Here is a 51,653-nt window from a genome sequence, read left to right on the forward strand (position 1 = left end):
ACAATTATTACCCTTCCTTATATTTTATATACTTTTGCTAATTAATTTTATTTTTTTCAAAAATTTAAAACTATAATACATCTTAAGAAAGATGACGAGGGGAATTCGTTGAATATATACGATAATGGGCACCCGTTAAACAGATCCAAAAAATAATAATTAGATCATAAATAAATAATAATAAATGTCAACTGAACTCTCTTTTTTTTTTTTTAATCATACTCCCAGTATCATTTTTATTTTTTGACGTTTATTTGTTAAACTATGTGATAAAATAAGTGGAGAGAGTTGAAGCTCCCAAATTCAGATATCATCCTAGGTCCAAAATCGCCTTCCCCCCTCCCAGCTTAAATTTCCTCTTTTTCATATGAGAAAAAAATTTTAAAAAATGATAAAAGTGCAATCAACAAAAAGTAGAGTACTATTAACATTTCTCACTAATTAATATAAAAAAAAAAAAGGAGTTCACACTTCACGGTACTTTACTTAAGCCGGCCAGCATGGCACGATGACGAGCCAGCAACTCACACTAATCCCTAGGCGTCCTCTTCCGTTTCCACTCGCCCGCATATCAACAGACAAGATGGCCTTGCGATATTCCCCAGCAGCCATGGAAAAGCACAAGCCTTACATAGTAATGCTGATTATTCAATTCATCTACACTGGCATGGCCCTATTCTCTAAAGCAGCAATAGCTGAAGGCATGAAACCTCCTGTATTTGTTGCTTATAGACAAGCATTAGCCACACTTGCCTTGGCTCCCTTCGCATTTTCCTTTGAAAGGTAGCCAAAAGAAAAAAAATACAAAACAAAATCTTTTCTTTTCTTTTTAAATTTTTATTTTCTTCTGTCGACCAAAGTTGATGGATTAACTCAATTTTCTTCCCTTGTATACTTTGTGCAGCAAAGGTTCTCATCGACTAACACTCAATGTACTCTGCAAGATCTTTTTTGTGTCATTGTGTGGGTATGAAATCGTTTTGTTATCTTGATGCAAATTTTTTTTTTTTTTTTTTTATCCTTTAGCTCATGTAAATAAAGATGAATCCCATGACTCCTAACGCAGTTTCTTTTCCTTCTTCATGGGACAAATTTCAGGGTAACGTTAAGTTTAAATCTTTACTTCGTTGGAATGGATTACACTTCAGCAACTTTTGCAACGGCCATGACAAATAATATACCAGTCATGGTTTTCGTCATGGCTGTCTTATTAAGGTATCATCACAAATTTAAGTACGTACCAAAATTAATATTGAAAGTTTTCACTGAAAAATATAACCATCTTAATTTTGGTAATGATAAGCAGGATTGAAAGCCTGAGTATAACCCAGTGGCATGGGATGGCGAAAGTGTCGGGCGCAGTTTTGGGTCTTTCAGGGGCTATGGTGGTGACTTTCTACAAAGGTCCTGCTTTGTATTCACAACATGGCAAAGAAATCTCAGACCATTCTTCAAGAACTTCTACTAGAGAAGAATGGATAAAAGGGTCTCTTCTCCTGCTCGGATCAAACTTAACATGGGCTATCTGGCTTGTCATGCAGGTTCTCAGTCTTTACTTTCTTTTGAAATATTTTTTTTTCCAATTATTTTTGGACTAATAAATTTTCTTTAAACTTCTTTATTCTTACAAAAAAAAAAAAAACTTTTTAGGCTCCAATTCTCAAGCAGTACCCAGCAAAACTTCGGCTGACGACGTTGCAGTGCTGTTTCAGCTGCGTGATTGCGACAGTTTATGGTGCAGCTGTGGAGAGGAACATATCCTCCTGGAAACTTGGATGGGATCTTAATCTTTTATCAGTGGCCTATTGCGTATGTTGTTTGTTTATTTCTTCATTTATTTACTCTTTTTTAAATTTCTTCATATTCATTTTTATCTTGAAAAAAAGGTTGAACGGGTTACTGATTGTGTCTAAACATGTCAATGGGTAAGATTTGATTTGGATTCTTTTGATCCACATCCAATTTTATTGAATTTAGCAAGACTTAGACCCAAACTCGGATCCTTATGGTCTAAAAAAGTAGATCTAGCTCGGATCTAGACCTCTCATGGGTGTGGACATCTCATGGGCACCCATGCATATAGTGAAGAATTAAAGTAAAAATATTTTTAAAATATGTAGAGTTAAAAAATAACATAAATATTAGTTTAGGTGGTGTTTTCTTAGATTAAGAGAGTATCCTTTAATTTAACAATCATGAAATCTTATTATATTCGATTTGCCACAGAATATTATATCATTTTACAAAATTATTATATACAAAATATATTTATACATGGATTTATGTAAGGTCTGATTTGGATCTGAATTTGAAATGAATCATAGAAAATTAGACTCTATCCAAATTTACAACTCTCTCACGGTGTTTAGATTTGGGTAGGGTGTGGACTTGATAAATTAAACCCAAATCTATTAACATGCCTAATTGTATCCTTGCCTTGTGAAGTTAATATCAACTTTTGGGTGGGAAATTGTGTCATATTTACTCTTTCGGGAATCTAATTCCACTAGCTCCAAATCTAAGCTGAACTAAAACATAACTTTAATCACTTGAACATCCTAGTCTAACACTCTTTATGGTACAAACCAAAAATCATATCAGAATGATTAAAGCACTCTTTTTAAACAGCTTGGTTTCCACTAAGTACTTTATCTACGACAAACAATTAGAAGCCAGATTATGAAACATGATCATATCCGTTAATTTTTTTTTTTTAGTTCTTAGTTCTTCAAGCTTTACTTAGAGTACAATTTCATTTAAAAATTAAAAGGAAAAATAGCCATTTTGATCCCTTATCTTTGGATTTTTGTTCAATTTAGTCCCTTATCTATTAGTGAGACCTTTTTATTCCCATATTTTTACTACAAAAAGCCAATCTAGACCCTGTAACAGAAAATTAAAAATTTCTAACGAAGTTAGTTCTATTAGAGTTGTAACCAATTTTATTCCTTATATATCACCGTATACGCATTGGTACATGTGTGTATATGTGTGTGTGTGTGTTTTTTTTTAAATTTTGTTTTTTTATTCAAATATAGACTTGTAGTGCACAGAATCGGCTCCATTAGGGGTTTTTAATTTCTCATCAAAAGTTCTCTATTGATTTTATTTTGTGAAAATAAGGGTTTAAATTATGTAAAGAACAAAATTGGACACAACTTTTAAGATAATGGACAAAATTGGCTTTTTATTTTTGGGTTAAGACAAGGATCTAAAATGGTCATAGTGATAGATAAGGAACTAAATTAGTTTAGACCCCAAAGATGAGGGACCAAAATGTCCATTTTCCCAAATTAAAATTAAGAAGTTAACAATAAGGATTAACTAGTAGTGATAGATAAGGAACTAAATTAGTTTAGACCCCAAAGATGAGGGACCAAAATGTCCATTTTCCCAAATTAAAATTAAGAAGTTAACAATAAGGATTAACTAGTGTTAAAAAATAAAAACACATCCAATATATGTGCAATTAGGGAACTATTTAAAATTAATCAATTTTGTTTGTTACATATAAAAAATTTGTATAAAATTTTGATGAAAGAATTTTGGTTTATATGGTTATAGTGATTTGATAGTTACAATACTTAGGGTGGTTATGAATAGTTATATTGGCAAAATATGATTATGTGACTAGGGTAGAAACTAATGTTTGCAAGGATAAAATTAGAAATTCAAAAGATGATAAAAAAGTGTTTACTCCAACTACCACCACTCTAGCATTATATATTGGGAATTATATATTTTATAGATATTTCCTACACTCATAATAAAATAATTTTATCACCCAAAACGCATGCCACACTTCCAAAATTGAATGGCAGTAATTTATTATATATTTAAACCTGTCGGTGTAAAAAACATTTTTAGGTCTAATGACAAGATTTTCCCTGTTTCTCTTCCCCCTCCTTCTATAGCAGGGCATAGATGCTGGCTGAGATGTCCTTAGTATTAGCTAACCATGGGGAAAGGACAAGGGGAGTTCAAGGCTTCAAGCCATTCTTTTTGTCATCCCGGTCGTCGTCTAGAGTCTGCCCGTTGCTCTTGTATGTATACAGATGCTTCAGTCCTTATGGGGTATGAACAAGATTAAAATTTCAAATTCATTAAAATGAGGGAAAAGAAGAAGTTGTTGGAGGCCCGTACACATTTCATTTTCATTTTTGTTCTGTGTGGGCGGAGATCAATCTTTCTCCGACTTTGCACGCAAATTAGTAGATAAAATGTTGGCTTTACACTTGACCGGTTACCTTACCTCAATTGCAGGGCATTGTTGTCACCGGGCTGTCGTACTGGTTGCAAGTATGGGTGGTGGACAAGAAAGGGCCCGTATTTACTGCCATTTTCAGCCCGTTAGCACTAATTTTAACAGCAATCTCTTCAGCTATGATTTTTAAAGAGACGCTTCATTGCGGCAGGTTTGCACCTTGTCATATCTATCCAACAAACTGAAAATTTACAATAAACCAGAAAAAAAAAGGAAGAAATATAGTTTTGGTCCTTAATATTTGAGCTGTGTGTCAAATTAGTTCCTAAAATTTTGACCAAAATAATATGATCACCAAAGTTTCTAAGTTGGAGCAGATTTAGAACAATGGAAGGAAATTCTACCACTATGAATGGTCAAAATCCAATTTCCATTAGTCAACTATTTTGACTTTGCATTTTAGTCCCAATAATTTGGAGTTTGAATCATTACACTCTTTTATGTTTCAAATAGAAATGTTGAGGATTCTAGGATGAAATTAGATATGAATTAGGTTGAAATTGTATTATCTGTAATGGTAGAGGATGGCAACAAGGCGGTTTTGAGGCAGAGAAAGCTTTGTCCTACTAAAGTTCCCTTAGTTCCTACCTCGTCCTCATCTCTCCAATCCCCATCCCCGTCTTGCCCTACTATCATTATTATTTTTATTTGATTTAACCTTTTCAATTTATATAGATGTAATAATAGTTTTATTGATCATTCTTTTGAAGTTTTAGCAAAAAATTACATCATTTTATCATAACAACATAACATGTTATTTATTTCATACATATATTTACATGATAACAATAACATAGCATTTATTTTATATTACACACACACACATATATATATATGTGTGTGTATGTATGTATTAAAATATAGGTAGGGGTAAGGCTAGGGATTGGGAGGGGATATGCCTTGACCTTTGCCCCCACCCCCATCCCACCCCCGCCCAATTCCTCCCCTATGGGTCGGGCACTCGCCCCGTTGCCATGTCATACACACAAATATATATATATATATATATATATATATATATATATATATAATGCCATATTAAAATATAGGTAGGGGTTGGGGCGGGAAATTGGCAGGGGATATGCTCCCTTGCCCGCCCCCCATTTAATGTAGGGGAAGAAAAATTGCCCCCTCCCCTATTTTGCCCCGCCCCATTCCTCCCTCTACGGGGCAGACACTCACCCCATTGCCATCTCTATGAACTAAATATTGTAATACTAAAAACAAAAAGGAAAAACTAAATTAACTTTTCTTTTCCCTTTTTTGTATTTGTTCATACTACTAATTTCTTATATGTTTATTCTTTCTTGCATAATTGGTCTCAAATTTGACACAATACATTTAATCATATGAATAATTAATTGATAACAAATTTGATTACCTTTTCACTTATTCCCATTAACAATTTGTCATTAAGTTGATCGAATAATAATTTTTCTTTTTTTTTTGGCATTTCAATTGGTTATCAATTAAGTTTCAATTGAAATAGTTGTTTAAATTCTTCAACTTAATTGTCAATTTTAGATGAACATAAGTATAAATACATTAAAAATGTATTATTGAAATATTTGATTTAATATAAAGAAAAGGCAAGAAAAAAAAATCCTTACGAGTACTGCATATTTATAATCATCATTGTTTGTTAATATAACCATAATTCCTAACTATGACTGATTGAAGTTCATATCCACAAGTCATACAGCAATTTGTATAATAGTGTTTAGTATATTATATACTGAAAGTAGGATTCTTTTCTTCCTACTAATTTTTCTTGTACTGCCTTTCGCTCCCAAATAAAATTGTTCTCTTGTACTGCCTTTGCAATTTACCAAAATGTAAGCCACCTTTGCATAACCAAATGTCACATCTATGTGTGTTTGTTTATATATATACTGTAACTAAATTGGATTCTCTCTTTTCCAAGTAGATTAGTCAAAGCAATTTTTTTTCCCGAACTTTTAGTTTTCTAATTCAACATCCATGCGACTCGATGAACCTCGAAGAGGCTTACTCCAGTGGTACTTATTGAAACTTACTTCTTCAACGGGGCTCTGATTTTTGTTGCTTATGATTTGTGGAGCAGTGCTCTGGGGGCTGTTCTAGTAGTGGCTGGCCTATATAGCTTTTTGTGGGGCAAGAATAAAGAGACCAAAATCCATGCAAATGAAGAAAAATCAAATCAGACTAAAGAAGAGGTTGCATTGGAGTGCATTACACCTACATCAACCAGTATTGAGGTTGGAGGAATGCAAACAGATGCGTTTCAAGACAAAAGGGCTTTCAGCTGAGGTGTGCCTGATTAAAGAGACATAATTATTTTGTGTCTTCTTTTTTTCAATCTGTAAATGAATTCTACCAAGAAAAGGGAAAAAATGAATGAATATTTAACGTTTTACTATTGATAATTTGGCATGGTTGCGTTGCGTTAAATTCATGTAGGCATATGTCAATGGAGCTCGGAATTACCTAGACCTAGAGGTCCTAGACCCAACAAAAATCCATTATATGTTTCTTTGGATTCAAATTTTCAAACTAAATCCTGCCGAAATTTAGATGCTGTGAAAATGTTTTGTAACAGCCAAGCATGCATTGTTGTATCCTTTGACCTTCCTATGGGAAAAAGAGGTGTTTCTATCACCAATATTCAACCACTGAACCCTGGATTTGTCCTCATAAAAACTTTCTTCAGCACGTAACAAATTTGCATATTCAACAGTCACAGTTTTATTCAATTGAATAAGCTCTGCAACTAGAGGATTCCCTTGTAAGGGCCTCTGCATAATATTTAGCTGTTCCTTCTTTGCCAAAACTCTGCTAGTGAAGTCATTGAACTGCTCTTTTAGTTTCTTCAAACCAGACTTCACACATTTCATCTTTTTAGAAATAGTTCTTACAGCATTTCCTGCTATTTACTCAGGCCAGCAACCAGCAACAACTTCTAAAAATGTCTCATGTTGTTTCCAGAAACTATGAAAGTCAAAGTTTATAGAATCAATAATTGAGACACACATTGGGAAATGATCAGACACACATTTGGTGGAAAAATTTCAGCTTCTGCCTTAATTACCTTAGAAAGCCAAACATCATTCACAAACATTCTACTCCCTCCGTCCCACTTTGATAGTCCTGTTTCTTTTTTCACACAGTTTAAGAAAAAGTAATTAACTTTGTTGGAAAAGTAAATTTAGATTGCTATTTTCCTAAAATACCCTCACATTAAATATGGTACAACTTTATGGGAACTTGAATTGATGGTAAAAAAAGAATCAACTCTCATTAAATGGGGTAGGTTTATAGTAACAACTACTTACATTGAATAAGGGTATTTTAGGAAAATTAAAATACAACTACATTATTCAATTGAAAAGTGGACTACAATTTGGGACAGATGAAAAAGGAATACAGGACTATCAAAGTGGGACGGAGGGAGTATCAATTTTGTTATAGATTAATGTTATCAATACATTGATTAAAGTCATCCATAGCCAGCAAATCAAAATCCACACTTTCCAACCTTTCTTCAGAATTTCTGGTGGCATTAAAATCCCCTAGAATTAACCAAAGAAAATTTTCCAACTTTGCACCTTATCCCCCTGAGACAATCCCATAAAGCTCTTCTATCTTCTGTCTTATTCATACCATATGCAATAGTAAGAACAAAAGACAATTTCAAACAAACTGGGGAAACAACAAAAGAAATGGTTTGACTGTGGGAATCCAGAAACTGACACTTAACATTTATTTCCTTCCAACAAAAAAGAACTCTGCTAGCATGACAATCAGAAGCATTATGCAGAACAGACCATTCCCGGCAAACATTTTATTAAAAATGCTACTAATGTTTTGTAGCTGAACTTATTTTCTTCATTATCAATAATATCAGTAGAGGTACTATTCACCAATTTCTGTATAGCAATCTGTTTAACAAGCCTGTTAAGACCTCTAATGTTCAACAAAGCACTTTCATTTATGAGAGGAGGACTTTCTACTTTTACCTCTGTGCTTCTGACGAGCACTACTCCCACTTTCAGCTGCACTAGATTCCACCTTAGCACCCTCACTTATAGTTACAAGGGTGAGAAGACATTCTCCACAAGAATCACAATCTCAATCCCTTGGATAGGAATATTATTCTCCTCCAGAGTGCCAGGGAAACACCCATCCACCTTCATATCAACAGAATGAGAACCTGAATGCTCAAGAATTCCTACTCCAGAAACTACATGCCTAGATACAGGAGAATTCTGCAAGTTAGAACTCTTAACTTCTTACTGGTATCCACCAATCTTGTCCATTTGTTCAACTAACTGTTCATCCAAGTGTTCGTCTGTTTGTTCAACCATCTTCCCATTCAACTGTTCATCTTGGTCATTTTGCACTACTTTTGGAAATCCATTTCTTTGCCACTTTTGGATTTGCAGGACACTTATTTATTCCACGCCCAAGCACTTACACTTATTACAGCAGGCAGGAACCCACTCATATTCAACCTCTTGTCCCATTAAGCCTCCATGCTCATCGAGCAGATAGCTCAACGCATACTCTAGCAAATGAGACTCGAGTTTGCTGAGCAGTGTGTTGGTCGGCGTATAGGGGCTTACCCACAAAACTCACAAGCTTACTGTGAGCTTCATTGATGTAGTAATGTAAGTTCAACCCAGGGAGATGAATCCACACAGGAGTAGTCTTGAAATCAATTTTTTGCAAATCCAAATTTGGACTCCATGGCCTAAGAAACAGCATCTTACTTCCCCACGGCCAAGGAGATTGATCCAAGCCCAGGTCCTTACTTTCTTCAGTCTCAGCATTGAACACATACACCCCCTTCCTCAACAGTCAACACTGTCACCTCAACCTTACCTATGTCCTTCCATTTAGAGTTGACAAATTGCTGTACAACGGAGAAAGGGACAAATGGCCTAAGTATAAAGCCAACAACAGCATTCTTCCATTTCCTAATGCCACATTCCACATCCTCCGAGCATAGTTTAACTATGGGCACAATCCACGTTCGGCAAAAGGACAATTTGATGCATTATACAAAGGATAACTATCATCAGCTACCCAACTTCCGTCAAACACATTGCATTCACCATTTAAATCAGGTAATGCACTATCAATATCAACATCTATCTCAGTAGATGTGCTATTCATATCAATAACTAACTCAGGTGATGTTCTGTTTTCAGGATTATTCATCTCTGGTTGAAAAGTTGGAAACATGAAAAAATAACCAGAACTTATAGCTGCAACAAAGAATAGCAATGATCCAACCACAATAATCCCATTAAATGACTGAAAAAACCAGCTCTTAAACATCCCCTTAGCTTTCAACTTTCCAAAACTCAGAACATCAATAAAGGCAGGCCTCAATCGCCAATAAACATTAAAATTACTGACCATCTTGAATGCAGAGCAAGAACTTAACTCTCAATAAACTGAAAATTCGACTTAACTTAGCACCATTGCTTAAACAAGACCAAAAAACCCAAAAAGACAGGATTGTTAAAGTAATGAACCAAAAACTTAATTGAAAATGAGCACCAAGAAAAACCCAGAAATAAGTTTCTCTTTAGCAGCAGCAAGAAATGAGCTTCTTGAAAGAAAAAATTAACAAAATCTTACAGTTTTCTCTAAAGGGTCTTGCAGGAAAGTGTCGATCACGGGGTGAATGCTGTGGCAGTTGAGTTGAGGTGGCAATGGAAAATATGAGCAAGGGTAGAGGGTGTTTTTCGTAATTTCAGAGGTGGGTGACGTCTGAGAAAGCTAGTACTTCTACTAGAGATGCTTTTATTGGCACGGATGTGATCTATGAAACTATGAGGTTAATTACATTTACCTCCCTTGAGGTTTGACCAAATAACGAATCGATCCCTAATATTTGGACAAATAACAAATAACTCTCCCACATTAAGTTTGTCAGTTATATGGAACGGAAATAGCCAAAAGTCTGAACAACCCTTATCGATTTCCGTCAAATTTTAAAGACATAAAAATAGAAATATGTATTTGCCATTTTAGCCTTTAGGCGGGAAACAATACAGATAGCGACTTTCAACCCCACAATCCCAACATCAGATTATCGTATTACACTCTCACTGTTCTTGAACTCTCTTTCCATGAAATTCGATCTTTCTATGGTTGCTTAATCCTTAAACCACCAAGATAAAACTCAAAAACTGCAGTGCGTTGTCTACATATCAACATATTGTGGCTGGAGAAATTTTTCACAACAAAGGCTGTAGGGTCGAAAAGCTATTGGAGGTCCAAGCATGGTACTATCTTCAAGGGATCAATTACACATATGGGTCAGGTCGGCCTGAGATATTATTGTTAGTGTTAACCCGACCCATGTCTTCAATGCTGCCGGCGTCACGAGTCGTCCCAACGTCGACTAGTGCGTGTCCCACAAAGTTGATAAGATCCGAACCAACGTTGTCGGCGAGCTGACGTTGGCTGACGTGTGCAGGGAGAAAGGTTTGATCTTGATTCGTTATGCTACCGGGTGCATTTTTTAGTCTGATACGGGTCATCCACTCGGGTCGGGTGTTGGATTTAAAGAGGAGGAAAAACCTGCAACTTTATTGGATCTTTCTATTCCAAGACCAAAGCCATGGTGGGTTCTCTCTTTCCTTTTATCTTTTCATTCATTTTTGGTTTCCTATATGAAATTCTAATAATTTATGTCAAATTTTTTTTATTTTTGGAAATTGTGATTAACTGAGCTCAAGTTGTTATTTGGGTGTTTTCTTTTGTTAATATGGGATATTATTAATCTGTATGATTAGGTAGTAGGTAGGCTGAATGGTTGTCAAGAACAGCATGCAACTTGAGTCAATGAGAAAGAATTGCGAATTGTGAATCACATGAGCAGGTTTAAGTGAAAATATGAGCTGCTGAGCTAAAATTTTGTGAATTGCTCTAACGTTTTTGTGAAGGAATTGGGTGTTTTGAGGTCGAGGGCAGATGGGGCAAGGTCAAGGGAGGAGGCATTTGATGGGCATATGGCTATGGGGGATGATGATAATGCGATTAAGGAGTTTCAGAAGGCTATTGATTTGAAACCTGGGCATTTGGATGCTTTGTACAATTTAGGTGGGCTATACATGGATGGGTAGGTATCCAAGAGCTTCTGAAATGTATACCAGGGTATTGGTTGTTTGGCCGAATCATTGGAAAGCACAGCTGAATAAGGCAGTGTTGTTGCTGGGAGCTGAATAAGGCAGTGTCGTTCCCCCCTGCTGTACCTAGCTAGCAAGGTTTAGTTTTTGGGTAATCAGCAGAATGAGGCACAGATCATTTTTAGAGAGAGAAAGAAGACAAAGCATTTCTTCTCTACAGCAGCCTCCACTCGTTTGCTTCAATCATGAAGTTCAACATCACGAATCCCACCACAAGTTGCCAGAAAAAGCTTGAAATTGACGATGACCAAAAACTTCGCATATTTTGGGACAAGAGGATCTCACAGGAAGTCAGTGGCGATGCCCTTGGCGATGAGTTCAAGGGGTATGTTTGTTAGCCCCGACCTCTCTGTCCTGAACTTGGTCATTGTCAAGAAGGGTGAAAATGACCTGCCTGGACTCACTGATATTGAGAAGCCAAGGATGAGAGGTCCAAAGAGGGCTTCGAAAATCAGAAAGCTCTTCAATCTGTCAAAAGAAAATGATGTCAGAAAGTATACAGGAGGACTTTCACAACAAAGGCTGGTAAAAAGGTTAGCAAAGCTCCCAAGATTCAGAGGTTGGTTACCCCATTGACACTCTAGAGAAAGAGAGCAAGAATTGCTCAGGAGAAGAAGAAGATTGCAAAGGCTAAGTCTAAAGCAGCTGAGTATCAGAAGCTTCTTGCTACTAGGCTAAAGGAGCAGCGTGAAAAAAGAAGTGAGAGTTTTTGTACAGATAAAGGTAGGCAATGGGGGAAGTCTTTTTCTTCTCTCTTTTTGTACAGATAAAGGTAGGCAAGTCAAACGTGATTGGGATGTGAATGATAAAGAATTATAATCCCAATAATATATATATTTTTAATGAAAAGGGTATTTTCGAAACTATCATTAATCTTGATGACAGTTGGATACAATTTGGGCAATTTCGTCATTCCAAGTTTTCTTTTTCCTGCTGTCAAGTACAATTACTAACGTCTCTTAATAGCAGGTGGGTGATTGTTAAATGTCTGGTTATTCAAAGGGGTGGACTGTTATTTGTCCAAATCTCAGGGATCGATTCGTTATTTAGTCAAAGCTCAAGGGAGGTAAATGTAATTAACCCAGGGAACATGGTGGCGACGTTTTGGGCTATTGTGGGCGATTATTTTTTCGAATAAATATGAGAATTAGGGATAAATCACGTGCTGTAAAGTCCAAGGAATAAGATGCACCTCCGCAATTAATTGGAGCTTTGAAACTTCTTTGATTTTTTACCATGACGGCTTCTTGTAGAAAGTTCAAAAATTGTCGTCTACAATTGCTCTGAAGTTGAGTACTTTTGGTGTTTTACAGGGTGTGTCTTTCTATTAATTTTTTCCTTTTCTATAGTAGGTCAAGAAGGTAGGTTGTGTTTGGGTTGCATTTTTCATGAAAAAATTACTGCAGCGATTTGATGTATGTGAGGAAAAAAGGTAATAGGGAAATATGATCACGGAAAACGATGTAATTTTCCGACGGAAAATCGCAATCCAAACAAGGCATAAGTTGAGTAGTGTTATTGATAAGTGTATTATGACTCATACTTGGTAGATCCAATTTTCAAAGATTCAATGGTCTAAATTACGTCACATCATTTCATTAAGTGGTGGGATACGATTTGAGTCATTGAATCTTTAAAAATTAGGTCTATCCAAATTTTTGCCTTACATTGAGTATTTTCAAATGAGAGGATATGGAACATAATCTTCCCAAGTAAATGTGAAACAAGTTTCTCAGTCATTGTACATGTGATAATGTACCAAGAAAAACAAGTTAAATATGACTTCAATCTTGATCGTTAACTTTGAATTTTGAAATTAAATTAAGTAACATTTGGGTTCACTTATTTATGTTGGATCTAATTGATAACTTAGGTCCTATTTAATTACTTAATTTAATATTTAAATTTAATGGATTCATTTTTCGTTCTGACTGTATACCTTTTGATGGATCTAGACTAAACATGCCCTTGACCACTTATCTCTTCTATGAACATAGTCAGGATAGGGATTTTTTTTTGCTGTCAAGATATAGAAAATACAAGGTGCAAGCGTGATTGATATTATTGTTTTCTAGCTTAAGTACATTTTTTTTTAGATCTTTGTAGGAAAATGTTCTGTTTCGACCCTTCTTATTCATCTCCATCTCTTGCCCGGCTATTGTTACATGGTTTAGTGGCATTTAAATTTCAGTTGAAATTCAGGACTGTTGTTGTTTGGATTTGTATGCCAGTCTGGATATAAATTTGTGGTAAGTTCTACAAAATGGTGAAGAAGTCTTTATCATTTTTGTGATGAAAGTTAAGACTAACCAATAACAAGAAATTACTGAAATTGGGGAGGGTTTGTATAGAAACTTGATGAGAGAAGTTATCGGTGGGTAACTACTGGTTGCTCGAAATTGTGCAGTCCACATGTACTTAAAGAGCTGCACTATCTTTCAAGTTTTTTTTCCCTTTTGTTATATCTAATTTCTTATTTTTCTTTTCGTATTTGTATCTCTAATTTTTTCTGTAAGGATCGAAAACAACCAATCGAAAAGCCAATCGATAAGCAATTAAAAGATCACAATATAACAATAAATAAATAAAAGGGAAAGAATTGCAAACCAATTAACTATCCAACTCCTCTTGAGTTTGTAGGTTAATTCAAATAAACTACTTCAAGTTGATGAATTACAATCACTCTTGTGTACAAAGGAAGGTTCACCTCCTCCTTGCCCCGAACTCCACTCGGTCAAGTCAGGACGTTTTACTATCCCTCAGGACAACCCTCACAGAGCTACACTCATGAAGTATTCACTCACAAATGAAAAGATTACAATGAACCTCACACCCCTAAGATTACAAATCTTCTTTGAAGAGTATTTTCTCACTAAAATCACTCTAGATCTTTTGTATCTTTAGTGTGCCAAAGTTATTTGAACTATCTGACCAACCATTATTTATATAAGATCAAGAAAGTGCCTCATTAAAGTTTCCAACGGATAGAAAGTAGCTGAAGAGTCAACTAGCCGTTGAAGTGTCGGACGTCCGGTACTCCTGTTTTTTGCGTCCGACAGCAGGCAGAGAGTTTGAGAAATTTTCTTCAATTCTATCGGACATCCGGTAGGCTGATTTTCTGCGTCCGAAGGTATGATGTAAAATTGAGAATTTTATTCAATTCCTTAGGACGTCCGGTAGGCTGGTTTTCTGCGTCCGAAAATACTCAATGGTTGTTGGACGTCCGATGCAGTCTTTTTGAGCGTCCAACAGTTTTCAGTAACCTTTGTCTTCTATCACTTGTACTTGTTCATGGAATCAAATAACTTCATAATTGAAAGTATATCTTGAAGAAATATTAGTATCATCCATTTGTTTTGTAAATATCAAAAGATAGGAATCAAGATCAACATTCTCCCCCTTTTTGATGATGACAAAACAATGGATGGAAAGCAACAAAAGTAAGTATAAGCTCCCCCTCAATCAACGCATCCAAAACTTTTAAGAGCCAAACTCATAATCTCAAAAAAGTTCCCCCTTACACATAGCATCCATTTCTCCCCCTTTTTGTCATCATAAGATGAGAATAAAAATCTCATACCGTAATGCAGCAGCAATAACAGAGAATTCAATATTTCAAACAAAAACAGAGAAATGATACTAGAATACAGCAATTACCAATATATCACAGAGACTTGATACCAAAAGAAGTACCAACATATCACAGAGAGTTTAACAATGTAAATTATCATTATATCAGAATAGTTCTTTTCTCTCCCTTTTAGACATCATACAGATTCAGTAATATACAAAAATATCAGCGAAAACTCAGTTCAAAGTATCAGAAATATCAAAATAAAATTTAAAAAAAATATTATGAACAAGAATCACACCAATCTTACCAATATCTCCTACTTGTTAGAGTTAGCAACATGTCTAACTATCCACATGCATTTCATGCCTCTTCTCATATTTTTTCTCACATAACAATTACTTTTCATGTGACCTTTTTGACAACAAAAATTACACATAACTGACAGGTGCCGAACCTGTGCAATAATAATTACTAAAAAGTCTTAATTACCACCTCAATTAAATAATTATAGAACAAATCCAAGTACTGGAGCAGGGACCCTAGGTGTGCAATGGGTTACTTGATTCACCCTGTTCCCGAAGAGTTTGCTTGATCCGATATACCGAATTTGTCTATAAAAATACTAATTTTGCGTACAATGGCAAGTAGGGTCGATTCCACAGGGAGCAGGTAGGAAATTATTTCTTTCCAAATTAGTAGAACGAAATTGGGGGATTTTCAATGGGAGGCAAATAAAAATAAAATAAAATAAAACAAACAAAATTTAAAACTAACTCACAAAGCACAATTCACTAAAAATAGCAATTAACAAAATTCCACCCAAAGGATCAACTGCTCAGGCACGGTCCAATTAAATGATCATCGATGCAAAGATATTTCACCCATTCATCACTCGGTTGGTTATAGTTATCAATAAGCTCTGACAACCAGTTCTTCCTTACCTTTTCGACAGTCAAGGTACGACCATTGACTGCTTCCCTAACCAGATAATAACCCTAGGTACGACCGTAGGAATTTAATTACCCAATTGCATTAAAGTTAGAAGAAACCAACCCTAACCAATAAACACGCTAAGAGGGTTTATTTAACCTAGATCTTGCGTTTTCCCATCATAAAATCAATTATGGTGGTTGCCACGAGGTGTTAACTAAATGAACAATTACGGATTCTATTTAATTAACGTGGCAGTAGACTATTAAATTAAATCAAATACCCGGCCGTTGATATTCAATTAATAAAATACCCATGAACAATTAATTCAGGAAACGCACGAATAGCAATAAATTGAAAAAAATAATGAAGATTCGATTAGATCTCACAGATATTATGGACCGCGCCTTCGCGTCAACCTTTGGGTAGAGGAGAAAATTAGCCGCTCTTCATCGTGTCAATCCCGTGTGGTTTAATTGAGTTCATTCAATTATTTGCTGAAGAATTGGGGTCGCAATCGCAAAGCAGAAAACCAACGCGAATTGTCTCAAACAAGAGTAACAACCCAGGAGTCAAAGCCGTACAAGACAAAAGCTAAAGGAACGAAATATGCCTGACCGAAAAGCAAACGAAAACTCAAAGCTAATCTAATTGCGGCAGACGGAGAACAAAAGAAAAGAAGAGCGTCTGACAGACACAAAGAAAGAAATAAGACGACCCCTAAAAATTTTCCTCCCGTTCCCTTTATAGCCGCCGCCCAAAAGAAAAGTAAAAAGAGACGTCTGGAACAAAAGTCTGGAGCAAAGAGTTGTGATCCCATGCTTCGGGTTCACGTGGACCGGGGTCCGGCTTTCGGTAACGTCCACCTTCTAAGGCGTGGCCACGCTCTGAGACGAAGGGTCTTCTGTAAATTTGCCTCAAGAGATCATTTTTAATGCCGACCACCTATAATTCATACGAATATGAGATATAAGTTAAACCTCAATACTTAGCACAGTAAATAGCCAAAATTAGGACAAATAACACTACAAAATGTGCCAAATAATTGCTCTATCAAAATAACTAAAGAATTATTTACATGAACAAATTTAATAAATCTTACTTGTTTTCTCTTATAAACAGCAAATTCATTTACAGCAGAATTTATCTTAAAATGAGGTTTTGATTTATTACTTTAAAAACAGTCTTATTTTTTATGTTGGAGCAATTCATTTACATTATCCATCCTCCTTATCAAATCACATTGTTCCTTTTTGAACATTTCACAAAGTTTTATTTTTCTATCAAACTCAAAGTGTAAAACAGTCAAGAAATCACTTTCAGTTTTCAGTTTTTTGTTTTCTTGAAAAAGACGTGCATTGTCTTGAAGAAGAAAACTGATTTTATGTTTTAATTCCTTGTTTCTAGCAAAAGATTCTTTCAAACTATCATGCAATTTTATAATGAAAGATTCAAAATCATCATCAGTTTCATCATCACTATCAAATTGAGAGTTAGAAGATGTTACCTCATCATCTCCAATGGCCATGAAAGCCAATTGAGCAGATTCTTCTTCCTCTTCAATTTCACCTTCGGAGTTGCATTCATTCCATGTGAATTGGAAATTGTTGAATCTTGGTTTTCTTTCACCTTTCCTCTTCTTCATTGGACACTCACACATGTAGTGTCCAGGTTTGCTGCACTCGAAGCATTTATCAGTTTGTTTTTTATAGAACTCTTGCTTCTTTTTGTTTCTTGTATTACTGAATTGATTTGGGAATGAGTTACTATTTCCTCCTTTTCTGAACCTTCGTTTGTTGAGAATTCTCTTGAAACTATTTGTGATGAGAGCTAAATTACTATCATCAGTTTTCGCATATTCTTCATCTAGGGAGGCAGAATCATCTTCAGCTTGTGATGCTTTTAGAGCAATGCTCCTTCTTACTTTCGCATCCTCTTCTTCTTGCACTTTGGATTTGAGTTTCAGCTCATAAGAGATTAGAGAATTAATAAGAGATTCAATAGGTAATGAATTTAGATCTCTAACTTCTTCAATGACAGTCACTTTACTCTCCCAATCGTTGGGTAAGGCATTCAGAATTTTTCTATTTTTATCACCTAGAGAATATTCTTTTTCCAACACCTCTAAATCCTTAATGAGGTCGTTGAATCTACAGTACATCTCATCAATATTTTCATGAGATTCCATCTTGAACGATTCATATTTAGTAACTAAAATAGATTTTTTTTGTTCTCTAACATTCTCACTACCTTCATGAATTTCTTTCAATTTGTCCCAAATTTCTTTAGCTGACTTGCAACCCTTGACTCTAATAGATTCATTTGAGTCTAATGCACAATATAACACATTCATGGCTTTTGCATTTAAGGTGAGATGAACTCTATCCACAACAATTAATTCATTTCTAGTTTTTGATTTAGAACTATGAGTATTTTTATCTATAAGAGAGGCATCATATGGACCTTCACTAATAATAAATCACAATTCAATATCAATTGATTACAAAAATATAATCATTTTTTCTTTTCAACTCACATAATTTGACCCATTAAACATAGGTGGTCTAATCACAGAATGTCCTTCAAAAAACATGGTATTATTGGTTGTCATTTTTACTCCAAAGCCGATTGAGCTTAATCTCTAGGAGACTAAGGTCTGATACCAATTATAAGGATCGAAAACAACCAATCGAAAAGCCAATCGATAAGCAATTAAAATATCACAATATAACAGTAAATAAATAAAGGAAAAGAATTGCAAACCAATTAACTACCCAACTCCTCTTGAGCTTGTAGGTTAATTCAAATAAACTACTTCAAGTTGATGAATTACAATCACTCTTGTGTACAAAGGAAGGTTCACCTCCTCCTTGCCCCGAACTCCACTCGGTCAAGTCAGGACGTTTTACTATCCCTCAGGACAACCCTCACAGAGCTACACTCATGAAGTATTCACTCACAAATGAAAAGATTACAATGAACCTCACACCCCTAAGATTACAAATCTTTTTTGAAGAGTATTTTCTCACTAAAATCACTCTAGATCTTTTGTATCTTCAGTGTGCCAAAGTTATTTGAACTATCTGACCAACCATTATTTATATAAGATCAAGAAAGTGCCTCATTAAAGTTTCCAACGGATAGAAAGTAACTGAAGAGTCAACTAGCCGTTGGAGTGTCGGACGTCCGGTACTCTTGTTTTTTGCGTCCGACAGCAGGCAGAGAGTTTGAGAAATTTTCTTCAATTCTATCGGACGTCTGGTAGGCTGATTTTCTGCGTCCGAAGGTATGATGTAAAACTGGAAATTTTTCTTCAATTCCTTAGGACGTCCGGTAGGCTGATTTTCTGCGTCCGAAGATACTCAATGGTTGTCGGACGTCCGATGCAGTCTTTTTGAGTGTCCGACAGTTTTCAGCAACCTTTGTCTTCTATCACTTGTACTTGTTCATGGAATCAAATAACTTCATAATTGAAAGTATATCTTAAAGAAATATTAGTATCATCCATTTGTTTTGTAAACATCAAAAGATAGGAATCAAGATCAACATTATCTGCTACTCTCTTAGTTGAATTTACAATCCTTTCAAATATTTTCTTTTCTCTATTTCTTAGGCAGGATGCTAGAAAAAAGGTTCACTTTCAAGAAGAATATTCAAAAACTCTGTAGCTGAAGTTGCCTTTCATGTGATTTTGAAGTTAGTTTTGTTTTTTCTCTGAATATTAGATGTTATTTCTGCTACCAAGTTGTGGTTTTTGATTCTAAGGCTTGTATTTAGATTATGAATTATGTCTAAATAGGAGGGATATGATATTATCAATAAACTTCTTAAGAAAAGAGTTGGCAGTGTTTTGTTAAATTGATGTCCTATTGTTTCAAATAGGAGATTGATTCGAACAAGAGATATGTTGTCATCTAATTTGTTGAATTCTTATCACGTACCACAAAATTGGACAGCGGTGTTTGTTTGTTTCAGCCTTAAGTCAAGCTAATGATTATGTTTTGTTTTTTCCTCCTCAATGCATTCCATTTTCTTGCACTTTTTCTTTTCGGTCATAGAACATGTATGATTTAAGCTCATATGGGTGTATATGGGAGTGTATTTTTACATGTCTTAACAAGGTTTAGAATATTATTCGACATTGTTATTAAAACATGGGTAATTTAAACTCATTGCAAGTTGACGAGAATTGTTGGGGTTTTCATTTATTATTCTATTGAGGAAATCTTTTACTTAAAATATGAGTATATTACATTCTTAAGATTTCAAACTTAAACAGTTACAGTTTTTTGGGACAATGAAGCAGAAAAAATGCCAAGAGATTTTGTCATTGTCGTTGAGGTTATCTTTTTCCTTCTTGTTATGGCTAATTTCTTATCTTTATTTGTATTTATATTTCTAATTTTATTGATCACCTTCAAAAAGGGTATTAAGTAATCTTTTAACTGCAGTTGGCTTTCATGTTATTCTGATTTTTTTTTTTGCTCTGGATGGTAGATCTTATGTTTACCGCTTTGTCGGTTGGCTTTTGCTATTAGGGGTGGTGTTTGATTATGAATTATGTCTAGAAAGGTTGAATTTCTATCACAGAACTTCTCTACAAATAGAAGAGACAATTTTCTTGTACTATAAATTAATGTCTTATTGTTCATTCATGATGTATTCGTTTGAATGAAAGATTTCTTTAATCTGCCTCGTTGAATTCTTTCTAGGTACTAACAAATTTCATCACTATTAATTTGTCTTTGGTCTATCGCACCACGATGAATAGTGCCATGAACAAAAGATATGGTCTGTATGATTTATAGGTGTATGGCATGTGATGTCTTCTACCTTTTCATTCTTTATATACTTCTGTAGCTTTCATGTTTGAGAAAAATTGGCTGGCAAGAGGTATCATTCTAATGTGATGACGGCTCAAAACTAGGAGCATGGAATATGTTTTAATTTTTTTTTGCTTTTTTCTTTTTGGTTAGGTACTAAAGTATTTCATAAACTCTTTTCGACAAAGATTGGCAATGTATGTAGGTACTTTACTTGTCATGTAACAAGATTAACATCTTGGTACATTCATTACGCTTTTCACAAAAAGATATATTTTTGATGAATGTAACTTAAATTATGCAACTTATTATTTTTCACAAGTAATAAAACGCATTAAACATTAATATAGGTTTGCTTATAATAATTTGTATTACTATGCTATTCGCTTTAGTATTATTTCTTTTGTTAAAGCAATTTTCTTATCTATCTAATTTTATACCTAAATTATAGCATAACTAGGATCCCGCCGCCACAACTTCACAATGAAAACATTCTAATTTTTATTGAAAAAATACTACTGCTGGCTACATGGGCAATCCTGGGCATAACTGTTCATGACAATGCTTTTAACTCCGATCCTCTCCTAGTACCATTATAATGAACTAGATTTCTGGTTCATTCCCTTATTGCAAACAAGCTTTAACAAGCTGTAACATGCTTACAGTAGATATGAAAAACTCCCAATATATACAATACCAACATTAAAATGTTCATACATCATAGCAATATGTTGCACTAGATCTCTGGTTCATTCTAGGTATAAGGCACGAGATCCCAGGTTCATTTTGGTTCATTGCCATAGGCCTGTGATAGTTGCAAATTGGTTACTCTCTAACAACTGGATACTTAGTTTATAGGATCTTGGTAGGGACAAGGTCCATCTAAATTTCAACAGCAGCATTGTCAAGCTGGATGACCTAGTTCTCAAGATCCATTTCAGCAGCAGCAGCATTGTCTGCCTTTGCTATGTCCCATGGCATTACGACCTGTGATAGTCAAATTGATTAATTTACTCTCTAAATAGATCAAATCATAGTTTATAGGTAGATCAAATCATAGTTTATAGGTATAACTGGGCATTTCAGCATGGTCCTCAAAGCCAATTATTTGATTTGTTTCTGGATCGACCAGCTTCCAATCATGTCATGCTCCAGAATGTGCTCAGGCATGATCCTAAAGCAAATTGAAAGGCAAACTTGTTATTTTACTCCCTATTTTTAGAAATAGGTTATTAAGGCGAAGTAGAGAAATAGGTTATATAATCAAGGCTGTTATACCGGAACATTTCAGAGTCCTCGTCAACAACAATGTCATCTAGTTTAATAGTAGCAATTAGCTGGCGTTTGACCTATTGTTACAAGGTGTTTACTCTCCCTAACAAAACACCCATGTAATGGCACTGGTAAGCCACACTACCAGTCAGCCCTCACAACCATATTTGCTTACAAGTATTCAACGCAAATACTTAGGCAAAAATAAAGGAACACAAGCACAATGTACAGCAAAATGGCCGAGCTTGTATTTCACAACGGAGTTTACAAGGACAATTCTACAAACACTTGGTGTACAAAACATTTAAGAGTGTTTCTCACTATCTGCTTTAGTCTCTACCTAGCCATCTACTTGTAGACATTGTCATGGTTGACAAGACCCAACCGTTGTACACAGGGTATTTATAGTAAATTTTTTTTTTACTATGGGTTGTACACAGGGTATTTCTCTATCGAGCCAAAGGCCAACCCCCTGGAATAATGGTATGATTTTATACTTAGAAAAAAGAGACAAAGCAAATAGGAGCTCAACATAATAGAAAAGTAAAATTATCCTAACTATCTGATGTTAAATAGAAAGGGACTGTATGATAAATGTACAACAGTGAAAATAAGCAAACGATAGCACAGATGGCTAACCCAAAAAAAAAATTACATACAAAAGTAGAAAGAAATATGCTAATTTTGATCTTGTTTTAAGAATTGTGAATTTCTTCTATTCTTACGTGAAACTCATGTAATATCTTCTGGTATATAGTTCTTAAACGACTAATTAATTTCTTAAATCATTTGGCGAAGGTTTTTTTAAAACAAAAAAAAATATTAGACCAAATATATGAAGGTTATTTGGCATGCTTTGTTTCTTCTCTTTCGGGACCAAAAGTTTTAGTCATACTCATGTGTGCCTAAAGAAGGATATAAATAGAAACGAATTTGACATTTTCTACTTCTTAAACAACTATAGAAATGTATGGTCATTGATTTATACCACAAAAATATGTAGGATAAAAATAAACTAAATGTCTTAGCTAAATGAATAAATTCTAAACATTTGTTCAAATCTTGACCTTGGGAGTTGGAGGTCAGAAAGGTAGGGTAGGAGATTTAACAAAAAGAGTGAATGGCCCAAAAGATCACTAAACTATTAAAAATGGCACCCTTTGGTCACCAAACCTTTTTTGTGGCCCAAAATGTCACTAAACTCACAAAAACGCACCAACAGAGTCATTTTACTGATTTTCAGCGGTTTCTCATCCGTTGGCATGGGCAATGTAGAGTGGAGGAATATAGTAAAGGGGCAAAAATATCCAAAAGGTTATTGGAACAAGTGAAGCCATAGATTGTTTCATTCCCAAAGTTGACCAACCTCCTCCCATAGATTGACTTCATTTTCTTCGGCGGTAAAAATAGTGGCTGTGACCACTTGTAAACCAAATCAAAACAGCAAATAACGAGATTTACAGCCTAAACCCATCTCAAAAACACGAGAAGCCAAGGAAATTGTGAAGATAGTGATTTTAATGGACTGGGTGAAGCAACCGAGGGATGAGTTTGTTGATCCGTACACGATGTATGGTAAGTTTTTATAAAATTTGTTTTGGTGAAGAAGATTGTTGGTAAAAGATAGTGCAAAGTCTGGAAATGTTAACACGAAATGCAAAAATGTCGAAGAGGTTTTAGGGTTTAATGGGTTATTTTATATAACAAAGGGGGCATGAAAGGGACATGAGAGAATGACCATCCCTTCTGTCGTTATGGTAGGTTAGAAGGGGTCCTACATTCACATGTCGTTAAGCTAAATTAATTAGGTAGAAAAAATGCGAATTTTGTTATATTCGTTGACTAACTGAGATATAATATTAAGGTTTTGTGTGGGGATTAGAAATTAACCTATATTGAAGACTTAAAAATTAATTTCAGATTATAGTTTTTATTAAAAGATTGGATATCTATCAATTAACAATACCTGCGACTGTTTGATCTTTGTGATGCAGAGCATGGATGCTCATTATTTTCAATTAAGACGCAGCATGGTGGTAGAATTGAAGGGGATAAATATAAGAGCTATGTTGGTAGGAAGGTAGACTATTTTGATCTTTGTGATGGCGATAGGATGCCAATGCATGAGATTAATGCTATGGTGAAAAAGTGTGGCTACAACAACGATGTCATATTGTGCTATTATCTTGATCCAAGAAGTGATATCAACAATGGATTGAGAGAACTCCAAACTGACGAGCATATCAGACAGTTTTGTAGTTGGGTGGAGCAGTTCAAGTTGATGGAAGTGATATGCGACCATGTTCCAGAAGATGAGGTGTTAAAAATTCAAATAAAGACCATCGTAAAGCCACCAGATGTGCACAAGTCTACAGTGATAATTCAGGAATTGATGATGGGGAGCAAGGTCAAACAATGAATGCATGTAATAGTAAATTTGTGAAAACCTCACAATATGTGAAGAAAAGGGATTATATTCCGCGATCATTTGCTACTTTAGAGTGGAAAGATAGCACTATACAGAAACAAACAGTGCATGGAGCTACTGACCAAGGTGATACATCTACAATTGCAGCAGGCTTGCACTCAACTTTTGGAGATAGTGAACCGATTGACTCAGAGAGAATTGAAAATAAGGGAGAAGGAGGCGAGTGTGATGGTGATGGAACATGTGATGAGAGGGAATTTGAACATTACACAGATTATTATAGAGATGATGACATGTATAAAATACAAAGTAGGTAACAGCCTCTAACACAATGTGGTGAACCACATGAAACTCATGCTGAGCCAAGTGAAAGGCAGCCAGAAAGTGAAATTGATGTTGGTGAAGGAGATAGTGAAATGCAGCCAGGTGAGCAACCAAGCCAAGTAGGAATTCAAGCATCAAAAAGTTCAAATTTGAGGAGGAGTTCTAGGTTAAGCAGCAAACGAAAATGCCAATGTCCCTGAAACTATACAGGGAAGTGAAGACTGTGGCCCCCAAACTACACAGCAAACATGGGCAGCCAATGCTAGCAATGAAAATCCATTTTTAAATGATGGAATGGAGATGGAATTCAACAGCAATCATGGGTCGTCTGACGAGGAAATCGAAGAGGTAAAGATGAATTATACTAACTTTGATATGAAGAAGTTTATGAAAAATCCTGAATTTGAGATTGATATGAAATTTGGAAGTAAGGGTTTGTTTAGAGAAACTATTAGGAATTACTTGATTCTTACTGGGAGACCCGTATTTATGTACACGAATGACAAATCTAGATTGAAGGCAAAATGTGTGGCACCTTGTCTGTGATTTGTGTATGCTTCTAAAGTTCCAGCCTTAAACAACTCGGATTTTGTTTTGAAGACATTAAATGATGTTCACAGACATTCCAGTCATGCATGGAAAAACAAGCATATGTCTACATCTTGGCTGGCAAACAAATATGAAGATCAAATAAAGTCAAATATGGATATGCCAGCAAAGCAGATTAGGCAAGCTATGGATAAACAATATAAGTGTGAGATTAGTAGAAGTATGGCTTACAAGGCAAGGAGTAAAGTTAGGAAGAATATTAAGGGTAGTGTAGCAGAACAATATGTTTTTGTTTGAGAATATGCTGCTGAATTATAGAGGACCCACCCAAACACAACAATTGGCATTTAATACAATCCGAGAAGTGGTCCTGATGAGAGGCTTACATTTATCAGATTCTATTACTGTTTAGGACCTCTCAAAAAGAGGTTTAATGAGGGCTGTAAGTCCATTATAGCACTTGATGGGTATCACACAAAAGGTCATTATCATGGGACAATTGTTGACAGCCATTGGGACAGATCCCAATAATAGATGGTGGCCCATTGCTTGGGCTGTTGTTGAAAAGGAGACAAGAGAGCAGTGGTATTGGTTCCTGAGATTATTGATTGAAAACTTACAAATAGCCACTACCAGCATTCATTACACATTTATTTCAGACCAACAAAAGGTGAAGCACTCCCATCTTATCATTGTTGTTGATATTAGTTACTATTTGATTTATTAGAGTTGACCAATTTTTCATGGTTTGTCATTGTAAGGGCTGGATAGTGCACTTCTGGAACTTCTTCCATACTGTGAACACAGATTCTGTGTTCAATACATGTACAGTAATTTCAAGAAAAAACATCCTGGACAAGTCTTAAAAGATAGACTATGGAGCATTGCAGCAGCTACAATTGTTGAGTTATATGAGGCAGAACTTGAAAAGTTGAAAGAGTATGACCAACTTGCATATGCATGGATCAAAAAGGCACCACCACCACAACATTGGTGTAAGGCATTCTTTCCTCATCATGTTAAATCTGATATGTTAATTAATAATCTCTGTGAGACGTTTAATGCAAAAATATTAGAATACAGGAATTTACCTATTATTGGAATGATGAAAGGAATTAGTGAGTATTTAATGAGTAGAATAGGAGATAGGGCGACTTGGAAGAAAAAATGCCCTGGTGCTGTTGGTCCAACTATTAAGGAGTTGATTGAAGAAAGGGCAAAACAGTTTAGGAAATGAAAAACTGTGGCAAATGGTGATGGGGGTTATCAAGTCAAAGGATCTAGAGGGGAACAATATGCTGTGTATGTACAAGAAAGAACATGTACTTGTAATTTATGGCAAGTTAGTGGGCTGCCATGTTGCTATTCCATTGCAGCATTTCATAGAATGAATGAAGGCCCGTGCATGTATATTGATGGGTGTATTCCAGGGAACTATTTTTGAAAATTTATGAGAATGTCCTCTATCCCATCAGTGGAAAAACACTTTGGCCAACTAATACAAATCCGATGTTAAGCCCCCTAATACCATGTGTGCAACCAGGAAGACCTAGAAAAGTAAGAAGAAAAGATGTTACAGAGAATAGAAGCAACTCTCGGTCACAAAATACCAATGTCCACAAAATGAAAAAATATGTTGTGATGCATTGTAGAAAGTGTGGTTTGCCAAGTCATAATAGAGCTACATGGAAAGTTCAAGATTTTGTTGTAACTGAGCATTTAAGATAGCATAATGCAACTAGCCAACCAGACAAAGTTGTAGCTTCGGGGTGTAGTGAAGAGGATGATGTTCCCAGATCTGGCGAAAAGAGTGTTATGCATGGATCTGGTGAAGACAATGCTGAAAATGTTAACGTTGAAGTTGGCAATTTTTTCTAGCAACATGATAATATTACTGTTCAGCCATCAACTCTTGAAGGTGCACAACAATCAATGGAAGGAGCAAATGTTGCTGTACAAGTTGACACTGATAATCCCACAGAAATGTTGAGGACTATTTCCAGTCCAATTGCTAAGAGGTAAATAAAAAAGATGAACATCCCTGTTAGCTATCAACCTTTGTAACTATTGTTATTGTATATTGTAATTGTAGTTCTTGGAATAGCTGAGTGAAATGTTATCTGATTTTTGTGATCAGGTTCGGTGAATTCGACCAGATGCTACCAGAACAACAACAAGTCAAAAAGGCCCTCGTCCGGCTGCATCTACTGATAATACACAGAAAAAGGTGGTCCAAAAAAAAAAAGAAAATTGACAGATGCCGAAAAGAGTGCGATCAATGCCAATTATGTATATTTGGGAAAAGAACCACCATTCAAGGTTGGAAATTGGACATGAAGATCATTTGGAAGAGGGCGTGCAACTTAATAATAAGATGTTAAATAGCATTGTAGTCTTTTTGATGTACTAAACCATGTAATAGCTTTTTGTTGCCATTTTGTGGGAGTCATACATACCTTTTGTCCACCAATTGTAATACAACCAATTCTATGATCTAATGCAATGACTCTTTTATTGGCCATTCACTATTTAATCACTGGAATGACCTATTTTTCTTGTCAAATTAATTGATTAGTCAACAGCAAAACTCATAATTAACATTTTCAAAGATCCAAAGTCAACATAATTGCTAGCTTCATTAAGTACAATTACACTGTACATACCAGCAATCCAAAATATCTGCATTCTACAAACTAGTAATTTGCAACATTGCTTTTATACACCAGCAATTTGCAACCTCTTCGAATTTGGCATTGTTGGCTCGTGCATCCATATTAACCACAATGTAACAACCACCCCAATCACAAAAGCACTCATTGTTAGCTTTCTTGTCCTTTGTTTCTTTCCAATTGCTTCTTTAGTCTTTTTATCTCCAGTGCCATCTCGTTTGCTTTGCTTTGCCATCCACGAACCTCCTTTTGTAGAGCTTTATTTTCAGCTTCTAATTTGTTCTTACTTCTTAAGAGGCCATGTATTACTTGCTTAGCTCTCTCACAAATTTCTTCATCATACCAGTCCCAAAATCCACACCTTCTAACCTGCAACGAATACTTCCATTTTATCCATCTTGTAATAACACAAATATCCATATCCTTTATTATCTTACCTGATCTTGAGCACACTCGATATATCTTCGCGCTGGATTTTTTTCTGTCCATGAGGTCTTCAAAATGGTTCTAGTTCCGCACTTGTAGAATGGGATCGGTTTATTGCGTCTTGCCATGGGTCATTGGACAGGATGAAATGGAAGGAGATTTTCTCTTGAATAGATGAAAGAAGATTTGTCTCTCAACAGATGAAAAGAAGACTCAACGAATTTCTAGATCTAAGGGCATGGCTTGCGAGGGAAAAACAGGTTGACCATATTTTGTTGGACATTTTTGCCCCTTTACTATATCCTCCACTCCACATTGCCCATGCCACCAGATGAGAAACAGCTGAAAATGGGTAAAATGACTCCGCTGGCGCGTTTTTGTGAGTTTGGTAACCTTTTGGGCCACAACAAAAGTTTGGTGACTAAAATGTGCCATTTTTAATAATTTAGTGACCTTTTAAGCCATTCACTCTAAAAAAAATAAATTCTAAATACTTGACTTTATGTACTTAATTGTGTCTAACAGTATGCTGTGATGCTGTGATGCACTTAAATTAAATATTTTACTACTAAAATATTTTACCATAGATTGTCATCCTAACAAAAGCACAAATAAGTCAATTTTTTTCCTTTTTCTTGTCAAAATACAAATAAATCAACCAAACAATACAATAAGAACTTTCATCCCAATCTCTTTATTTTCAAAATTTGACCTTTTGATTTTTTAGTAAATATCTGTAAAACAATCAAGTATAGAGGTTTATTAAAGAAAAAAGATATTTCAATATTCACAAATATTTCGCATGAGGTTTCTTTTCCTAATGCAATAAATAAATAAATGACCTCTAAAAGGGTCAAAATTTTAGGTTAGAATTAATATTCGATACTCTAACAACGTTAAAAAGTCCCAAGACAAATAAACTTAGATCAACAATCACTAAGGTTTTTTGGTACGAATATAAGCATGGTTATAATCATCCTAAATTCTTAGAAACATTATAAAGCAAGTACTTTCATTTATGCCCCTTTACGTAAGGAAAGACTCCAAATCTTACAAGAGGAAAGAGAGAAGGGGAGGGTTGAGAGTTGAACCAGAGCCCATACTGTCACCTATCTAATGTCCGGACCAGGAAACCAGGTTCTAGGGATAACTAAACTATATTAATATGATCACAGAGTTTTCTAGTGGGGCACTTGCTAGTACACTTAATTTGTACTCCTAAAATTACTCTATGGATACAAATGTTTATATTTATTGTACCCCTTGCATTTCAATACACTTTCAAATTAATAACACTCTTAACAATGCCAAATAGAAACCCATTAACCAAATCCTATGATGTAGGCATGTATTAAATAGTATAAGTATAATTAAAACAAGATTAATGCTGATGAGGCCTTAATCTAGTGGCAAAAGTTAAGACCCTAGGATGCAAAGATCATGAGTTCAAACTCCTCTGTTTTTTTCTTTCTCGCTTCTTAAATCTTGTCCTTTTCTCACTAGAGATAGTCAAAAATAAAAAATAAAAAATAAAGAAAAAAGATTAGTAAAACTAATATGCCTATATCAAATGTCCAAGTAAAATAACAAAATGCACGAGATAACAAGCTTAGTGCAATAGAGAAAAGTAAAAAGATGAGAGAAGCCACCCAAATAGGTTATCAATAGTTGAATGCAAATTTAGAGTCAGCCTCTCCTCCATCTTTAGTAATAAGCCAAACAAAAAGAAGGGAAAAAAGGTAATGGTTAAAATTATTTAAAATTTTGTATTTTGGTCATTAAATATTTTCTTTAGTCAATATGTCATTAAACGAAAGGTAAAACCTTACCTTTTTTTGTCATGCAACTTAAAAAGTATACTTTTGGTAACTTTACAAATAACAAGAATGCAATATTTAGTCCAAAAATGTAAGTTTTGATTAGTTGAGCGGCCACTTTTTTTTTTTTTTTAGTATAAGCAGGAGGACTCGAACCCGAGAAAAAATATTAATGACTAAAATACAGCATTTCAAATAACCTAATTACTGGTAATGTGTGTTTGGTTATCAAGATTTGCAAACAAAATTTCAGAATTTTGTCTATTTGTATCATAAACACAATTTCAACCACCTTTTTATCTCACATACATTACATTATAAAAATGCTACAGTATTATTTCATATATTTTTTTCTAAATAATCTCCTATCCAAAAGGAACCATTCTGTCATTTGTAATCCACTTATACTACCCTAGCAAATCGATCTGGGACCTTGAAATGCAGAAAGTTCCAAATTTACTTGGTCATTCTTATTAAAAAGGTAATTATACTTTAAGGAACACGCTACAAAACTCACCTTTTTTTTTATTTGGTTAATATTTTTCCTTATAATCTTTTATTGGTTCATCCTTTAAGAAATATACTATTAGAAGGTCATCCAACAATGGAGGCTATGGAGGTCTTTTTGGCTTTTTTTTTTTTTTTGGTGGGGGGATGTGGTGGATGTGGACGGTTGGGCAATGCATAGCTACTCAAGGAATAGTTTTGCTTGTCTTTTTATTATGTAGATGGATTTTCTAATGCTCAATGAATCTTTTATACTACTCGCTGTGAGTCTTTGAACCAAACTACTTTTTAGTTTGATAAATCTTAAATAGAATTCCTTGAAATCCTTTACATCCATTCCATATTTTATGCCCTTTTTTTTCTTTTTTGTTTTTGTGTTTAGTCATATGCCAGAGGCCCTTTACAGAGAATGTAGAGGGCGGGTAGCTACACCCCATTACATTTCATATTTATCACCCTAATTTATAGCCTGAACTTATAAGAGAATGAGGCTATACCCTGTGCAAAGAAGGCAAGAATATTGAAAGGCAAATAGAGGAAGAAAATATAGGACTAAAACGTGTAATCTGAGTAAAAGAAAATGACAACAAGAGGAGAATTGCTCCGTCTATTAATCCAGTGTCTATGATCTACATTGCATGTTGCTTCTGTTATAACTACCATATATTGATTCTCACCCTTCAACCATAAAAAAAATGAATTTCAGAAAAATGACTCTCATCTCCCATTACTTCCATCAAATCTGTCAAAATTGCATAGATTTTACCAGCACTACGATGAAGTTTATCACCTGCAATGAAGTAATTTGTCTCCTCACCTACTGTTATCCAACTGCATCCAGGGGATTTCCTCACACCTTTTTCGTTCATGTCCCTCCTCAAAGTGTTAACCTCATCCCAGTTACTTAATGCAGCATAAATATTCGATAGCAGAACATAAGGAGAAGAATTTTGGGGCTCCAGCTCAATGAGTTTCTCTGCTGCATGCTTCCCTCTTGTATCATCCCCATGTAATCTGCAGGCTGAAAGAAACGGCGCCCAAATCATTGAATCAGGTTCAAAACTTAGTTTCTCAATGAAATCCTCGGCTTCCATGAGGAAGCCCCAACGTCCAAAAATGTCAATCATGCAAGCATAGTGGTCCAACCTTGGTTGAACCCCATATACGGCAACCATATCATGAAATATTTGTTGGCCTTCAGATACCATACCAGCATGACTACATGCTGTAAGGATACCAAGGAATGTAACTTCATCAGGCTTTACATTTGTCTGCTTCATCTGTTCAAAAATTTTAAAGGCATTTTCAGCATAACCATTTTTGGCAAATCCAACTATCATTGAGTTCCACGTGATGACGTCATTTCTGGTAACCATTTCATCAAATATGTACTCTGAACTTCTAACATCCCCACATTTGGCATACATGTCAAGAAGAGCACTTCCTGTCAATTCGTCCTCATTAAATCCAGTGTGAACAACTAGAGAATGGATCTTCCTACCATTCTGCAAAGATGCTAATACAGAACAGGCTTTAAGAACGCTTGCAAATGTAGCTTGGTCAGGCATAGCATTGCATAGCCGCATTTCCTGATAAAACTTTAAGGCCTCATCACTATAGCTGTTCTGAGCAAGTCCTGATATTAAGGCAGTCCACAAAACTGTGCTCTTCGGAACTGGTAACTCACTGAAAAGAACAATAGCTTCTGTTTCTATTTGAGAATTCAAATACATTTGTAACAGAGAAATAGCCAAGAATTCATCATTTATTGAGCTGCCCAACTTTAGAATAGAACAGTGGATTTGCTGACCAAGACACATTTTACTGGGATCACTGCATGCATCCAGAAGGCTGGCAAACGTAACTTCTGATGGTTTTAGACCTTCAGCCAGCATATATTTGAATATACTTGCTGCACTGTCTATGTTACTTTGGGCATAACCAGCAATTAAAGCGTTTGTGGAGACCACACTCCTTTCAGGCATGCAAGAGAATACTTCTGTTGCTGCCCCGATAACCCCACACTTGGAGTACATGTCAATAAGTGAGCTTCCAGTATAAAGGCTTGTTTCCAGACCATATTTGATCAACAAACAGTGCACTTGTTTTCCTTTATCAAGAGCTTGTACATTAGCACAAGCACTAAGTATGCTAGCTAAAGACACTTCATCAGGTGCACTCCCTCCCAATATCATTGCATGAAACATGTCAAAAGCCTCTCCTTCTTCCTCTTCCTGGACATATCCCACAATAATTGCATTCCATGAAACATTATCTCGTGTTGTCATGAGCTCAAATTGTTTCCTTGCATCCTTTAAAGCCCCACATTTTGCGTACATGTCCACCAGTGCATTTCCCACAAATAAATTCAAAGCATATTTTCTCTTGATTAGAGCTGAATGTAATTGGCATCCCATCTCCACATTTTCTAAACAAGAACATGCGCTCAGGATACTAGTGTATGTAAATTCATCATGTTGGAAACCAGCAATTGTCATACTCGTAAATAACTCAACAGCTTCACAAGCATACCCATTTTGTGCATACCCTCCAAGCAATGCATTCCATATTACATCATTTTTCTCACTTACTCCATTAAATACTTGCTTTGCAGCTTCCATTCGCTTACACTTTGCATACATGTTAATCAAGGAACTACCCACATAAACATTCGCTTCCAACCCCTGCTTCATCGCCTTAGCATGAACCTGGACACCAAGCTCAAGGCTCGCCACACCTGCAATAGCACTTAATACACTTCCCAGTGTGGATCGTGTCGGTTTAATGCCAGCTTTTATCATATCCAGAAAGAATTTCACAGCGTCCATATCACAACCAACCTTGCAATGTCCAGAAATCATCACATTCCACGTGACTACATTTTTATTAGGCATGTCTGAAAACAAGCGCCAAGCATCATCAAGCCTTCCATGCCTAACACAAGCATTTATGACAGTCCCAAATGCAACCTGGTCTGGCACCTGGCCTGAGCTCCGCATCTCCTCAAACAATTCTAGCGCCTCCTCAGGAAAACCAGCATGCACATACCCCGATATCATCGCTGTCCAAGAGACCGTATCAGGTTCAATCAAGTCATCAAATATCCTTGTAGCATCATCCAGATTCCCAGTTTTTGAAAACATATCAACTAGAGCACCCCCACAAAATGAATCAAACTCATACCCAGTTTTTACAATGCTACAATGCACTTGCTTCCCCCAGTCAACATGCATCAACCTAGCACAAACAGACAAGACGATAGCATAAGTAAACTGATTGGGTGGTGCTTCCCCCGACTTCCGCATCGAGGAAAATCGTTCCACTACATTTTTCAGCAACCCCTTTCTTGAATACAATGATAATATCGAATTCCAAGCCAAATTATCCTTCTTCTCTAGCAGAAAGAAAGCCTTTTCTGCAAACTCCATATCTCCACATTTGGAGTACAAATCCACAATGGCACCTCCAAGTGAACCTTTTGATGCGAACCCAAGCTTCAAGCTGTAAGAATGGATTGTTTTCCCCGCTTTCAAAGAAAAAATCAGTTTCTGAGGCATTTCGTCGAACAGTCGGCGGGATTGGATTTTCTTGCACTCTCGTAAGCATTTCTCTAATACTAGCTTATAAATTTCTTGACTTTGAAGTAATATGGGTTCAGAGGATTGAGTCTGGGGCAAATTCCTAAGCGGGTTTGCTGAGAAATTGCGGTGGTTATGGAGGGATGAAGAGCTTCTTCGGAGCTGCGGTAGCTTGAAACGGGTTGTGTAACGCATTGACCCGGAGATAACTGGGGCATGATTCAATTTGGCGGGTTTTTTGTCCCCACAGACCAATAGTTTTGTGGTTAGGAAAAGCACTAGAAAGATTCCGGTCGACCAGTGTATAAACTACCGGATAGGCCTATGCTCTATGCGATGATGTTATTTCATTTTTCACACCACAAAATAATTTGTCATAATTAAAGGTAAAGGACAAAGGTAGTAATGCAGGACAAATTGAATCAGCTAACAACTAATTCCAAAAATTAAAAACACAAACATGATATGTCTGTACCTTAGTTTAGAGCTTTCAAAACGAGTGACTTGGACGAGTTTGGACGAGTCATAATTAAATAATGGATATAATTGGATCAATCTAGTTTTACTCATTTAAATAATTGGATATGAGTATGTGTATATATCTAATTATTCATTTATGAGCCACTTTAAATTTTATTTATTTTTTATTTTTCGCATGTTATTTGACAAAAATAATGGTATTTTATTGTTATTAGATTGATAAGAAATTTGAATTTATTTGCTTAACACTCATTAAAAGTTGAATTTAAATATATAATTATTTTTAAATGAATATAAATAGGTTAGCTGAGTCAATTCACTACCTACCAATTAAATGAGTTTAATTGAATACCCACCATTTAAACCGATTCAAAATTAAAGGAGGGGTTATTGATGGACAAGTTTGGACGGATCAACATAATTGGATTATAATTGACACCTCTATGTTAGACATTTTGTATTTTTAGGTCACTTTTTTGTAGATAAACTGTGCTTATATATATATATATATATATATATATATATATATATATATATATATATATATATTAGAGTATTGTGAATTTTTATTGGCCAATCATCTTCAAAATTTTCTTCTTCCCGCGGTCTGTCAAACTTTCTAGTTGAAGTAGAAGTAATAAGCATATATATTTTTATTACTCACTGTTTTTTAGGGTAAAAACTAAAAATAGTTATATTTTTCAATTTTAAACTATTATGTCAAAGATATCACTAGTATGTGAGTCATGTGACTCACAACAAATTCTTTAATAAATTTGAATGGATGTTTCTGCAGAGACAAGGGACTTTGATAAATATTAGACTTGTCCAAACTCTGCAAATTTCTTAGTTTGAGATCAAGGTACGAACGCCCTGCTATTAGTCTGAGGACTAATCTTTGCATTGTATTTACATAAAATTTGGCTCAAAACTTCCGGATTTTGAACTATGGGCGGAATAGAAGGTATGTCTAGAGAAAAAGGATTACAGAATCTTACTATAATTGGTAAATTCAAAGAATTCAATTTTATTGGTTCATTCCAAAAAAAAAAAAAAAAGCCAAAAAGTAAAGTTTCAATCCTGGAAGTAATTGCATGCGCCTGGCATAGCAAAATATAACATGTCCTTTCCAAGGGGAATACATAGATGAGGACAAAAATCGTAAGAATTGAGCAGGCACGTACAAGAAAATACAACAAAAGCAAAAGAATAATATTACTAGCACCACACCACGAATTAAAAATTTCTGAGTTCAAAACCTTCTTTTCTATTCTTGTTTCTTAAATTTCACTCTTCTTCTAATAAAATAAAGTTTAAAGAAAAAAAGCACAAGGGCCACAATAACAATGGCTAAGACAGGACAGGATGCAAAAGCATTTATGGGATTTTAAAGTATATTAAATTTACTTTTTAATAATACTTGGGCAAACATTTCCTTATTACCTTAGAAAATGTTGCTGTAACATGTTTCATGTTATTCTATATTTTTATCTTTAATTTTTTTTTGGTTGGTTAAAACATAGTATAAGCAAAACTTGGTTTTACTTGGACAAGCTTTTTGTTGGCTTGTAGTCATTTTTGGAATTACCAAATGTTCAATTGTGAATGGAACATGGGTAGATTTTATACCTTTACTAATGCTATGCAAACTGGATATATACTGAGTAGTGGCCTGTCAATTGCCAATAGTTCTTCGATCTTATATTAGTTAAGGGAAAATCGTTCAAAATGTTTCTCACATTTTGTAAAATGATTTTTTTCATCCCTCACTTTTAAAAGTATAATTTTACATTGCTTATAAATTCATATTGATCAAATTTGATCCTTATCCAAGTTTTCGACTAGTTATTGATCGGACTCCACCACATGCCTTGCATGGGATCATTTTTGAAGGGCAAAATTGTCCAATCAAATTTTACATGATCCGATCTATATTTTCTCACATTTCATAAAATAAATTTTTTATCCATCACATTTTACAAAATGAATTTTTTTATTCCTCACATGTGAATTCTTGCATTGCTCCTCTTTTATTTGAGTATATTTTAACCAATTGGGTTTGACTTACCGGAGATTTTGTTGAGGGGGGTGCTTAAGGTGGATTCTACAGTATTTGCCGGTGTGAATTGGTGGTTTATGCCACATTTGCACCTTGCCAAATAATATTTCCTTAATTATGCACATTGATGACAGTTATACATGTTTCTAAGTTTCTTCCACTTTTCTCAAGTTTCTTTTTATCGCTGGAGATTGTAAAATAACAATACTAAAAATTCAGAAACCCCAGAGACATACTATATCAAATTTGAAGTTGGATGTCATTTCAATTCAAAACATATATATATATGTTTTACATGCACTTCCATGTTTTGATACATTATATGAAAACAGTCGCAGATGTAAATTGTACTAATTGTTGGCATCTGAAAATCGGAAAAGTAGTACATCCTTGGAGCTAATTTTGAATTTTGAATTTTGAAATTTTTATTTTTTTGGTTTTCTGATTTTACTTAGCTAAACAAGTATTTGCTATGGAGGCAAAATCAATGAAGGACTTCTAGCAACCCTGCCTGACCGACCAGCAGATCCTAAGTTGTTCCTCCACTCTCTCTTAACCCAAATCCTCTAGCAGATGTATTGAAGACTTCTTAAAATGAAATATTATACCGTCTTTTCCCAAAGCATAGACATATAGACACAGAGAGGGTGTTGGGAATATTGCAATGAACTGGCAAATATTGTAACAAAAATGGGTTTCAAATCGTTATAGATATCACTTTCCTTTAGACTTTATTTGTTCGGTATAACGTGCAATAATTTTGGACAAATATCCTTTAGGACAAGATGAAGTTTGTTTGTCTTAAACTCTTGCACAATGTAAGACAAACCTTTTTTGAACTAAGGAGTGCTTTTGAGAGAGTACACAGTAGTAGGAAAGTGATTTTCTACAACAAACCACTCTCTATTTGATCTCTTTATATAGCAAGATTGTTTGAAAAATAAAAAAACTCATTAAATATTTGTATGAATAAATTCAAAGCATTGTGTACAAATTCATGCACTTTAATTCATGCATCTCATGATCCTAAGATCAAAACATGAATCTATCCTTTCATTCAAGAATTCACATATACATGAACACATTCATAAATGAATGTACATTTTAGAAACATTCACAATATTATACATGTACCAAAAACATGAATGAATATACATTAATTACATGTATGTACATCATACAAATTTTGAAAAGTTTCCAACAATTCCTCGCCATTTTCAAAATTTAGAAAATGAATTTCTAAAAGGTCACCGAATAATCTGACACTCATATGCATAAATAATGGTGTCTTTCGATTGAACCACTATCTTAGTGAAGGTTCTTTGAAATCAATATTTCAAGATGGTAAATAAGTTTTGAACCACTTGGACATTGGATCAATCTCATAAACACATCACACACTGAGCAATGCATAACCATAAGTTCTTCAACGATACATTTTACGGCATTGTATCACTATCCTTTCATGAATGTTACAAAGTAAAATCCTTAACTTAGTGGTTTGCCGAAAACCAACATTCATATATCTAAAAGGTCACCGAATAATCTGACACTCATATGCATAAATAATGGTGTCTTTCGATTGAACCACTATCTTAGTTAAGGTTCTTTGAAATCAATCCTTCAAGATGGTAGACAAGCTTTGAACCACTTGGACATTGGACCAACCTCATAAACACATCACACACTGAGCAATGCACAACCATAAATTCTTCAACGATACATTTTACAGTCTCGTATCACTATTCTTTCATGAATGTTACAAAGTAAAGTCCTTAACTTTGTGGTTTGCCGAAAACCAACATTCATATAGGTGATATCTTAGTGCCCCCACCATAGATAGCACTTTTAAGATTCGTTAAAAGTCCAATGACTCACTCTTACATTTGCACTAGCGAGAATAACATGCACTATTCAATATTGGGATGTCTAAACTTCACATAGTGCACCAACCATAAGCATCCTTTTGGTCGATAAAATTTGTCTCGACATTTTTGTCTTTTTTTTTTCAAAGATGCTTGATAAAGGTCAACAAGGTAGTCAGTCATACGACAGGTACGAGACCAATGACCTTCCATGCCACACCGATAGTATTTTTCTGATCATTGTTATTATCCCACTTCTGGGGGATATTTTGTTGCTTGTCACGATTATTGTCATAAGGCACAAATCTCCTATGTTTGCGTCCACGGCCACGACTACGTCCTCGGCCTTCTTGACCACCTCTATGGCTACGTCCGCGATCACGATCAGAATTTTGAGGATGAGTCACATTCGCTTCAGGGAATGGACTAGCACCAGTTGATCGGGACTTATGATTTTTCAACAATAATTCATTATTTTGTTCAGTCAAGAGGAGACATGCAATAAGTTCAGAATACTTCTTAATCATTTCTCTCCATATTGCTGCTGCAAGAACATATTAGAGACATGAAAAGTAGAGAACGTTTTCTCTAACATGTCTTCATCAGTAATTTTTTTTCACCTCATAATGTTAATTGATAAGTTAATTCTGAACATGACTGAATTATATTCATTGATAGATTTAAAATCTTGTAGCCGTAAGTGAAACCAATCATATCGGACTTCTGGGAGAACGACCAACTTCAGGTGGTCGAATCTTTCTTTCAAATCTTTCCAAAGGACGAGCGGATCTATGACGGTAAGATATTCTGTTTTTAATCCTTCAGCTAAATGATGACGAAGGAAAATCATGACTTTAGCACGGTCTTGGTTTGAGGCATCATTCTCTTCAACTATAGTATTACCAAGACCCATTGCCTTAAGATAAATTTCAACATCTAATACCCGCGGTAAATAATTTTTTTCAAAAATATCAAGAGGTACGAACTTTTGTTTTGTGAGATTAGCCATAAGAATATGCAATAGTTACGTAGAAAATAATTTTTTACCTCGATAAGTAGCCAAAAGCTGTTCGGACGGAATCTTGACAGCGTCTCGTGCTTTCACTTTTGCTCAAAGGTTAGACTCGCGCTTTTCCTTCGCTCAAAGTAGAGGCTCGTGCTTTTCCTTCGCTCAAGGTAGCGACTCGTACTGATAACGTGTTGTTGTAAAACTAATAAAATAAACTACTAAAAGTAGGGATTGGAATAGTAGAGTGAGAAGCGAAAAGAGAGAGGAACTATAGTATTATTATCTTCACTGATCAAAGTACTTCCAAGTTACAAAAGAAATAGGATTCAACCCTATATATAGGTGATCCAAGATCAAAGATACATGAATCATATTAAATACTAATACACAAATTTAGTACTTCAAGTACATTCATAAATGGGTTCATCCAATGTACCAATGAATTTAGAGAGAATACATGCATATATCTTCTTGAGAATACAAACGGACATCCACATCTTATAATTATTTCATAACAGATCATTAATTGATGGCCCCCAACAAATTTATATATACAAGGTTAAGGTCCTGTTTGGCACACCTCTCCTTCAATCCTGCACACACAGAACTCCTTATAAATAGGTAGCACCCTTACAACTACTACCACCAATGTTTGCCATTTACACAAAACAGATAATTGTGTAGCAAACGACCGCAATGGCAAATTGTGCCACCAGAATCATGTTTTTTTTCTTCCTCTTCTTGGGCTTTGTCGTCCTTAGGTTTGCCGATAATTGCTTCATTGATTGGAGCTCTGAAAATCCCGGCGACTGGACTACCAGGGCTCTCTGTCATCCCCCCAAGACCTGGGTGAGATGATCAAAAGATTTATTTAGGCCTGTGATTAATCTTATTCACGTAGTTTTGACTGTCCGATATATTAAATCCTCAACTGTATTAATTCTTGAACTTCGCTAATTCTTGCGTACCAATTTGTTTGGACTCCTGCAGTTATCAAGTATGGAACAACCATTTCTTCGGTTTCGAAAGTTGACTTGAGTGACTACAGCGATTGTCCAGTACACCCTAATCCAGAGACTACAACAACGAAATTGGTAGAAGACGGCCAGGTCGTCTTCAGTGGTCTTCCAGTGGGTGCACGTTCGTATTTCATTCCTGCAGGTATCGACCAATATTGGTGTTCACAGGGGATGAAGGCCCGGGTCGACGTCCTTGTCCCCGATGCTGCACATTGAAAACCTAGTTTTTCTGCTATATGTACGATAAAAAAAAAAGTTCCGTCATCAAGTTTGGAGCTTTAATTTAGGGCTGTGCCGTACGCAGTCGCTCATCAGTGCGAGGGACCTCCGTACGTGATTGTCTGTTCTTGTTCTCTCTGATTCTTGTGTTACTTTATAATGTGGTGTCTGTGTTTTATTTATCTCGAATTCAGTGACTTTGAAATCCCCTATTCTTATCCCTCGTTCTCCTGTAACTGAATATTTTGACTCCTCCTAATGGCTAATGCATGATGGAACTTCTACGCCAGCAAAAGATAATAATACTAACTCCACCCGCCAATTATCTTCCCCACCAGTACCCTAACTAATGCTTTTCCTTTTTTTCTTAGTGATTTTATATATCTTGAAAGTGTTATAGTACTGTGTTAATTTACAAGGGATTTTAATAAATTTTATTTTTCTAAAATCGGAATAAAACAATACTCTTGTGAAACACACCCAATCCTTTTAATTCAGGCAATCACATCAGTGCGACGGCAGCAACGATGCCAGAAAGGGGTATTAAATACTAATACATGAATTTAGTACTTCAAATACATCCATAAATGGGTTCATCCAATGTACCAATGAATCTAGAAAGAATACATGTATCTATCTTCTTGAGAATACAAACGAACATCCATATCTTATAATTATTTCATAACAGATCATTAATTGATGGCCCCCAACAAATTTATATATACAAGGTTAAGGTCCTATTTGGCATACCTCTCCTTCAATCCTGCACACATAGAACTCCTTATAAATAGGTAGCACCCTTACAACTACTACCACCACTGTTTGCCATTTACACAAAACAGATAAATTGTGCAACAAATGACCACAATGGCAAATTGTGCCACCAGAATCATGTGTTTTTTCTTCCTCTTCTTGGGCTTTGTCGTCCATAGTTCTGCCGATAATTGCTTCATTGATTGGAGCTCTAAAAATCCCGGCGACTGGACTACCAGGGCTCTCTGTCATCCCCCCCAAGACCTGGGTGAGATGATCAAAAGATTTATTTAGGCCTGTGATTAATCTTATTCACGTAGTTTTGACTGTCTGATATATTAAATCCTCTACTGTATTAATTCGTGAAATTCGCTAATTCTTGGGTACCAATTTGTTTGGACTCCTACAGTTATCAAGTGTGGAACAACCATTTCTTCGGTTTCGAATGTTGACTTGAGTGACTACAACGATTGTCCAGTACGCCCTAATCCAGAGACTACAACAACGAAATCGGTAGAAGACGGCCAGGTCGTCTTCAGTGGTCTTCCAGTGGGTGCACGTTCGTATTTCATTCCTGCAGATATCGACCAATATTGGTGTTCACAGGGGATGAAGGCTCGGGTCGACGTCCTTGTCCCCGATGATTCACATTGAAAACCTAGTTTTTCTGCTACATGTATAATAAAAAAAAAGTTCCGTCATCAAGTTTGGAGGTTTAATTTACGGTTGTGCCGTACGCAGTTGTTCATCAGTGCGAGGGACCTCCGTACGTGATTGTCTGTTCTTGTTCTCTCTAATTCCTGTGTTACTTTGTAATGCGGTGTCTGTGTTTTATTTATCTCGAATTCAGTGACTTTGAAACCCCTTTTTCTTATCCCTCGTTCTCCTGTAACTGAATATTTTGACTCCTCCTAATGGCTAATGCATGATGGAACTTCTACGCTAGCAAAAGATAATAATACTAACTCCACCTGCCAATTATCTTCCCCACCAGTACCCTAAATAATGCTTTTCCTTTTTTTTTCTTAGTGATTTTATATATCTTGAAAGTGTTATAGTACTGTGTTAATTTACAAGGGATTTTAATAAATTTTATTTTTCTAAAATCGGAATAAAACAATACTCTTGTGAAACACATCCTATCTTTTTAATTCAGGCGATCACATTAGTGCGACGGCAGCAACGATGCCGGAAAGGGGTATTAAATACTAATACATGAATTTAGTACTTCAAATACATCCATAAATGGGTTCATCCAATGTACCAATGAATCTAGAAAGAATACATGTATCTATCTTCTTGAGAATACAAACGGACATCCACATCTTATAATTATTCCATAACAGATCATTAATTGATGGCCCCCAACAAATTTATATATACAAGGTTAAGGTCCTGTTTGGCACACCTCTCCTTCAATCCTGCACACACAGAACTCCTTATAAATAAGTAGCACCCTTACAACTACTACTACCAATGTTTGCCATTTACACAAAACAGATAAATTGTGTAGCAAATGACCGCAATGGCAAATTGTGCCACCAGAATCATGTTTTTTTTCTTCCTCTTCTTGGGCTTTGTCGTCCTTAGTTTTGCCGATAATTGCTTCATTGATTGGAGCTCTAAAAATCCCGGCGACTGGACTACCAGGGCTCTCTGTCATCCCCCCAAGACTTGGGTGAGATGATCAAAAGATTTATTTAGGCCTGTGATTAATCTTATTCACGTAGTTTTGACTGTCCGATATATTAAATCCTCAACTGTATTAATTCTTGAACTTCGCTAATTCTTGCGTACCAATTTGTTTGGACTCCTACAGTTATCAAGTGTGGAACAACCATTTCTTCGGTTTCGAAAGTTGACTTGACTGACTACAGCGATTGTCCAGTACACCCTAATCGAGAGACTACAACAACGAAATCGGTAGAAGACGGCCAGGTCGTCTTCAGTGGTCTTCCAGTGGGTGCATGTTCGTATTTCATTCCTGCAGGTATCGACCAATATTGGTGTTCACAGGGGATGAAGGCCCGGGTCGACGTCCTTGTCCCCGATGCTGCACATTGAAAACCTAGTTTTTCTGCTATATGTACAATAAAAAAAAAAGTTCTGTCATCAAGTTTGGAGGTTTAATTTACGGCTGTGCCGTACGTGGTCGCTCATCAGTGCGAGGGACCTCCGTACGTGATTGTCTGTTCTTATTCTCTCTGATTCCTGTGTTACTTTGTAATGCGGTGTCTGTGTTTTATTTATCTCGAATTCAGTGACTTTGAAACCCCCTTTTCTGATCCCTCGTTCTCCTGTAACTGAATATTTTGACTCCTCCTAATGGCTAATGCATGATGGAACTTCTACGCTAGCAAAAGATAATAATACTAACTCCACCCGCCAATTATCTTCCCCACCAGTACCCTAACTAATGCTTTTCCTTTTTTTTCTTAGTGATTTTATATATCTTGAAAGTGTTATAGTACTGTGTTAATTTACAAGGGATTTTAATAAATTTTATCTTTCTAAAATCGGAATAAAACAATACTCTTGCGAAACACATCCTATCTTTTTAATTCAGGCGATCACATCAGTGCGACAGCAGCAACGATGCCGGAAAGGGGTACTAATACTTATACCACATGGGGTGTTTACTGTAATTAAGAAAAAAACTAGTATATCATGCGCTCTAATAATTTGTAGTAAATATTATTATACTTTCATTTTTTCCCCTGTATTTGTACAAAAAAAAAAAAATAACTGTATTTTGTTTTAAAAAAAAGGGCAAAAAAAAGATGGAAACAAAGATCTGAAGGAAGTACACTACAGGTTACGATTTCTTACTGTCGTTATAATAGTCTCATAGCAAAATAATTTCATATAAGTGTATTATTACTGTAGTGGCTAAATTTTCTTTGAAAAACATACTAATTAGCCAGTAGAGATTCATCATTAATGTTTTAAGCAATCCAAGAAGAAATAGATTAGACTTTTAACATCAGAATGGAAATTAGGCGGCCGACGTCATAGTTTTGATAAACCTCAATGGTGGCTTGTGTAACATTACCGTAGCAACTTTTCGAAATTCAACATGCAATAAAACAAAGGACTAGTCCCGTGCAAATTCCAAATAGTTGATCGGTAGGATTTCTTTTGGTGCCCATTCAGAACAGTTGATCAGATAAACGTGGCAAAAGTGACGGCAAAGTCAGCAGAAATCTAAGTTGGATTTAGGCTTTGGCTTCTGCTATTTAAACATTACGGATGTATTTGGTCCCTTCATCTTCATCTTCATGGGGGAAAAAAAGAAGACATTACGAGGTGTTTAAACATTTGATGGGATCACAAAATATGACAGCTAGATGTTGAGTGGAAGCAGGTGTTAAAAGGTCCATTCCATTGGGATAGGACCCCTAAATGCTTTGAAAATTGAAAGTTGCTTTAAGAAATGTTTGTTTAGTCTGTGATAAGCATTACAATCCCGCCATTTGCAAATTTGTTGCTGTGAGGAATGTTATATATTTGAGTGATTTGATTATTGAAAATTAGTTTTACGGAAAAAAAGAAAAGAAAAGAAAAGAAAGAAGCAGTATGATATATCACAGATTGATTTTAGCACACTTCTATGTATTGAGCATTACTTCTTAGATGAATTACTGTATCGTCCTATCCAAATAAAGAAGGTATAATTTCACAAACTTCCCCTGAAATTTATGATAATTAAAAAAAGGACAAAAAAAAAGTAGTAATGATCACAATAGTTTTTGTAAGTGGGGAGACTCTCAACGCACCAAAAGCTATGGCTCTCACAACGATTCTCATCTAGATCAAGCTCACAAACTGAGAATTAAGAAATTAGGCCATAAATTACACTAGTATTCTTATATTGACAAAATCAAATATAGTTTAGTGCTGAAACCTTTTCCTCTCATTTCTCAATGTCTCAATTGAGGTGAAAGTTCCGTTCTCGTTGTCCTCCTCTCGATCCTTATTCATTTCATTTCGTCTTTTTACAAAAAAAATTTTCTAGAAAATAAAAAGAAAGAAAAAAAGTAGAGAAAATCTGAAACAAAGACGTTATGTTGTAGTCCGATTGATTTGAAGATTACTTATCATCTATATAGAGAGAGTATCATAACAATATATGGAAGCTAAATTGTGTTTTTTTCAAATATAACTGGAGGTTTATGCACATTCTTAATGCAATCCAAAGAGAAAACTCTTCCTGTTTGCTTTGATGATTTCTCACCCTCTCTATAATATTCTTTAGCAAATAGCAAACAGTCAACTTCAATTTGTTTGACAAATATTAGTGAAGGCACAGATATCAAATAACAGTCTCATATAATTTATTAGTTAAAATAGTGCGTTGATTGGCCCCAACAGTTGTATATTGTACCCGTCGAGACTCACCTGTGATCTATATAATACCTCCAGAAAATTCACACCTTTAAAATTTATCAGCCTTGCCATTTGAGAACTGCTGCTCCACAGCAATGGCAAGTTGCACCACCAGAATCATTTGCCTGTCCTTCCTCCTATTGGGATTCACGGTCCCAAACTCGACCGCCAAATTGTATAATTAATTGGATCACAGATGACCTCAACTCGTGGACTCGTAATGCTACCTGTACTCGTGGAGATGTAATTGGTAAGACGATCAAGTTTCTCACTTAACTCAAAGTCTCCATTTAACTGCTCTAATCATCTTATTATGGCGCCATGCGATTAATCACTCGTCTTAATATATCCAAAATTGTATTTGTACCCTTTGATTTCTTCTTCAGTGATTTGTTTATATTTTTTGCCAGAATTCCTCTGTCGATGGGACGTTCATGCCATTTTCAGGGTTAATAAGGCGGATTGGGACTCATGTCTCCCTCTTGGAAACCCATTTGCCTGATCCGCAGCGCAAGGTCGTTTTCGATAACTACGCAGAAGTTCCTACTTTGTACTTCACACCCGATGGTCCTATTAGGTGTCTGACCGACGGAGTGAAGACCGAGGTCCACCTCCTGTAGGCAGTAACTATCATAGTACAACTAATGCTATGTACAATAAAACAGTTCCACTTGAACTTGGAGCTTAAGCTTTCCCCGCACTAGTTAGTTTAATGCGTGTTTTCAGTAATTTGTATCGTTATCTTGATCGCTTAATTACTTCGTATTTGGTCAGGACTCCCAACCTGCAATTTCTCAAATTGAGCAAGTGCTTTTAGCCTTCGTTCTCATCTGATTCTCTTCTTTTACTTTACGGTGGTGATACTATTGGGTTAATTACACTTTCCCCTCTAAACTTGTAGTTGTAGGGCAATCTGGTCATGGTTGTAGGGCAAAACGCCAAAACATCTCCTAAAAAACACTAATCAATTCTTGCCCTGCTCTTCTTTCGTTTCAGTATATTTTAACCAATTGGCTTTAATTCACAAAATGTTTTTTTTTGGGGGGGGGGGGGGGGGGAGGGGATAGGGGACTGAGGGTGGATCCTACCAGCGCCTTGAAAATCGGATCGGACCGGTCGATTCGATCGATCGAACCGTGAACCAATCATGCCTCTGGTCTGATTCAATAAAAGAATCCAAAGAATCAACTGAATTGGTCAAATTCGATCAAGAACTAGTTGAACCTTGCCTGATTTACAAGTAGATCCTAAGCGTTCTTCCATTCTCTCTTAATCGATTATTCTATCAAATGTATTGAGTATTTCTTTAAAATAAAATATTATACCACCATTTTTTATTTTCTAAAATAAATATTTTAGTTTTATTCAAAATTTTTAGGGATAATTTCACAAATCTCCCCAAAAGTATCTGATAATTGCAAAGAGTTCCTCTCAAATTTTAGACATTACAACTAGTTCTCTTACTTTTACCATTTATGTAACAAGATAGACCTATCAGGCTAGATTTTTCCTCAAATACCCTAAACTAACATTGTTCTATAAAAAAAGAAAAAGAAAAATAGTTTCCTCAACGCTTTCTTCCAATTTTGCAACAACACCACCACCAAGCAAACACTTCGAACTCCAATGCCAAATCTAATGATTTCCAAACATGCGGCAAATTACCTACCAAGCAAATAGTTTGAACAGTTCAAAAATTTCAACAGCTCCAAAAATCCCAATCTCTGTCATGTAATATCATTTCGGTCTAAATGTTTTTGAAAAATCAATTCTCCCTTGAAATCCAACAACCAAACTCATACTCTAAATTTTAATTCAATACCCAGTACTGTTGCAAAACAAACAATAATTTGACCTGCCACTACTAGTAGAACAATACTCCAACCTCCACAGAAATATATAACAACGTCCTAAAACAGAGTAAAGCCATCCATAACAAAATCAAAACCGACAATATTAATCAAGTAAAGAAAATCAAATGCATTTATTAACATCATCATACACAAGTTTTCAGGATAATAATCAACTCAACAATATTTCCTCTAATCCTTCCTCTTCCATGCTTCTAGTTATCAACTGCATTATTTATTATTTCTTTATCATCACTACAAGCATATTCATTTCTCTTTGGTTGACAGTAAAATCTACTCCTGCAAGTAAAATAGTGCCATATTCATCAAGTAAACAGAGATGGTTATGGTATGATAGGTCATCATTAAGATAAATAGAGATATGAATATAGAGAAGAGTTAAGAGGAGAGGAAAGACATAGAGACAATAAGAGAAAGGAGGAAATATCGTTGCTTACAAGAGTGAGAGGAAGGGACAAAGAAAGAATGGTTGTTGGTGAAAAATAAAAGAGATAGGGTTTCTTTTTCCTTTTTCTTTTTCTTGGTTTTATTTAACCTTGCATCATATTGTGAATTATCTATTAAGTGAAAGACATTATAGTTATATTATCACACCAAGGGAGGTTGGTGTAATTTCTTAAACCTGAAAGGAGTAGAGTGAAATTGTCAAAAACCTCAGGGGAGGTTTGTGAAATTATCCCAAAGTTTTAATGCTAAAATAAATAAATAATTATTAAACCTTTGAATCGGAGTTGAACCGGTCGAACTGCAATCCGGAAGGTTTTCCGATTCACTCTCCGATCGGAGGTTAAAAACATGAATCCTACATTATTTGCCAGTGAGAATTGGCGGTATGTGCTATGTTTGCACCTTGCCAAATGTTTGGGGGGGAGGGGATGGGGGACTGAGGGTGGATCCTACTAGTGCTTTGAAAACTGGATCGGACCGACAGATTCTACCTGTTGAATCGTGAACTAGCCATGTCTCTGGTCTAATTCAATAAAAAATTCAAAGAATTAATTGAACTGGTCAAATTCGATCAAGAACCAGTTGAGCCAATAAAAATAGGTAAAAATCGGAAGGTTCAACCTATTTTTATTTATTTTTTATTTTTTTAAAATAAATATTTTAGTTTTATTCAAAATTTTCAATTCTAAAATAAATAAAAAATTATTAAACCTTTTAACCAAAGTTGAACTGCAATCCGAAAGGTTTTTCGATGCACTCTCTTGTCCGAATTTAAAAGCATTGGATCCTACAATATTTGCCGCACAGAATTGGCGGCATGTGCTATGTTTGCACCTTGCCAAATAACTCTTCTCCTTAGCAGAAGCATTGTACATGTTCCTAAGTTTTGCTATAGGAGTAAATTCAATGAAGAATTTGTAGCAACCTTGCCTGACTTACAAGCAGATCCTAAGCGTTCCTCCATTCTCTCTTAACAGACTATTCTAGCAAATGTATTGAGTGCTTCTTTAAAATAAAATATTATACCGTCCTTGTCCACAAGGAGTGATAAATTTTAGAAGATGGTGTTATATTCACCGCGTTCTAATGTCATTGACATTGTTAAGAGTTTATATAGAAATTACCTACAAAGATAATAATTACAAAAGATAAAATCCTACCAAACTAAAAAGCAAATTACAAGATAAAATCCTATCAAACTAGAATTCAAATTGATATTGTTAAAATTAAAAACTAAAAACTAATCTAGGATGATGCTCACGAAACACTCTAAAAGTGTTTTGCCTTTCAAAAACACTTTTTTAGTGAAAACACCACAATCGCAAACAAAGCCAAAGTCAGATTATAAGGCAAGAGCTTCAAGCACAATTCATTGAAGGCATTGAGAGTTGATAGTCTAAAAATCAATAGGTAGTTAGCGGAGCTTGAGAATAGTCTGAAAATTATGGAAGCTTGGGTAGATAAATGACAGAAACAACTTGATAGCACTTAAAATCACACGATATATATCTTAGTTGACTTTAAGTTAGTAAGTTCTTTGATTTAAATAATTAGGATTCAATTAAACATCCACGAGGTGTAATTGAATGCACGACCCAAGACGCCAGAGTGTGTACCACTTAGAATTCTCTATCTCGAAATTATCCTCTGTCCCGTCTGTCTTGTGCTTATCAACTACCACGAGTTTGCCTGATTTATCAATGCATCAATACACATGACAGCTGTATAAACATTAGACATACGAGACAGAGAATAATTTTGGGATAGAGGGTTTGAAGCGAACTTGTACAAGCAATAGTAGCTTAAGTTTCAGATCATTTGGTTTAAGAATTTAAGACCCTTACCTCAGACATTTAGCAAAAAAACCGTTATTAGAAAAGTCCGTGGCATAAGGAATAGTAGCATTATAGCCAATGTTGTTAAACTCGGAGTTGATAGCGACTCGGCTAAAATACTTGATCAAGGGTCAACTAGTCGGATCAGTTGGATCGTTCTCAAAAACTCGCTGATATCAGTTTGATGTCAGAATTATTTTATAATTTTATAAGTTTCAGAAATATTGAAATTAAATTCTTGGTTACATTTGGCCAATCATACAAAATGTTCCAAAGAATTGCAATCAAATATACACCTAATAATTATATATAAAAATATAAATCCATGACTAAAATATATCAATTCTCAAAAATTACTTGAAAAACTAAATTAAAACAAATTAATGCAAGTTGAAATCACTGATGCTAAATTGATAAGATGATAGGGATGAAAACATTTTGATTTAAAGGCCATTCAAGAAAGTGAGTGATTTTGGTATTTACACTAAGTGAGTGGTGTTTTCTTATTCCTATTCATAAATGAAAGTATTACAATATAGGTAATTCAAATTATGTTTAAGGAAAACAAAAAAGAAAAGTTTGAGAACTGGGTCAACCAGTTAAAATGGGTCACTGGTTTACCTGATTTTTGAAGGTTTTGATTGATTTTTTACCGAAGTAATTTTGTACTACAAATCAGCTCGAAAAGAAGGTTGATTCACAGTCGGATCGATCGAACCCATCAGTCTGGTCCGAGTCTTAACAACACCGATTATAGCTAAACTGTCATTCGGCCGGCCGTGCTTAGTTTCTTTAATAAGTAATTCACCAAAATGAGAAATGGAAGCAAAAGCTTAAGCAAGTCCACGAGGTTGTGAACCTGTAGCCTATGATCGATGGTTATAATCTTTAATCAGACCTCCTCAACCACTAAGTTCAATACAAGTTTCAAAACAAAAAAAAAAAAAAAAATTTTGACAAAAAAAAAGTTTAATCCAAGATCCAAACTTATCTCTCAGTTTGCAGGACTTCCAAGATTTACCATCAAAAGAGTGGTACTTCTTAGTATGTAGTGAATCATACGCAGAGTCATTGCCATTTTCCCTGTAACTGCTCCTCTGCGATGGATGAACTGTGACTAACATACAACATCTTATCTCCCAAATCCTCCAATGATTCCCAAGAAAAGTTTGAAAATTTTAGTTTCTTAACGTGGACGTGGCTTTGGACTTTGAGTAACAAGCACTGCCAAAAGTAGGCCTTTCACTTCCACCATGAAACTTTGATTAATCAAAGTGCGAAGACTCTGCTCCACGCACTTGAAATGGACATGCCAACCATGGTCAATATCTTCTGGATTCATAATGCCAACTTCCCCTCTAACATGTA

At 35.4% G+C, this 51,653-nt stretch overlaps 2 protein-coding genes and 1 pseudogene across 2 annotated transcripts; 2 read left to right on the forward strand and 1 right to left on the reverse strand.

Annotated features, from left to right (window-relative positions):
* Positions 1–529: 529 nt before the first annotated feature.
* LOC113711559 (WAT1-related protein At1g43650-like) lies at positions 530–6,662 on the forward strand. Its single transcript, XM_027234717.2, has 7 exons — positions 530–783; positions 905–967; positions 1,099–1,215; positions 1,307–1,541; positions 1,651–1,809; positions 4,264–4,415; positions 6,348–6,662. Exons 1-7 carry the CDS (start codon positions 584–586, stop codon positions 6,550–6,552), a joined length of 1,131 nt encoding a protein of 376 aa, XP_027090518.2. The 5' UTR covers positions 530–583; the 3' UTR covers positions 6,553–6,662.
* Positions 6,663–11,574: 4,912 nt separating this feature from the next.
* Positions 11,575–24,463, forward strand: LOC113711560 (small ribosomal subunit protein eS6-like; annotated as a pseudogene).
* Positions 24,464–31,345: 6,882 nt separating this feature from the next.
* Positions 31,346–34,650, reverse strand: LOC113711913 (pentatricopeptide repeat-containing protein At3g09040, mitochondrial-like). Its single transcript, XM_027235155.2, has one exon. It carries the CDS (start codon positions 34,535–34,537, stop codon positions 31,445–31,447), a length of 3,093 nt encoding a protein of 1,030 aa, XP_027090956.1. The 5' UTR covers positions 34,538–34,650; the 3' UTR covers positions 31,346–31,444.
* Positions 34,651–51,653: the final 17,003 nt, after the last annotated feature.

This window comes from Coffea arabica, chromosome 10e, assembly GCF_036785885.1.
Source record: "Coffea arabica cultivar ET-39 chromosome 10e, Coffea Arabica ET-39 HiFi, whole genome shotgun sequence".
Taxonomy (NCBI): domain Eukaryota; kingdom Viridiplantae; phylum Streptophyta; class Magnoliopsida; order Gentianales; family Rubiaceae; genus Coffea; species Coffea arabica.

Excerpts from the sequence above, each read along its gene's own strand:
- LOC113711559 (XM_027234717.2), top strand. The coding sequence starts at position 584 with ATGGCCTTGCGATATTCCCCAGCAGCCATGGAAAAGCACAAGCCTTAC. Across the intron at positions 1,542-1,650 it reads CTATCTGGCTTGTCATGCAG|GCTCCAATTCTCAAGCAGTA; the intron begins GTTCTCAGTCTT and ends AAAACTTTTTAG. Across the intron at positions 4,416-6,347 it reads GAGACGCTTCATTGCGGCAG|TGCTCTGGGGGCTGTTCTAG; the intron begins GTTTGCACCTTG and ends TTTGTGGAGCAG.
- LOC113711913 (XM_027235155.2), bottom strand. The coding sequence starts at position 34,537 with ATGCGTTACACAACCCGTTTCAAGCTACCGCAGCTCCGAAGAAGCTCT.